The sequence below is a fragment of the Lynx canadensis genome, chromosome E1 (genome assembly GCF_007474595.2).
Source record: "Lynx canadensis isolate LIC74 chromosome E1, mLynCan4.pri.v2, whole genome shotgun sequence".
Lineage (NCBI taxonomy): Eukaryota > Metazoa > Chordata > Mammalia > Carnivora > Felidae > Lynx > Lynx canadensis.
This window is the reverse complement of record NC_044316.2, coordinates 21,836,466-21,906,135: the sequence shown is the minus strand read 5'-3', so window position 1 is coordinate 21,906,135 and position 69,670 is coordinate 21,836,466. Positions and strand designations below refer to the sequence as shown.

General features: G+C 56.5%; 1 protein-coding gene across 1 annotated transcript; it reads right to left on the bottom strand.

Annotated features, from left to right (window-relative positions):
* Positions 1 to 32,412: 32,412 nt before the first annotated feature.
* Positions 32,413 to 59,203, bottom strand: TMEM132E (transmembrane protein 132E). Its single transcript, XM_030294589.1, has 10 exons — positions 58,997 to 59,203; positions 45,106 to 45,124; positions 44,035 to 44,965; positions 42,441 to 42,587; positions 41,973 to 42,165; positions 41,021 to 41,164; positions 38,487 to 38,692; positions 36,634 to 36,922; positions 35,522 to 35,713; positions 32,413 to 34,550 (listed from the first exon to the last, which is right to left on the bottom strand). Exons 1-10 carry the CDS (start codon positions 59,201 to 59,203, stop codon positions 33,495 to 33,497), a joined length of 3,384 nt encoding a protein of 1,127 aa, XP_030150449.1. The 3' UTR covers positions 32,413 to 33,494.
* Positions 59,204 to 69,670: the final 10,467 nt, after the last annotated feature.

Genomic DNA, 69,670 nt, shown 5'->3' with positions numbered 1-69,670 from the left:
GGGGGAGTTAGAGGGGACCCGCCCCATCTGCTGTCCCTAATCCTTCCAGCTCTTACAACCAGTCGCCACTGACCTCCGCTCACACTCATCTCCTCATCCCCTCTGCTCTCCTCTTCTGGGCTCAGGGTCAATAATCCACACTGCTTTCCCCTCCACTGCCTATTACAGGAGGGACTCCAAGAAACCAGCCCTGCCTTGCCCAACCCCAGACAAGGCCGGGTTTCCTATGCTCCTGACAGAGGAGGGGCAGGGCTGGGAGGGCACAGGAGCTGGGCTCCATCGGGCCAGGGGCTTGGGGGAGGGCCTGAGGTAGGGACAGCTGCTAAGAATGTGGGCTAGGCTGCCTGCCGGACCATCTGGGCTCTAATCTCAGCTTTGCCACTAGCTCTGCGGCCTCGGGCTCAGTTCCCTGAGCCTCAGCGGCCTCACCTGTAAGACAGGGCTAGTAACAGTACCTGCCTCACAGGACTGTTGTGGGGTGAAATCAGTCCACGCACGTAGGAGCTGGAGCGGTGGCTGGAACAGAACATGCACTCCAGCGCTGGTGGAGATTTCCACCCTGGGCTGGATCCTTGGCATCCCACCACCAAGTATATGGAGCACCCAGAGTGTGCAGGCCACCGGTTGGTGCACGAACGCTGCAAAGATCAGTCAGAGATAGTCCCTGTCGTGCTCCTCCATGATGTCCACAACAAATACAGACAAGGGGCAGTGGGCAAATGTTCCAACTGTTTGGAGAATCAGGAAAGGTCTAATGGACAGAGAGAGAGGATGGCCTTTGGCTGGGTCACCGGGGGATGAGTAGTTATCACTGGGATGGGGGGGCACTCCGGGAGGGGACACTAGGGTGAGCAAAGGTGCAGAGGTGGGAAAGCACAGTATTTAGAGAACAGAGGACGAGAAAGGGACGGGAAAGGGAGTCGAAGCTGGGAAAGGGAAGGTGGTGCTAAATCATGGAGGGCCTTGATGATTCCGTGAGGGATTGTGCCTGATCCCGTAGGCAGTGGGGAGCCATTGAAGGGTCGGTAGGAGGGGTAACCCAAGCTGTGCTGTGATGTGGTCTTCCCTCAGGAAGTAGATGGCGGAATTTGGAACAAAACCCTCACGAATCCACAGAATGCTAGAGCTGGAGACCGTTGGAGAGATCACCTGGTCTCTTTATGTCTTTATGACCTCCTCCCTTTATGTCACAGGTGCCAGAATGAGGTCTGCAGGGGGTGGAGAGCCATCCCATTGCCACCTTGCTGGTCAGGGGCAGAGAGGGAGGAGACCCCCGCCCTCCACTGCTCCCGCCCCAACCCAGCCACTTCAATCCACTTAAAACGGAGTCAGTCCCTCACAGGTGTGCGGGCCCCCCAGGGACCAGTTAGGCACACGGGAGGGCAAGGTGAGAGGCACGCGGGCTCCCCTCAAAGAGCCCGCGCTGCAGCGGGAGAAAGAGAGCTCAGTGCATCCAAGTCCACACATGTGATCCGTGTGGCAAGAATCCCAACAGCATGAGGTGTCGCGTTCCAGCAACTGCGAGATATTCTAGGCAACTCTAGCTCTCCGGCTCACCCCCTCTGGTTTCCCGTCAGTCTGTGGCTGCCTGTTGACTCTGAATATCTTTTTCTAAATTTTCCCCTCTCATTCCCTCCCTCTTCCCCGCCCCTTCGGTGCCGGTCTGGACCCTCCTGATTGAACAGAAGCACGGAAGCCTATGCTGTCATGGGGAGAAAAGTGTGGCTATAATTACCGTGATAATTGGGACCACCCAGTGGAAATTTCCTGCCTGGCCTGGCCTGGCTCCCACTGCCCTCGCTCACGCACACTTGTTTTCACAGTTGGGTGGTTCTTCCAGGTGCCTGGATGTGACATCTTCTTGTCACTTCCAAACACCAACCCAGACTGTGGCCCAGGTGGTGCTGGTTCCCACCTTCAGAAGGTTAAAGACCTCATTCAGGGACGGTGCCCATGTGTGCCAGGAGGCATTAGACACTCTGGAGATAAAGCAAGATGGACCAAAGTCCCTGTGCTCACAGAGCTTCTGTGGGACAGAGGGACAAACACATGCATACATTCAGCATTAGGATGAAACACATTACACTAGATGGCTGGAGGTATTAAGGAGAAAGGGCGAGAAAGTGGGTTTGGGCCACGGTGGGGTTGACTTGCAACTTTAGATGGTGTTGCCGGGGGCGGGGCTCTCTGAGAGGATGATATTCCAGTCAAGACCAGAAGAAAGTGAGCCAACCATGTGATGTCTGAAGGTCGTGCAGGCAGAGGGACCCACAATTGCAAAGGGCCAGAGGCAGGAATGAGCCTGTGGTGTTTGAGGAATGGAGAGGGGGCCCATGCGGCTGGGGAAGGGTAAGCAGCAGGGACAGAAGTAGGACGTGAGGTCAGCAAGGTCACAGGGTCTGGGTCATCCAGGTCCCTGGCGGCCAGGGCAGGACTGCAGGCTTTTACTCTGGCTGAGCTCCAGTCCCATGGGGAGTGCTCCTAAGACCCAAGCTCTGAAGGAGAGCAGCGTTATTGCTCTACCATCAAGAGTCTTCTCCTCCTCCTCCTCCCTCTCCTCCTCCACCCGTCCAGGACTTTATGGGATGGGGGTGGGTCCTTCCACGGTCCTGGCACAGAGCGTTTCCATCCAGTCTACACGGGTGCCACTTAACCCCATGGCCCAGGGCTCTGGGGGTGTCCAGGTGCCTCAGTCTCAGAACGGCCAGGCTGTCCACACAGGCAGGGCAGGCCTCTGCAAGGAAAGAAGAAAGACCAGATCCCAGGCGAGCGCATTATCTGCCTGTGCTGCTGGCCGGGTTCCCTGCTCCCCCCCTCCCCCGCCGGGCTGGTCCAAGTCTGCTGACTTGCTCCGACCTAGCACTTGTGACCGACAGCGTTGTTTTTTAGTGGATGAATTGATCCCCCAGCCCTACCTCGACCCTCTCCACCTGGCTCCCTCCCAGCTTGTGGGATTTTCAAACACTGAATCTGAGGGTAGTATTAGGAAGAGCGTGGGCTCTGGGGCCAGACGGCTTGCAATCCTAGATCCACCATATGCCTGGCTGCGTGATCCAGAGCAAGTTGCTGAGTTCCTCTGAGCCTCAGCGTCCTCATCTGTAGAGTGGGCATAGTGGAGTGGAGCCCGTCTCCCGGGGTTGTGGGAGGGCTGGATGTGATGATGCGTGCAACGGGCCTGGCACATAGCAAGCCCTCAGTAAACCGTGGTTTCTGTTACGGCAGCAGCCAGAACAAGGGCAGATGCTGGGATCCTGACTTCCCTGGGGGTGCCAGGGAGACAGAGGCACCTGAGCCACTATTTGTCAGTGCCCATGGCCCTGCTTGGGGCCCAAGGGGCTCTGGAGGTGGCTGTGGTTCTAGCACCATGGGTCACTTAGGGACACACCCTGTGTGTGGCTTCTGCCTTCTCTCACGTGACGCTAGCTGGTCCAGTTACCCCCTGTTTTTCTCTTCAAGTGCATAGTTTCTGCAAGTTATAAAAAAATGGCCATCTGCAGCAGAGAGAGGAGAGAGAAATCCAGACGAGGGGCCTCTGGAAACCTGGGTTCTTACCCTACCTGTGCTATGTGGCCTTGGACAGGTCACCTCTCTTCCCTGGGTCTGAGCAATCATTTCTGTAAAAGCTCCAGGTTGGCCCAGAGGATCAGGGGTCCCTCTGGCTGGGAAAAATCTATTCTGAGGATAAAAAAAAAAAAAAAATCAAACCCAAGTTCCGGTGCCAAAGTTGAAAGCCTCTCATCTGTGAAACGAGGGTTTAAATTACCCTGTGTTTAAAAAAGAAGAAAGAGGGAAAAAATTAACGGGGCTTAGAATGGAAAGTCCAAGTGCAAAACCTGCTCTGCAGGCAAAGAGGGTGGGTGGGGGCGGGGCAGGATTATTATCTTCAGCATCTGAGCTTTTGGAGCAGGGGCTCCTGGGTGGCTCAGTCTGTTAAGTGTCTGACTTCGGCTCCAGTCATGATCTTGTGGTTTGTGGGTTCGAGCCCTGCATCGGGCTCTGTGCCGACAGCACGGAGCCTGCTTTGGATTCTGTGTCTCCCTCTCTCTCTGCCCCTCCCCTGTTCATGCTCTGTCTCTCTCTCTCAAAACTAAATACACATTTAAAAAAAGTTTTTCAGGGGTGGGGAGGGGTGGAGAAGTTCCAGATGAGGCCTTAGAAGGGCAGACGGTGTGCCCCAGAATGGGAAACTGGGGAAGGTGTGGGGGACAGCTGGGGGAATCTGACCACAGAGGTCTGGTCAGAGGGCAGAGGTGACCTGGAGGCTGGGCTGGTGAGAAATGTGCTCAGTGTAGAGAAAGGGTGAGTTTTGCTGAAGAAAACCCTGGCAAATGTCCTTTCCCAGTGAGCTAGTCTCACAGGCCTGATGGGGTCTTCAGAACTTGCATTTGCTTCCCCCTATTCAGTTTGCTTGAACATCAGCGCTGGGTCCTGGGGTCCGGGTGAGGGCTGGCATGAAGGATGTTGTGCCCCGTGCAAACTGGGGCCAGGCAGGACCCATTCAGTGTGGGGGGGAGGGGAGGACCTGGGCAGGCCACAGTGCAAGGATGGCGTATGGGGCCATCTCAAGGTGTTTGGGGGCCAAGGGCTGTTAACAGATTGGAACACTGGGGAATTCACAGAAGTTGGTGTGGACCATGAAGGACGAGATTTGTGGGCAGTGCTCCAGGTGGAGGTGTGGCATGAGTGAAGGCTCAGAGGCGGGCAAGTATAGTCTGTTTGAGGAACAAGAAGCGGCCCAATGTCAACCACTGCTTCTAGGCCCCTTGCTCAGTCTAGAGACTGGGGAACCCCCAGACAGGACAGTCTTATGTGCAAGGAACTCCCGCACTTGCCAGCACAGCTGATTGGATCAGGTGGACTCCTGGCCTATGCTGAGCCAATCAGAGCCCTGCTCCTGGGAACTGGGAACTTGGACTCTGAGAACTAGTCAGATGGATGGCGGGAAAGCTCATCATGGGAGCGGGAATTGGAGGCAAAGTAAAGCCACCTGCCAGCATGGGGTTATAGGGCCATGAGTAAGCAGAGAAAGCAGGCCTACAACGGAGGGCAGGAGAAGGGGGCAGAGAGCAGAGACAAGCCGGATAGATACCCTGGAGACCCCGTAGGAGGTATCCTGTTGCGTTTCCATGGAACTCTTCTGAGGTAGTACCAGTGGGTTTATGTTCCTGGCCACCAGCGACCCCTGGGCCAGGACCCCTGGCTTGTTACATGTTGGAACAGGTGTGCTGGGGAGGGACCAGTGCCTGAGGCATTTGGGGCCAGTTTGGACAGGCTTCCAGATCCCTTGTAACTTTGTAGGTAGTATGTGGAAGGGTGGGGGGTGGGGGTGGGCTCACTGATGTTTGCAAGTGCCCTGGAAGCCCAAATGTAGTGGAAGGGAAGGGGATGGATCCTGAAGTTAAGGCCCTGAGTGTCCCCAGACAGGGAGCCTCAAGGGCAGGAGGCAGCTCAGAGAGCCTTGCTGGGTGCTCCTTGCAAGGCCTGGGCCCAGATCCCCAGTGGATGAAGGAGGCACCTTCTGCCAGATTCCCTGGCGTGCTCCCCCTCCCCAGTAATGGCAGTCTTGAGTAACTTGCCCCCAAACCCACACACCCAGCATCCACCGGCCATCCATAGGTTCACCCCTGCCCGGCCCAGCCCACATAAACAAGACCTTTTTAAGTACATGGCTTACAATCCTTCTGTAGCATTCCATTAACATCAAATCCACACTCCACACCACAGCTCACAAAACCTTTTCCAATCTGGCCTCTGCTTTCCTTTTTGGCCTCCCCCACCCCCCCAACCACTCACACACCAGGCTTTTGTCTGGCTTTCAAACACAGTAAGCTCATTCCCGCCTCAGGGCCTTTGCACAGGCTGTACTTTCTGCCTGGAACAATCTTGCCCTTAGTGTCACATGACCAGCTCCTCATAAAGTTGCCACAAAACACTACCTTCTTGGAGAAGTCTTCCCTAGTGATGCTCTCTCTCTCTCTCTTTTTTTTTTTTTTTTTTACAGCGTGTATTATTATTTAAAATTACCAATTGCTGATTTAGTCACTTATGAACCACCTCTCCCTCTGGAACGTAGGTTCCTCGAGGGAGGGGCCTTACTTTGTTTGCCAGCCTGCATTCCTTAGTAGCTACATGAGAAACAGCACACAAGGCCTTAGTGAACATCTGTCGAAGGAATGAATCTTTCCACGTACATGTATATACATAGGTGTTCATTTAACTAAAGTGGGAACATACTGGAGGGATTTTTTTTTTCACTCAGCCCCATGATAGGGCCATTTTCTACCTTCAGTGTCACTGTTGGTTTACTTGTCTGTCACCCGCCAGGGGGAGGGGTCTGTCTTTTGATGGCTCTCCTCCTGCCACAGGCTGGCTCTGTGGCCCCAGGCAAGTTCTCTAGGAGCTTCTGTTGTCTCAGCTGGGATTTGAATGGCTCCTGCTTTCAGGCCAAGGAGAGTGAGTGATGTGTGTGTTCCAGGCCCGGCCCAGCTGGCTCAGGATACGTTCCACAAACGAGGGGTTTAGCTGGATCCCCGGCACATATAAACACAGAGGGTGGCCTTGCCCCTCTGCCCCCTTGCAGCCTTGGTCTGAGGCTTCAAGATGTGGTGGCCTCTGGCCTCCCACCTCGGTCCCCTGTAGGGTGACAGGAAGGGAAACTGAGGCCCCAGGTGGAAGAGAAAGGCTGCCCCAGAGGAGACCACACAGCCCTCAGCAGTCAGCATGGCCCACTCTCCAGCATCTGTCCCTCCTCTGGGAAAGCAAAGAACAAAAACAAACCTTGCTGTCATCAAGCAATTAAGTGGAAATCAAATAATCCCAAGAACAGAAAAGCCAATTAATAAAGGAGCAGTGAAAACTAACAGAACCACGGGGGCTGTGGAGGAAACACTACGCAAACACCCACGGAGCGGAAGCCGGAGACTGTCAGGAGAGGGCTGGGCGCTGGGCTGCCGGCCCTGTGGAGGGGGGTGGGGGGGTCTGGTCTGAAGATATCCCGACATGAGGGATCCCCTTGGGCCCAGCCCAGCTCAAGGGAGCTGCCAGGCTCACTTGAGGAGACACAGTTTCTTGCACTGGAGGTTAGAGATTTAAGTTTATTAAACCTCTGTTACATGTCAGACCCTGTGCAAGGTGTTTTTACACATTAATTCCCAAAAAGTTACTACCCTCCACTTGGCCATCGCCCATGGCTCACCAGGCCCTACCTACTGTGGCCCCCATGGCCTCTCCAAAGTCCCCACCTACAACTTGCTTCCTTTTACCATCCTAGCCTCTCTGATGCTCCTCAAGCACTATAGGCACACTCCTGCCTCAGGGCCTTTGCACTTACTGTTTCTGCCCGCCTGGAACACGTTTCCCCTAGACATTCACAAGCCTTGATCAACTCACTCCATTTTGCTCAAATGTCACCTCATCCAAGAGGGCTTTCTTGACCACTTTTCCTAATGGAGCACCCGACCCCACCCTTCAGTCCTCATTCCCTTTCCCTGCTAATTTTCCTCCATAACAATTATTCCCACCACCTGACATCTTGTATGCTGATTTGGTTCTTTTCCATCTCCGTCCTACTAGAACATATGTCCATGAGAGGAAGAGCCCTTGCTTTATCCCAAGCACTTAGACCAGCATATAGTCAGGTATTCCACGCATAGTTGTTGAATGAATGACACAGGGAAGCACAGAGAGGTTAAGTTACTTGCCTGGGGTCACCCCAGCATTAAGCGGCAGACCTCTTCACTCTGTAACCCAGAACCTTTTACCCTCATTACACTGTTTCCCAGGCTTCTGTGGCTCCTGGCCTAACGCAGGCAGACAGTGGCCTCCCAAAGATGTCCAGGGTTCACATCCTAACCTCCGGAGCTTTGAGTGTGTTGGGTTCAAAGCAAAGGGGAATTAAGGTCGCAGATGGAATTGTTTGTGAATCAGCTGACCTTAAGATAGGGGGAGCCTCCCCTGTTAGCCAGGTGGGCCCAAAGTAATCACGAGGGTCTTTAAATACAGAAGGGGAGGAGCCAGGAGGCAGACAGGATGTGGTGGCAGTGAAACAATGTGGAGGCTCCACCAGCCCTTGGAAATCTCCGGAGGCCTCGAGAAGCTGGGACAGGCAAGGAGACGGATTCTTTCTAAGCACCTCCGGAAGGAACATGGCCCTGCTGACACCTTGATTTCAACCCAGTGAGACCCTTTGCAGATTTCTGACCTCCAGAACTGTAGAACGTTAATCTATATTGGTTAGGTCACCGGATTTGTGATAATTTGTTACAGCAGTCGGGAACCTAACTATATGCCTGGAAGCTGCCTGGTCTCAGGGTGGGAGGCTGAGCAGAGGCGGTACCTGAGCCTGGGGACAGCACAGTACACAGGCCCTCAGTAAACCGGAGACCCTCAGGGCTTGGGAGCAGCCCCTGGGGAAGGGGCTGTCCTGTGGGCTGGGGTGGAGGGGAGGGAAGGGGAGAGGCAGGCAGGAGGGAGTCTCAAGTCTGCGCCTTTGGCCTGGTGGCTGCGGTGGGGGCTAGGGCGGAGAGGATTTCCAGAGCACCATGAAGCCATGCCCCTGACCCACAGTCCCTCCGTCATTGCATTCTGTCCTATTCCCTCCCCCTCCATACTTGCCTTTGGCTCACAATTAAGCACACACCTACACCAGTGGGTAGCCAGTGCGGAAGACCTCTGACCCCGCCCTGAAGCCTGGAGGATGGACACTCTCCAAGGAAAGAGAGGCCAGCTAAGAAGGGAAGTGGAGAGCAGCAAGGACAAAAGCCCTGTGCCCCTGCAACAGCCACTCTGGGGCATTGACGTCTCCTTCTCGGGTCTGAGACCCTCCCAGTCTGCCCGGCAGAGGTTACCAGGCTGGAAGGAGAAACCTGACCCAGAAGGGCCAGGTAGGAGACGTAAGGCAAAAGCCTGTAGCGACCCCTCCAAATGTGGGGGCCGGGTAAGGGCTCAGGCCCCGGACACGGATCTCAGCCTCACGTCCGGCCCTGCTCACGCTCTCCGGGTGTCCTCGGCCCCGTCCGTGGCCTGAGCCCTCTTGGCTTCTGGTTTCAGTTGCTGCATCCGTAAAATAGGGACCGTAACTCGGGCCCACATTCCGTACCTGGAATTCAGGAAGCCACCAATCCCTGAAAACAACACTGTTGTTCAAAACTCATTTGGTGGCAGACTTGACTTGAATTGACATGAGGCTGTAAACCTAGAGTTTACTTACTTTGCTTGATGCGGAAAGTCACGTGTATCACTGCAGATACGTTAATGTACTTGATTATGGGGTGCACCCCTGGAGGCTTTATAAAATAAACATTTTATGCACTGAATTACTTTTAAAACATCTGGTTCCAAGGGTTTTTTTTTTTTTAAGTTTATTTATTTTGAGAGCGCGCGAGAGAGAACAGCACAAGTAGGGGAGAGGCAGAGAGAGAGAAAGCTAGAGAACCCCAAGTGGGGCTTGATCCCACAAACCATGAGATCATGACCTGAACCAAAAACCAAGAGTCAGAGGCTTAACTGACGAGCCACCCAGGCGCCCCCAAGGGTTTTTGAAAATGGATTTGGACCTACAGCATCCATCTATGGGGCTGAGATGAAGAGGTCCTTCCGCAGCTCCTTGGATGCCGTGGGCACTCAACAGATGCTCAGACGACCCCTGTAAGGAGGCGGTGGTGTTCTCATTGTACGCGTCAGAAAACAGAGGCTCAGAATGGGTAAGTAACTTTCCCAGGGTCACCTAGCAGCTAAGACACAGAGCTGCATTCAAGCACAAAATTCACGGCCTTAGGCACTGAATTAGAATGTCCATTGTCAGGCGGTTCATTCTTCCAAGAGTCCATCCAGGAGGAATTCTATCCAGTGACTTCTGCCCTGCACACCACCCCCCCTTTGTTCCTGCTGGACACAGGGCTCAGAGAAAGGCTGGCTGGAGTTCTGGGCTCCTCCGTTTCCATCCAGTTTGAAGCAGGTAGAGTTTGGGAACCCACAACTACCACATCGCTGGCAGAGAGCTCTTAAATGCCAGCACTGGGAAACTGATCTGTCATCCGTCACCCTCCCCTCCCTGGCCATTTTTACCAAGGTCTCTGGGCATTGGAGGGGCAGACTCCCCATAATCAGAGCTGCGGCTGGGAGGGGGGTGGTGGTATTCAGGCCCCTCTGTGCTCTTTAAAGTCTGTGTGGGTTCCAAGTTCATAGAGTCAGGGAACTGTGGGTGCTCCGTGGTCAGAGAGGGCTGGCTGGAGGTGCCTTGGCACCACTGGACCACCTTGGGCCACATGGGGACATGTCCTGTGAAGCCAGGGTCCCCAGTGAGGCTCTCTGGCATGTCTAGGCAACCATGGGTGGTATGAATGGAGGGCGTGATGACAGTGGGCAGTCCAGGGAGTCAGAGCAGCCAACACATGGATCATCCCTGAGGAGTAAGCGGAGATATGGGTGCCTTGTGCCCAATAACACCTAGAGCGTCCCCAGCAGAGCTCAGGAGCCCAGCCCCCAGGGGTGGAATAGAGGCCAGAAAGGACTGGGGAATAAACTGGACGATAGAATCAGGGTCCAAGAGGATCTTGGATGATTGGAGCAAACACCAGAATCGGACAAGACGAAACTTAACAGGGACAAAGGAGACATCTGCTTTGGGTGTCCCAAGAGCCAAGGTGGGCCCCAGCAGGGGTGACGATGACCTAGGGGCTTTAGCAAATACTCAGAGGGCCTGCTGCAGGCAGCAATGATTCCTTTGGGGGGAGGTACAGATACTCAGCACAGGATACTGACAAAGTGGGATATCAGTATCCAGGGTTGCCCCCCCCCCCCACACCTAGGGTCTTGGGCCTGACACTACACATTGAGGTTTAGAGTTAGGGATGAGAAACTTCTATGTGACCGCACCCCCAGTCTGTTTTTAGACCCCTGTGACCAAGAAAACCTCAGGGGTAAAGGCTGTAAGGCATGGAAACGCAGGAGGGACTCAGGCTAGAGACAGAGGCATTTCTAAACCGTTTGGAATACCAGGCTCAGGCTTCTGTGACGACTAAGATGCCCTCCGTGTGTGGGTGGCCCACGTGCCGCGGGGGTGTCCCTTCCAGCCCTGGCCTCCCGGGCGCGGCCACTACGCCAGGGACCCGGAGGGGACAGGGGTGAAGAGCGGGGGGGGGGGGGGACCCGCTGTCTGAGACGGACTGGCTCCGAGGCCCCCGGGAGGGAAGGAGGCGGGCAGGGGCCTAGCGGAGCGCACTCTCCCTTTTAATTACCCCCTCGGCCTAATTGGTCTCCCAGCCTCCCCTCCCGCTGGTAGGAAGAGGCCTTTGTTCGCCGCCCGCCTGTTTACCAAGCAAATGGTTTTTAAAAGCTTTCACAGACACACAGAACCCATTTAGGACGCTCGGCGGATAAAATTATTTATAGAGATGAATGGTTATCGTTCCCGTGCCTTTAGGAAACCGGGAGCCATATGCCCAGGCGCGCGGCGGGCGGGGCGCCTCCGCTCGGCTCCCTGCGGGCTGCGCCCCTGCGCCCCCGCCCTCCTCCCGCCGCCCCTGCGCCTCTCTTCCGACGGTCCCGGGCTCGGCCCTTCTCTTCCGCGTCTCCTGTCAGGTTTCCTTGCCGAGTTTCCCCGTAGCTTTCTCCGCCTCGCCCTCCGCCTTCCCCCTTCCCCTCTCTTCCTGAGCTCGCTGCTCCCCGCTTCCCGCTGCCGCGAGGCCTTCTTGGGCTCTGTATTCGCTTTTCTGGGTGTTTCTCTCTGTGTTCTCTGTCATGCTGAATGGCTGGCTCTCCTCATCTCTGCTCCCGTCTTGGTAAGCCTGCGTCTCTGGCTGCCTCACTGTCTCTCCCCCATCTCTCTGTCTCTCTGCCTTTCCTCCCACTGTGTCACTCTCTCTCTCCTTTATCTCTGCCTCTCTGTCTCTGTCTCTCTGTCCTTCCTCTCTCCCTCATGTCTGGATCTCTACCCCTCTCTCCCTTTCCCCTTCTCCCTCCCATTCTCCTGCTGTATGTACCCTGTGTGTTTTGTCTGGCTGCATGTGGTGGTGGTGAGCCCCTCTCTACAAGGATCCCTTTCCATGAGCCTCCTAGGACAGTGTGAGACCATGTGAGTGGCCGCTGGGGTGCTTTCCTGAATGTCCTGGGCTGGCTGCCTCTGCTGGCCGGAGTATGTTATGGCTCCATGCGTGTGGCGCCTTGAGGGCAGGGCCCTCTGCTTCCCCTGCAGAGACAAGGCCCATTATGGAAGAGGCTTCCCCCACCGCCCCTGGCCAAGGTCACTCAGTGGAGAAGTACGCAAGCAGAGAGAGGCAAGCAGAGAGAGGCGAGGCTGGGAGCCAGTGTACCCCTCGAGCTCTTGTCCTCAGGCTCAGACTCACGGGAACAGAAGATAGGTCCTAAGGGGGCACGAGAGGCTCCCCAGGGTCAAGGATAATAGGGGAAGCTCTTAGGAACTGGGCAGAACTTTGTGAAATTTCTCTGAGATTGGGTCCACTGAAGCTCACACCAAACAGGCTCCTATCCAAACTAAGCCCACCAAGTGCACCCCAGTCATTCCCTCGGGTCTGATGTGGACCTTCAGGGATGGGAAGCCCTACTGTGAACCCACAAGTCTCTTTTCAGGCAGCTGTGCCTGAGGAAGCATCATCTCTATCTACACTGAGCCACCCCCAGTCCGTGGTATCCCAGAAAACAGCGGTCTTTGGAGTGTGGAGACAGGCTGGGCTCCAGTGCTGATTGGTACGTTACTAGCCGTGTCACTTGGTCCTTGAAAGCCTGCTTTCTTCCTCTAGAAAATGGGTTTGGTGATAATACACCTACATCTCCGGATTGATAGCAATATGACATGGTGATAAAAGCCCAAACTTGGGGTGGGGGATCACTAAAAAGCCTGTGTCCTAGGTCATATTCCCCTACTTCTTAGCTGTGTGGTGTTGTGCAAGTTACATTGTTTCTTTCTCCGTGTTTTTTTTTTAGGCAGTTTCTTTCTCTATACAATACTGATCAAAACAGTCCCTTTCCCTACTGACTGGTGAGAACAGTTCAGTGAGATTTTTACATGCACCGTGCTTAGCTAGGACAAGTCACTGGACCTCTTTGAGCCTCAGTTTCCTAGCCTGTAAAATGGGGATCGTGATAGCACTCACCTCCCACGGTGGTTGCAGGGACTAAACGAAGGAGCACCTGTAGAGCGTGTGGACCGCTGCCTGGTAAGGCGTGTGCCTCACATGAGGCTCACCTGTTATTAGCACAATGCCTGGCCTGCAGGAGGATGTGGTCCCATGTGTGCCCTGCCCCCCCCCGGTGGACACTGATCTGCTTCCTCCCATACCCCTCTGGGAGTTCCCCTTTATCCCCGTCATATCCGCTATGACTGGAAGGAGGGGGAACGGTGGGTGGGGTGGGGTGGGCTGTGGTCTCCTGGGAAGACCTCTCTCCACGTTCCTGCTCATCCGTCTGTCCATATGCAGGCTCGCGCAGCTGGAGCCTCCCGAAAGCTCTTTAATGAGCCTCCATGGGGGCCAGGAGGCCCCCTGTGCTGCTCTGTGGGCTGGTAACAGCCCAGAGGGGGTGTGGGGGGGACTGGGGTAGAGCATCCTGATGGGAAGCCCCAGGTGGGGGAGACATTCCCGCGCACCATGCGCCCTGGCCGGGGTGTCTGGAGCTCCAAGCCAGCTCCTTCACCACGCCAAGGTGGACACGGCACACTGGGCACAGGGCTCCTGGGTCTTTGTGGCATCCTTATCATTCTGCCTGATCCGCTCATTAAATAGTCCTGCCCTTTTTCCTTCCTGGGGAATTGATGAGGGGAATTCAAATCGGGGGTGTGTGTGTGGGGGGGGGTCCCTGAATCTCGTTTTCTGACTTTGTATTTGAACTTACATTTAGAGACATTTTGAATCTCCTTATCATCTGGACCTCAATTTGCCAGTTTATAGGATGGAATTAACAACCCTGACCCCACTTAGCCTTTTATGGGGGGTGGATGAATAATTAATAACCGCAGTAATACCAGCCAGCGTTTATTCAGAGTTTAGCTTTGTTGCATGGTCCTATTTACTGCTCACAACCTTATGAGTAGGGGCTAATATGGTCCCCATCCTCCACGCGGGAAAACAGGTGAAGCCCCTGGCATAAGGTCACACAGCGAGTAATTAGTGGAGGAGCTGAGGCCCCAACACTATCTGACGTGCTGCCCTGTACACTTTTCACTGAACCACACTGGGGGCTCTAGAGACCCAGGAGCTTTGGTGGAGAGAGGTGCCGATTTCCTCTCTGGGGAAGGAGGCCCCCCTGTAAGTGGAAGCTGTGGCCACTGAGGCAGGCCAGCTGCCCTGGAGTCTGGAGAGCCCTGCTTCCCACAAGAGGATCTTGGCCCACAAGAGGATCTTGGCCAGGCTTTCTTGGAGGGGTGGGGGACTGGAACATAGGGTCTCTCTGGTTCCTTAAGGGCCTACCTGATGCCAGGGCCATTTGGAACACGAATGACAGCAGGGCTGAGGCCTAGGGAAGTTGAAAGAGACCTGAAGGGAGAGCCCTCCTGGTTGGCTCTGCTCTCAGAACACTTGACAATAGCAGGTGCTCAGTTAATGTGGCTCGAATGACGGACCGAGGAGCCCAGCAAAAGATCCCAAGCTCCCTGCTTTCCAGAGTCCCCTTCTGTGAAGCCCACAGACTGGGCACAGCCGGAAAGAGGGAGGCCGCTTTCTGCTCAGAATGTGGGGCTGGGGCCTCCCATCAGGAGGGAACACTGATGTCTTTTCCACGTTTCTGTTAGCAAGAAACGTAGTGGAACAGCTGTTGGGAGAGATCACTAGAAGCCCCCCACCCCCTTGGCCAGGCCCCACAGCAGGGGAACAAGTAGTGGGGAGCAGTACTGGGACGGTTGGGGTGCACCCTGGCCCTAACCCCCACGATTCCAGTTTCCGGATGAGAAATTGCCAGCCATCTTGGGAGTATTAATAAAGGATCATTTATTTTGAAAAAGGACCATCATGACTCCCGTATAGAAATAAAATGAACATGTGTCAAGATTGTATTTAACTCAATAATTAGCGAGGGACCCCGTGAGATGTTACAACCTGTTCAAAGGAGAATTCAAAGTACCTCACATCTATAGTCCGGGAAGGTATTGCTAGAGTGAATTTACAAATAGATGCAAACACGGGCAAATCTAGTCGGTATCCGCAGAACAACAATCAATTGCATGCCTCCGAAAGTAATTTGCATTTGTATGGGCAAGCAGTATTTGCATTATTATCACTTGGGATGTGAATGACAGCAGGGCGGGGGTCCAGGGAAGGAGATGGGAAGGGCCCCGCCTTTTCCTTTGCAAAGGGCAGTCTCCCCGCTCTCGGCAGGCCCGCTCCCGGTGGGCGGAGCTCCCCGGCAGGTGCAGTGCGCCGCGCACCTGTGCGCAACCTGGAAGCGGGCTGAGCCAAGGGGCCCTTCGGAGACCTGCGTTCTACCTGCTGATGAGCAGCGTGTGGCCTGAGCACTCCACGCGGAACGGTAGAATGATTCCTGCGACCTCACGCCTTGGGGAGGGAGGTGCCCTTTCTGAGCCTCAGTGATCCTGTGCCTAAAAATGGGACCATTGCATTCCAGTAATGGCGCCCACCTCACAGGGCGGCGATAATGCCTGTAAATCCTTCAGCCCTTCAGGCCCTGGGACCTGGGCTGCACCCAATCAATGTGAACTGTTCTTATTCTACACCTCTGAGAAGGCGCATCGTCCTCTGGTCGCTGGGGCCAGCCGTATCCGTCTGCCCCACTGAGCGGGGCTGTGTCTCATTTTCTTGTGTGCCTCCAAGCCTGGTCCGGTGCCTGGACCTTAGCAGGCTCGCAGTGAATCCCAGTTGGATGCAGTGATTTTGGAAGTAAATGGCAGAAGTGGAGCGGCGGGGAAGGACCGATAGGAGGAGAGGCCCGGCTGGGCGAGGTGTGGGGGTCTGAGCTGCCAAGAGGAGCTGGCAGGGACAGTGATAATTAGCTCGGGAGGGAGGGGTGGGGCCCAACTACGGCTGGCTGCTGGTAGGAGAGCTGGCATCTGGTTGGGGACGTATCTCACAGGGCAGGAGCCCTCTGGACTTTCTCCAGGACACAGGAGCTTCCCTGGACGTGTCCAAGGATGGACGGAGATGGGTGTGTGTGTGAGAATCAAGCCTTGGCTTTCTCGAAGGGGGGGGGGGTGGGGAGGGAGAAAGAAACCTGCGGCTCATCCCAGGCGGCTCCAGCTAGGAGATGCTCTCTCCTCTCTCCCTGAGGTGGGGGTGTGGGCAGGGAGGGGCAATACCAGCCTCTTGACTAGCGCTGCCTCATAGGAACTGAGGCACAGAGAAAGTCAGCGACCGGGTGAAGGTCACACAGTAGGTTGAGCCATGTGTAAAATGCATCGTCTTGCGCGATCTCCGTTTACAACCACAGAGTGGCGGAGGTTAGGGAGGACGGAGCCGATGAGAAAACGGACACTTGAAAGAGGCGTGCACAAGCTGGGATTCAAGAAATGAGTCAGCAGTGGAGCCCTGAGCTCCAGCTCGTGACCCCAGTCTTCTGTGTGGCGTAGGGGGGCTGTCCTCGGGCCTGGGCGGGGCTGCTTGTAATCCAAGTTTGGATCCCAGAGCTTAGTGACGGGGCCGATAGGGGCTGTAACCACGGGGCCCAGGCAGGGGCGCCTCACCCCACCGGCGACTAGCTTGGCAGAGTCCCAGCCTCCCAGGCTGCTCTGGAAACGGAGGAGCCAGGCACTGCCAGGTTTGTTGGCAGTGTGGCAGCCACACCCTGGGAGTGGGGAGAAGATGGGGTTGGGGAAGCGGCCCTGGGCAGTCCGCCAGCATCCTGAGCCTGCCTCCTGCCCACCTGGATCCCAGCTGCTCTGGGCCTGTCCTGCCACCACACAGGGCCCGTCCTGGCAGCTGACTCCAAGCTCTGATGCTGCCTGGAGAAGCAGCTTCTTCCCTACCCTCAGCTACATTAAAGATGGGAACCAATGCCCCCCAGGGAACTCAGGGCCCCCGAAGCTCCAGCCTGCCTCTGCCCCCCTCGCGTCCCGTTCTAGCTGCCTGTCCGCTCTGCCAGGCTATGCGGGAGCTCTATGGCCGGGTGAGGGTGGTCAGCTCCTCTTCCACGGGGAAGAGGGGAGGGACGGGGGAGGGTAGGCGAACACCAACATTTACTCAGGGTCTGTACGTGCCTGTAGACATCATTAATCCTCACAAAGACCCTAGGAAGTAACGGTCATTGTTCCCATTGTATAGACCAGGAAACAGACTCAGAGACAGCAATTCACCTGGACAAAGGCAGCCCTCAAGCTCATCACACCACCCCCTTCCTGCCCCCCACCAGAGAACCCTCAGTGGTGGGAGGTACAGATGCGGTGACCAACGACCCCCATCTAATATGATGCAGGGAGGGAGAAGAAGGTGCCCTGGGAACTCAGGGGGCGGGGCCTGAGCTTCAGATGGGGACAGCAAGGAAGGTTGCTTACAGGGGAGGCATTTGGAGCCGGGCCTTGCTGAACGGGTAGGGACTTCTGCAGGCAGAAGAAAGAACCAGAAGGGGGCTTCTCTGGCAGAGGGGGAGGCAGCAATAAAGGCTTGAATGTCTGTCTGGAAAGTTTGGGCTGGATCCGGTCGGTTTTATCCCTTGTGCTTGTGACTATTTGATTAAGATCTCTCGTACCAATTTGTAAGTTCCAGGAGGGTAGAGGGCACATCTTTTATTTATATCTCCTCCCCAAACTTGGCACACTGTGGGCATAACGAGATGCTCGATACTGATCAGTTGAATAAGTAGTGCCTGTTTTAGCCTAGCACTGTGATCTGTTACCTCCCACCCACCCTGAACTTTCCACCCCGGCCTCCTTGGTAAGGATTTCTCTACTGGCTCTCAGATAGCTGGAGGGTCCTTCCCTACACAGCCACTCAGGGCTGAGTCTCCTCACCCAGCCAGGCTCCTGCACTGCAGGGTGGAGGAGGCTCCCCTGCCGCTTTGGCCTCTCTTCTCTCCCTCCTTGACCCACCCATGCCTACCATCTGCGGGGCCCCAGGCAGCCATGCAAAGGGGGGCCCACACACCACACATCGAAGCGCCTCAGTGTCACGGAGACAGCTAGCAGACCGGCAAACATACCTTCGTAATGACAAAATTGCAAAGAATGTATAAGGCTTTGGTGGTAAACATCAAACAGTTTAATTACTACCGTGGCTGTCCCGGAGTCCTGTTGGTGGGTTGATGTCTGAGTGAGGAATGAAATAAAAATGTGTAAAAGAAGCTGGACACACAGGAGTAGATAATACGGGATTCTGTTCACGGGAGGTTCAAGAACAGGTCAAATCAATCTGTGGTGATAGGAATCAGAAAATCCGTTGTTTCTAGGGGGTGGGTTTCAAGGAAAAGGAATACGAGGGACCAGTCTGGGGTGTGGGGTTGTCTCATATCTAGACGGGCGTATACACCCATCCAAACTCATCCAACTCTCTACTAAAAACGAGGGCGTTGCACTATATGTAAATTATGCCTCGAATATAATAACAGAAAACTGAACATCAGAATCGTGAGAATTTTAGAACAACTCAGTGTTAAAACATCGCACAAAAATAGCTGTGCACAATGCTTCAACTATCGCATATCCACTCCCCAAAGTTTTTCTTGCCATCATGTCAGCAAAATCGCCAATCTTGTCGTTACAATCAGGATTTTTATATAATTCGTGTTCTACTTACAGGACTGAGCTAAGGCAACCCTGTCCCATAGAAATAACATGAGCCACAGATAGGAGTCGTGTGTATAATTTTCTAGCAGTCACATTTTTAAAAGTCAAAATAAATGGGTGAAATTAATTTTAGGAATACATGTTATTCAGCCCAAGGTATCCAAAATGTGATTTCAATAGGCAATCAATATAAAAAGTTATTAACGACATATTTCGCGTTCCTTTTTTCATACTAGAGCTCTGGGATTTAGTGTGCATTTTACACTTGGAGTACCTCTCAGTTCAAACTGGTCACATTTCAAGTGTTCGATCATCACATATAGAGTGGCTACTCTGTGGGACAGCTCAGCTAAAGGATGAAATCTTAACCCGAGGTGTACGAAATTTGGATATATTTTCATTAAATACCTCAGTTCAACCGATAGTCAGAAATTAAATTCTTTCATGCTTTTTTGAAAAGCATTCAAAATGGTCTATCCAAATTAAACAATGTAATTCCTATTGTAACTAAAGAAGATCAAAACTCTAAATCAAAATTATTTACACAAAGCTGAAATTTTATTCTAATTTTTTGGAAAAGATATTTAAATATTATTAAATATTTATCTAAAAAAATTTATGAGAAAACAGCATTAACTGTTCAATTTTTTGGTTAATGAAATGAATCAGTATCATGCTTTTTACATCTAGCCCTACACATATAACATGTGATTAATATGAATTGCTCAATGTAGCAAAATGTTCCTTAGCTGCTGTGCCGACTGTAGCAAATGCTACAAGTAATAACTTGGTAATTGTGGGTACTTCCAGAGCCATTAATTGGAGCAGTCAGATAGCTAGGACACTTGGCATTACTTGGAAGCGATGTTTGTTTTTCAAGAATCTATTGCATTCTTGCTATCTAAGAGCAAGGCTTTGAAAAGCTAATTAATTCTTCTTCTTGGTTACCTAAGGGCTTCTGCTGCTTTCCATGTTCCCCATTCCATCAAGTGGAGCCTGATGTCAGCCGCAGCGGGTCCCAGAAAACTTCTCAGCAATCTGCTGGTTTTTATTTTGCAAACCTGGACCAAACCTTGTGGAGGTGCACATCCCTGGGGCCCGAACAGTGTTAATCGTGAGGGTTTTTAGGATTAGGGGGTTTACCATGGCGGCACTGGGCATAGTATAGTATTCCTGAGTGATAAGAGGTGGCCTTGAGTTGTTTAAAGGGTCTGTGTGCCTGTGTGTGTGTGTGTGTGTGTGTGTGTGTGTGTGTGCGCGCGCGCGCGTGTGTGTGTGTGTGTGTGTGTGTTCCTGCATGTGTGTGATATTTGAGTTCCAGCAGACAACTACCTGGGTTCATAAATAAGCTTGTACTGCACAGAATTACCCCATTTGCTCAGGTATAGTCTGTAGCTGCTTTTTTGTACTATGAGAGAGCCCACACGGTGTGGCCGGCAAGCCTGAAATATTTGCTATCTGGTGCTTTAAGATAATGTGTCGATCCAGGGCAGGATCTTGCCTGGGTCTGAGTGGTCCTTCTCCTTGGTGGCCCTCGAACTGAGATCTCCTGTGTAGTCCAGATCCAGTCTAGACTTCTGCTGTGGTTGCGAGCCCCTTAAAGGAGGAGATCTGGGGGGCTAGGAAGGTCCCCCAAGGCAGGTCCTCCAAATTAAATTCTGAGGGCCTCAGGTGTTCTCTGCGGTGAATTTGCTGTACCCATGGCTAAGTGGTTGGGGCTGATCAAGAGAACGGTTCTCTTCCTTCCCTGCTTCTGTCAGCCACTCCCCATCCCTTATAAGAAGAGCCATGATGGAATTTCCCACAATTCTCCACTCCCTTCTCAAGGAGCAGAGCTGATACTAAGCTCGGTCTTCTGGCCCCAGTGTCCTGGATGGTGGTGGTAATGACCAAGCTATGCTGGTGAGCCGGGTGCCTTGCGTGCCTGGGGAAGCCTGATTCAGCTGCGGAGACGATGTGGCCAGAGGTAGAGGGCAAAATGTTGGGGCGGGGGGCTGCTCACCCCTATCGCAGCACTGGTCACAGAAGCATTTTGTTTGATTCTGCATCTGTCTCCTCTACTGGATGCATCGTCCTTGGTCAGCACCCTGTGGGCCTACTCAGGGCCCGCACATGGGAGCTCCACAGTCAGTACATGTGGTCAGCCATCTTGGCACGTGCCCTATGCCAGGCATAGGTACAAAAATGAATCCAAAGGGTCCATACCCCCAAGTAGCTCACTGTCCTGTGGGAGAGACAGAGAGGCCAGCAGCTTGGGCCCTGACTTTGAGGGCAGAAACCTCAAGGAAGCACTCACTCTAAGAGCTCCAAGTAGGACACCCTAATTCAGCTTGCAGGGATGGGAACGCTTGGGCAAAGGGTGACAAATTGGGCTACTTGCTGAACGAACGCATGAACAAATGAGAGATGAGGGCCTGATGCTGGAGCTGTGAGCTTTAAAAATGTGGGAAGGGATTCCTCCTGAAGTTTTAAATTGGATCCGTTTAAGAGGTTCCTAGGCTGAAACTAGGATGGGAGGAGAGGCCTGGAGGGAGGGGGCTGAACTGGGAGGGGCTTCGGGGAGCAGGGGGGACCAAGGCCAAGGAGATGGGCTCTCAGGCCTTCTGCCCAGGCTCACCCGGCAATCTGCGCAGAGCTGCGGGCCCAGGAAAGTTGTCGCTGCTGTCGTGAGAGAGATGAGCTGTCTCGGCTCGAGGACAAATCTCTTTTAATTTTGTTCTCTGGAGGAGGGGGTGGGGTCGGGCCTGTGTCGGAGTGAGAGATTGGTTCAGTGAGTAATGGCCATGCCGTCTCCGCTAACACCCCTGGTGAGGGATGAGGTGAGAAAGCCTCCCCCCCCCCCCCGCCCCCAGCCTTTCCTGGGGCTTGCCGCCAGGGACCAGGGAGAGACTGCTGTCCGCCTGGCCTCCTCCCGGTCATGCAGAAGCAGACCACGTCAGAGAGCTGAAGCTGGAAAGGTCCTTAGGAACTGTCTTACAAGAGCTTCCGAAGTGGCCTCTGTGAAGGTGTATTTTTTTTTTTTTAGTTTATTTATTTATTTTGGAGAGAGAGAAAGAGCATGAGTGGGGGAAGGGGAGGGTCAGAGAGAGAGAGAGAGAAGGAGGGAGAGAGAGAATCCCAAGCAGGCTCTATGCTGTCAGCACAGAGCCCGACGTGGGGCCCGAACTCATGACCGGAGCTGAAATCGAGTCGCATGCTCAACCCACCAAGCCACCCAGGTGCCCCTAGCTTCCATGGAGTTTTAAGGAGGGGTCCTCAGGGGTCTGTCCACCACCCCCACAGAGTGGCAGGTGAAATTTTGTATGAGGAGGAATTTATTTTAGAAAAGTGTGTGTGGTTGGGGAGGGTTCATGGTTTCTCTAAAGGGTTCATGCTCCCCACCCCAAGATCTCTCGGATTCTGCCCTCTTGCTTAACAGATGGGGAGGGAGAAGGGCTTGTCCCATGTCCTATGGCACGTGTGTGGATGGATCCGGAGGCTGGGCTGGGTTGTGTTCATCTTCATGTCCGCATGATCTCTGCTAAAGAGGGGTGCTGAGTGAGAGAATCCTGGTTTCTTGAGCCTCCCTGCATGCCTTTCTCCTTGTGAACCACAGGGTGAAGGGGCTGGTGGGGGTGGGGAGGAGGCGGAGTGAGACCAGGGGCCTCCAGCAAAGCCTCTGATGTGTGGTGTGTGCTTGGGCTGCCCTGACTGCTTCCACCAAGGTTCCTAGGGCTGGCAACCTGTGAGGACCCTTCGCCTGGGTCAGCCGATCTTGGCTCCCCCAAAAGACACCTGTGTGGGGCAGGGGGAGGGGACATAGCGCAGCTTCACTGAGGGGTGTGGAGGTCACAGGCTGCGGTGGAAGCCAGGTAGGAGGGTGTTCTAGTGGTCCTGGTGAGCCCTAGCAGGTGGGAAGGCAGAGAGAAAGAGCATTGGAGCCAGCCCTGTCCCTGCCGGTGACAAAGGGGGGAGGGGCGGATCTCATGCTGGGGCTGGGAACTTGAAAAATGTGGAAAGGAATTGCTTCTGAAGGTTCAGATTAAATCTAGTCCTCGTGTGTGCTTTGGTTTCTTGTCACTCCAGGCAAGATTTCTCTATGTGTTGGCCTCAGTTTTCTCATCTGTTAAATGGGAATCATAGTAGCAACTCTTCTTTGCAAGCAAGGCCCGAAGACAGGAGGGTGGGCATGAAAGCACTTTGATGCTTATGGAGAACCGATGTGGGACTGTTGTATAAGAAGAAGTGATGGGGGCGGGGAGTGCGGAAGGGAGAGGGAGGGCCCGAGAAGGAAGCATCAAACTCCACTCAGCATGTCTACTTGCCTTCCCGGAAGCACAATAGAATAGACAAGGGCATCTGACAGAGCCTGCCAGGAAGGAGGCAGCCTTTGACCTGGGAAGGAAATAGTGAACTTTGATTTTACATATGTTCTAGCCCAGTCCTGGGCTGCCCTGGAATACAGATAATTCACTATAGGGGAAGCGCGGGAGGACCAAGCTCAGAAATGATACAGTTGCGGGGAGCAGAAGTGGGATAAAAATTATTCAACCATTTAAAGCCAAATTTGCTCATAGGATATGTGCCAAGAGCAGTGGGAAATAAAGCTGCTAGGATCTGGGAAGGCTCCTCGGAGGAGGTGACTTGTGGGCTGGCCCCAGGTATTCCCAGGAGGGACGCGGAGAGAACACCCCATGCGGGGGACAGCACAGGCAAAGGCAGGGCTTCAGGGACAGGGGGCACCCAGCCATTTTTCTCCTGGATCCATCTCGGCGGCCAGACGGTCCATCTGACTTCCTAACTTCTGCTTCCTGAGGGTGTGTGTGGCTCCCCCGAGGGTCCCACCCCGTGGGTCTACACCTGGGAGTCCTTCCAGTCGTGGGCGCCCCGGGGAAATGAGTCCCAGTGCTTTCTCCCAGCATCCCAGCCCCTGTGGGAGGCCTGCTGAGCTGGGCTCCGCTCCAGGCTGTTCTCCGAGAGGCTTGCCTGTTTACCACTTCGCTGCAGAGCAGATAAATGGCGTGGAGGCCACATTTTTCTCCCCTAGTAGCGGGGAAAATGAATCTCACCAAGTGTTGCCGACACCATCCTACCAGGTTCCACATCCATCTTGGACCGGGGCTGCTGACAGAGCACTGGCCTATCCCTCAGCCCCGCTCTAGGGCCCAGGGGAGAGCGAGAGACAAGAGGAACATTCCTCCTTCTCTCCCGCTCTGCTGGAGGCCCGCCCTGGGCCTCCGAAGACAGAGAGAGGATGAGGTTGTGGTCAGGGGAGAGGAGATATGAGGCCCTGCATTCGGGCCTGGTAGCCTTCCCCAATCTTAAAACTTGACACAGGGCAGTCATTTCACGGAAACGCCAAAGGTCAGGTCCGCCTGGGGATGGGGCAGCTGGGAAGAAGGAACAGTGGTCTGGAGACCCAGATCCGAATCCGGCTCCTTCCGGACTCGAATCAGTGAAATTCTAGGACTTGGGGCAAATCGTTGTACCGCTCTGGGTCTTGTTTTCTTCCACAACTGGAATGGATTCCTCCCAGGGCTGGTGACAGATGATGCACTGGTGATTGAAAGATCCGATATGAATGTCCCACCACTTATTGAGCACTTACTGTGTGCCTTAGACAGTATGGAAAAGATGGCTGGTCTTCACAAGAGCACTTTAGCCCTGGTTTACACTTTGGATCACTGAGATGCTGATTTGAAGGGACTTTCGAGAAGTGAATGGCAGACCCAAGACTCAAACCCAGCCCTGTCGGCTCCACAGTCTTTATTCAATGATGTGCTCATCCCAGGGTGCGGAGACAACTGGGGGCCTGGAACTTAGGGAATTTCACGGAGAAGTAAATAATGGAAAAGCGGGTGGGGGGGGGTGGGGTGCCTGGGTGGCTCAGTCGGTTGAGCGTCCGACTTCGGCTCAGGTCATGATCTCACCGCTTGTGAGTTCAAGCCCCGTGTCCGCCTCTGTGCTGACAGTTCAGAGCCTGGAGCCTGCTTCTGATTCTGTGTCTCCCTTTCTCTCTGCCCCTCCCCCACTCATGCTCTGCCTCTCTCCCTCTCTCTCAAGAATAAATAAAAAACATTAAAAAATTTTTTTAAATAATGGAAAGGAGGGATTTGGGAGCCTTGAGAGAGCTCTGGGGGACAGCATTCCCTTTCCCAGACTCAGGTAACACCTAGTGCAACTTCAGGCCTCAGTGGGCCCCAGGATATAGCCCACACTCCTAGTCTCACCTGCCTCTTTGCTTGCTGAGCTCCGGTGGGTGGGGGTGAGGTAGGGGAGAAGGCTTCTGTGTTTCCAAATCCCTGGGTTCTCTCTTACTTCTGATCTCTTTGGAGTCTGGGTTTCCTCCCTTGCCAGCAAGAGTTCTCCTAATGTGGTTTCCAGGAGGAAATTTTGAGCTTCTCAATGCCTTTTCTATTTGGCCATTGGACTCTGTTTCACTCCCCTCTGCACCCCTCAGGAAACCCTCCGGAAGGTAGACCTGAGGCACCCCAAGGTAGAGCCTGTTTTTATAAGAGACTGAAGCACAGGTGGGGAGGGCTGAGCCTGAGGACTCGAAGGGAGGGATTCTTCCAGTCTGGTCTTTGAGCATTGCTCCTGCCATGCCTTCCTACGGGCTGTCCGTCCTGGGTGGGCCAGGAAAGGCAGGAGCCGCCCACCATGTCCCTGGGGACCAGCTGGGGCTGCCTCCCAACCTATGGGCCCCAGTGGCCGAGAAACAAACTCGCTATACATTCATTCCCTCCCAGCCTGGAGTACAGAGTGGCCCAAACAGAACCACACACCCTCTCCGGTGCAGGGTCTCATTGGGGGGCTTACTGAGATGCAGGCCTCAGGAGGGGATTGGAACTGGGAATTGGGGGTCGGGGGGAGCCATGGTAGCAGGCCACCCAGCCTGTGAGCACCACGAGAGACAGGCCAGCGGGAGATAAGCCCCCTGCTGTTGGGCTGGGCCTTATCTCCACCCTGCAGATATACATCTCCGCCTGGCTGCCTGCTTATGGCCCACAGTGGTCCTCTGAGCTCCATGCCAGCTTGAGGAGCGGGAGCAGGATCTGTGTGGCCTGGCAAGCTGCCCCCTGGCCCGCCTTAGCTGAGATCCTGCTTCTTTGAGTCGACTGTCCCTGGCCTCAGCTCCAGGGGCCTGCTCTCCTGAAGCATTCCTACTCCTGATGAGGTCACCTGGACCAAGAGAATCGAGTTACTCCACCCCTCTGCTCCCAGCACACGCAAAAGAGTCAGTTCATACCTCCTAGTATTAGAATGGCTCCAAGGAATATCAGTAGAGTCCGTCCTGAAAAATATTTTAAATGTAGGTATTCTGACGCCAGCCTGGATTCAGATCTCTTTTGGGCTCTCAGATGAATTGACTGAACTCCCCCTGCCCCAAATTAGCAAAACATCGATATCTTCCTTTTAGGGACTGCAAGCCTCCCCTCCAAATTGTGCAGGTACCCCAGAGAGGTGGTTTAACCTAAGAGGGAAGTCCCACATCTAAACACCAAGCTGGGAAAAAAAAAAATTGGGAGTATCATAGGGAGGATCAGATCAGGTGTCACATCACTTTAGAAAATTCATCTTTCCCTGGAAGATGATAAAATAATAGCTGGCATTTACTCAGGTGAGCTGTAGGCCGGACATTTTCTGTTATTCACATGCAGGAACTTATTTTATCCTTACGAGCACCCAATGAGGTTAAGTGCTATTTTACCCCCTTTCCTTGACAAGGAACTGAGCTCAGGGAGGAATCAATTCGGTTGCCTTCTGCGGCAAAGGCAGACTGGCCAGCATGGCCCCCAAGTCTCCTTGGGTGCCCTTCCCCTCCAGCCAGCCTCAGCGGGGCTCCCTCCATCCACAGGAGAAGTGTTAATCTCTGCGGATCCCTGTCCCCTTTCCCACAGAGGTTTTCCGGGACCAAGAACGTCAGCGCAGAGAACCAGGGCGCACCCTCCCCACCCCATGAGGGCTTCTGGTCCCAGGTTCTACTTCACTAGGCACGAGTCCAAAATAAATCATTTCATTAGAGTTAATAACATGGTCCCTTTAACTGCAAAGTGTTTCCAAATAGAGGGCCCTCCAGTCTGCTTTAATGAACAGATAAGAATCTTTGTAATTAACTCAGTGATGGCTTGCATGTAAATGGAAATTCCTCTAAGTGCCTGAGACTATTTATTTATTGTTTTAAGTGTGGGGTAAAGATGTTCCTGACCACCCCTCCCTCAGACAAGCTGCTCTACAGTCGACCAACCCCCCCCCCCTCCGCCCCAGGGTACTTCCACAGAGGGGCAACAGCACCCCTTCGCAGAGACCCCTTGGGGACAACTGGAGCCCAGAGTGTGCCACCTGTCTTCATTCCAGCCCCTGTTCATGAGGCCCCTGCAGACCTTCTCTCAAACTCTGGGCCTTCCTGCCTGGGGGCGGGGAGGGCCTGGAGGGTTCTGCCCCCTCAAGTGCTCAAACATTGTCTCAGTTGGTTAAGCTTCCGACTTCGGCTCAGGCCATGATCTCCCTGTCTGTGAGTTCAAGCCCTGCGTTGGGCTCTGTGCGGGCAGCTCAGAGCCTGGAGCCTGTTTTGGATTCTGGGCCTCCCTCTCTTTCTGCCCCTCCCCTGCTTGCGCTCTGTTTCTGTCTCTCAAAAATGAATAAAGACTAAAAAAAATAGTGAAAAAAACATTGGCTGCCTCTGCTTATTACTGCTCTGGGGCTATAGTGTGCACGCGCCCTATGTGTGCATGTGTGCATGTGTTTATTGTGTGTGCATGCGTGTTGGGGGGCAGTGAGTTCGGCAGGTGTGTGGATGTGCAGCGGTGCTCAGAGAGCGTGCGTTTATGTGTGCTTTGCACGCGCGTGGGGAGCGTGTGTACGCGTGATCTGCTTGCCCCGCACCACTCACCAGAGCCTGGCTCCTCATCTTTTGACAAAGGCAGTTCTCTAATCACTGGATGCTTCTGGCGCTTTGTTGTGTCTGTTCCCAGAGCCTGGTTTGCTGGGGTGGAGGGGTCGCCTCGTGACTCTGGCGTCTCTGGAGGTTTCCTTGGCTGAGCTGCAGCTGCTGGAGTGGTCTACGCTCTCCCTCCTCCCCTCTTCCCTCCCTGGAGGAAGTAGTCCCCGACCCGAGGGCCAACCACAGCCTAGCTCCCCTCCTCTGGGCCCACCCCTTCCCTGGGTAGAGAGTCTTCCCACCAAGGGACTGGGATCTGGACCAGAGCACCCGGGAGGAGAGGGGCAGAGGCAGGACCCCGTGGGCAAAAGTGTGAGAGGGAGGAGGGCCTGGAACAGCGTTCTAGCTCAGTCAGCGCTGATGAAGTGCATCCCTGGGGTGGGCTCCACTCTGTCTTGTGCAGGTGGTTGTGGGGAGTAAATAATAAGGAGGGCAGTGGGGAGGTGCCTAGGTGACCCTTCGCTTGCCTCCTTCCACTGGCTGTGGCTTTCTCCCGCCCCCCTCCCGGATAGGTCTGTAGGTGGAGGCCACTTTCAGGGCAAGTGCTGGGTGGCAGGGCGCAGAGATCCGTGCCTGGCCCTGCTCTGCTCGCCATCAGTTCTCTTGGCTGACAGGAACACTCCAGGAGGGAGTGGGAGAGCTATGGGGAGCAACCGCAGTACCCCTGCCTGAGGTCCCCTCCTACTGCCCAGGGAGGGGCTGCCTGGCACAGTGATCCCTGTGCTCGAATTGATGTATATGTGTCTGCACACGGGGCACCACGGGGCTCCTGATGGGAGGGCACAGAGGGTCAGTCCGGGGAGGGCCCTCTGATGCCATCCAGTCCAGATCCCTTGGGCCAGAGGAGGGGGCCAGAGGAGGGCCAGAGATTCATGCCAGGGCCCGTTGCGAATGGGGATGCCCAGGGGGCTGGAATCCAAGCCTGTTGGCCCCCATCCAGGCCTCCCCACTATGTGCCAGTCTCCTTTTCCTCCCCTAAGGGTGCAAAGGGTTGGGGCCCTCGCCCCTGCCTCTCCAAGGCCTGGACAGCGGCTCTCTCCCCTGCTGCCCAGGGCTTCTCCAGGGTCACCGAGGGAGGGTCACATCCTGCCTCCCCATACCTACTCTTCTTGGTCAGGACCCCGCAGGACTCCATTCCTTTCCTCCAGGAGAAATCCATCCCATCTCCCAAACCTCTGAGTGCTGGGTCCCGATTTCCCAGTCCCAGCCATCTGGTAGACCCTTCCTCACAACTCCCCTCAGGGCCACTGACACTCCCCTCTGCCTTCCTGGATGAGCTGTCTGCCTTCCATGTCCACTTCATCCCCTCTGCTCTGTGGGCTCAGTGCTTATATCTCTCTGAATGCATGATGTCCTTTCTTCAGGGTGCGACCTGTTGCCCTGATCAGACTGGGCGTTCGTCACAGGCAGGTGGCTTCCCCCCCCCCCCCAAGACCGGGAGCTCCCGTGGAACAGATTCTGGTCTCTGCCATCAGATTGGGAGCTCCCTGTGGGCAGGGGACCCTTCACGCTCTGTCTCAGCCCTGAGACCCACTGCCTGTCTGGCGCACACAGGGATAGTTACCGTTCCCACCCCCCTTTGCTCCTTCACCATGCTCTTCCCACCCCAACACGGCCAATCCAAACCCGTGCTGGCGTTGGGTAGAGGCTGGCAGAGCTTTGAGGACCGCTGAGGCCCATGACTCTCCCTTCTACCCCACAGCAGCTATCTCTATAAGGGGGTAGAGGTGGGGGAGGTGTGGCCTGGCAGGGCTGGGTGGTGCCCAGGGATTCCCACCTGAAGACACACAAAGCATCAAGACTGAAGGGACTGGAGGGACCATCTGACCCCTGGATTCTAGCTGAGGGTCCTGGCTTGTTCCACACATGGCCATGCCAGACTCATGGCTGAGAACTTGCACCAAACCCTTGGATTCCCAGCCTGGCTGTTCTTTCGGCCTCATCAGAACGATCCTCTGAAGTCCAGATGCCCGCTGAGGAGGGTGGTGCGGGGCAGCGGAAAGACCTGGAACTCGGAACCATGTAATCTGGGTTTGCATCCGGACTCTGCTGTCTATCCGTTATGTGCCACGAGGCAAGTCATAGAATTCTCTCAGCAGGCGGTACTGTTCCTCTGACGATGGCAGAGAGGTCATAGTGTTCATAATGTTCCATCTGTCCCCAGACACTTTCCATGATCTATCCATACCTTGAACGGTGGCCCCACAGGCTGCCCCCATCCCAGCCCACCAAATCTTTAGAAACCCCCTTCTTAACCTCCCCCAAATCTCTGCAACCTCTTTCCCCTTCAGTTGCCAATGGTGCTTAAGGAGGTAGCAAAAGGAGGATAGATTTGTAGCTGCCCGCCTGGTCACTTCTGAGCTGGAGACCACTGGCAAGTTACCTGCCCTCTCTGTGTTATGGTCTCTTGGAAATGGGAGTAGTAATTCCTACCTCTCTAGACTCTTTGCAGTGCTACAGGTGTTGAAACAGTTGGGGCCTTGTGAGGGAGGTCAGTGGACATGGCCTAGCAGTAGCGATTTCCATGTTTGTACAAAAGGGGAAACGGGGGCCCAGAGCTGGTGATACACTGGCTGAAGGCCACACAGCAAATGCACTGTCAGACCCAGGAGTCCTTGCCAACCTGTCTTGGGAAGAATCATCCTTTCAGTTGAGAGTTTCCTTTCTCCGGCCCATGCATTGTATTTTCAGCCTTCTCAGCGGGCTCCATGGCTTCTCCCTCTTCTCCTGAAGCCTTCTCTCAGGGGGAACGTAGTGCCTGGCACATAGTAGGTGCCTGTCAATATTTGTTGAAGGCAGGCACGGAGACACACGCAGGGCTGGTGGGGGTGGGGAGCTAGTGGTGTGGGGTGGGGCAAGGAGCTGAGCACCAGGGTGGGGACAGGCTCGAGGTGGCTTCTCTGTACCTCTGGCTCTGCCTTTGCCAGGCCTGGCTGTCTGGGAAATCTCATTTCCCTCGCAAGCTGATTCATGGGCCCGGTGTCTCAGTGCTCCCCGAGCAGCTCTCTGTCAATAACTATTCTTTACAAGGTCCCTCGATTCATTTTTGGGGTTGAAGACAAATTTTTAAAGAGAAGTTCGGTGCCAGGGCCATTCCAGAGGGGCTGTTAACTTAATGTCCTGTCTCGTTCCCTCCAAGCCTGCTCCCTCTTGAACTGCATGAGGGTCAGGGCTCGCTGTTTCTAGCAATTGCTTCTGAGTTCTCGCATCCGGACAGGGGGTGAGGGATGAACAGAAAGGGACACAAATTATAGGACAGAGCGGGAGGCAGGCCGCTGGCTCCGTTATTAAGTTTGCTGTGTGACTTTTGGCCAACGGCTCCCCTTCTCTGGGTCCTAGTTTCCCTGTCTGTGAAAGCCTGGATGCTGATAGACACCTCTGTGGAAGCTTCCACCTTGTTTTCTGGGGCAGCCTGGTCTCTGAGGTTCATTAGGGAAGGAGGTCTCGGTGGCAAGCAGTGGCTTGTGTCTCCTTTCCCTCATCCCCAGGTAGGACGACGCAGTTGACAATTCCGCAGCTGGGTGCCCCTGTAGGCGGCGTCTGGGCCTTTATACCCACTCCCTTCCCTTCCTGGAATGCCCTTGGCCCCATCCTCAGCAAACTCAGTTTGAGAAGGTCTCCTCCTCCCTCCCCTGCGTCCCACCAACCCAGGGTAAAGCTATCGTAGCATCAATCATTCCAGATAACCGTGGTCATTTGACGCGTCCATCTTCCCAGCGGGGCTGGGGCTCCTTGGGGGACAGGCCCATGATCTTGCCCCCACGCTCCCGGGGAGGGCCCAGTGCACGGCAGGAGCTTAATGTGTTGCATAAACAAATGGATCCTGAACATTGAGGCCTGAGAAACTCCATTTGTTGGGAACCTCTACGAGCAGGTGTGAGCTAGGAGCTTAGTCTCCTGCCGGGCATATGTGGTGTCATTTGGTCCTCACAACAACCCCAGGGCCACCATGATCTGTTGAGCAGAAGACTGAGGAAAGCAGGCTTCCTTCCGTGGTGGACAACAGCATGTTGGGCACAGGTGTCAATGCAGCCCTGGTTCTGAGCCAGGAGGGAGGTCCGGGCCTCCTCCCTGGTCCCTTCTGGAACAGATGTTGGTGGCTGTGGTCACCCGTCCAGGGCGCTGCAGGCTGGCCAGGCAGCCTCGGCTGGGCTCTTGCTCTGGCCAGGTCCCCTGTGCCTCTCGGGGCCGGGGCTGCTGCTAGTTCCTGGGGAGCAGTGCCCCAGGGCCGTCGGAGACCATGTGCTCACCCAACAGCCCTCGCTCTCTCCTGCCTACAGCTTGGACATGGAGACCCCGCCCCAGGCTTTCCTCATCAATCCATGCAGAAGAGAGGCCTCCCTGGGAGGTGGTGACGGTGACAGTGACAGGGAGGGACCGTCTCTGGGAGGTGGACTACAGGTGGAGAGGGAATCCAGAAGCAGCTCAGGTGTGCACACCAACCTGCTCTCACCCCTCTCCTTACTTTTCTGTGCCCCCTCACTCCCCAAGCCTTTTCTCCGGAGCCGAGGCCCTGAGGCTTGCCCCACCCTCCCGAGGCAACCTTGGCATTTCCTAGGGGAGCTACCTCTCTGTAAGGGCACATTTCTGGGCCAGCAAATCCTTCACACTGGACGTGGGCACCCCCTTCGGCAAGACAGGGCCTGAAGGGATGTGGATGTTGGAAGAAGGGGCAGCCGGGTTCAGCCAGGCGTCAATCTCTGTCATTTAGTGTGTCCACAGTGCACATGTGTGTGTGTGTGTGTGTGTGTGTGCACGCACGCACAAGGACCAGACGCAGAGCCAGCCACCATGCGCCTTCTGTTCTCCGGGAGCTGCTGCCCCGCCCCAGTCTGGTCACCCCCATTTATTTAAGAAAATCCGACACAGTGGTGGGTAGAACCCAAGAGAGAAGTGGCTGTGGGCTGGGAAGGGTAAGGGAGACGCCCGGCTCCCTGCTGCCTTTGCCCATCCCGAGGTCCTCCACAGCATCCCCTGGTGCCCCCTCCCCCTCCCACCGATTCCGTTCCCTCGGGGGATGGGTGGCTGCCCCTGCAGAGAGGGAGGAGTGGTCAGCAGAGCGAGAGGGGCGGCTAAGGCGTAGTGTTGACCTTGCTGTGGGCTTAGCAGGGGGACCGGGCCTCCCCGGGACTGCTCAGACCACAGTGCTGGGGTGTGGCTTGCTCAGGGCCGGCCCAGGGCTCCTCCCCCTCTAGGCTCCGCCCACAGCCGGTGGGGATAGAGGAGGGAGTCCTGAGACCTCAGGAAGGTGCCTGGCTTGGTCCCAGATCCCTCTGTAGGGTCAGCTCCCAGGTCCTGGGAAGGGACTGGAGGGGGGGGGGCACCCGGAAGCCAGCAGATGCTACAAGTGTCTCCCCCATCCCCCACATGTTTTGTCCACAGCAAGATCCTCCGCAGGGCGGGCAGCCGCCGTCTCCCCACCCTGCAGGACAGAAATCCCTGAATATTGGTTTGAGAAAAGTCTTTGTGCAGCTTGTGACACAAGACCCCCCCAAAGCTCCCCCACACAGGGGGAAGACAGGGGACGTGGGGGGGGGCAGGGGCGGGGCACAGTGTGGGCCCACCTCACCCCAAGCTTGGCCTCCATGCCTCACTTTTGGGGCAGGGGGTTGTCTAAGATGGGAGGAGGTTTGGAAAGAGTCGAACAAGGATTGCTTTCCTCCTAGCAAGCTCCTGAGGAAGGAGCCCTCCGCCTTCGGTGGCACAATTGGGTATGGTGCGAGGTGGCGGCGGGGAAGGCCCAGCTGGGGCAGGCGGCCGCCCAGCACAGAGCAAAGCTGCAGGGACAGGGAGTACGACATCCGCTTCGGCCAGCCTGCGTCAGTGTGAGCAGGGGTCCCGGTCGCGTCCCACACAGAGCCCACCCCCCCGGGGGGAGGGGGCGGGACGGCGCCTCTACGCCATATCTTTGATTCTGCGCATGTAATTGTGCAGGTCTGGGGGCGCGGTGGGCCGCGTGGTGCCCGCCACATCCGGGCAGCCCCAACCCAGGTCCTCTTCGTCCTCCTCGTCCTCTTCGCCGGCGGGCACCGAGTCATAGGCCAGCTCCTCCGTGGGCAGCGTGGCGAAGGTGGTGAACTTGACCCGCTTGCGCTTGGAGGTGGGCGAGCTGGCGGGGTCCTCGGCCTGGTCCCGGGCCGAGCCGCCCGACGAGCCGTCGCCCCGCCCGTGCACCTGGCTCTGCACGCTGGTCTGTGAGCTGCCGCTGCTGTGGTGGTCGCCGTGGCAGCAGGCGGGCACGGTCTCCAGCGGGTTGCCCGCGGGCGGCGACAGCTCCGCCTGCCCCCGCAGCGGCTGCCCGTTGCCCAGGAACACCCAGTGGTGAGAGTGGTCCATGCTGGTCTGGCCCTCGGGCGGGATGCGCTTGTGCCGGTAGCGCAGCACGAAGACGATGCAGTTGATGAGGAAGACGAGGATGGCGAGGCAGAAGACGCCCAGCAGCGCGTACATGCCGATCTCCAGGTCCGTGAGCCCGCGCGGCATCTGCAGGAAGCCGGTGGGCAGCGGCAGGAAGTCTTCTGTGGGCGGCACCGCGGGGCTGGCGGTGCCCGGGCCCGGGGCCTCGGCTGGGGGCAGCGCGGTGCCCGGTGGGCCGGCTCCCCGGGCCTCGTCCTCGCCCCCGCCGGGGCCCGGCTGGCTGGGCCCGGGGTAGTCGTACGTGGGGTCCTCCTCGTCCCGCCCAAAGTGCACCCGCAGGCCCACGGGGGTCGTGGCCAGCACACTCTTGCGCTTGGTTTTCTGGCAGCTCTCAGCGATGGTGAGCTCTGCACGAAGCAGTTCCCCCGCCCCCTCGGCCTGGGCCACCACCAGCGGGAAGGCCCGGTCCTGGGTCACCGTGGCCACCCGCTCATCCAGGCTGTTCACCAGCAGCCCGTAGTCCCGGGGGCTGTACAGGGAGAGTGGGGCTGTGGTGCCATCGCTGTAGGAGAGCCAGAGGCTCAGGAGGGCTTCCTGGAAGAGGAGGAGGAGGAGGAGAAGGGGACAGGAGTCAGAGAGCTAGTCCTGGCTGGCTTCACTGGGAGATACCGAGCAGATGCTGAGCTCTATGAGGACAGGGACTGGGGTACTCTGCCTCCCTGCTGTAACTCCCAGCACTGGAACTGTGCCTGACGGGTGGCAGGTGCTTAGGGAGAATTGTTGGAGGAGCAGGAAGTCTTCCTCTGGAGGTTGTGGGGAGCGTCAGGGGCTCAATATGGCCTCATACGGCCCTGAGAATTTCCTCGCCCACTTTATCCTTCGCCCCTCGATGGGCTGAACGTATGCTCTGCCTTGGGTCTACCTCAAGTCCCTTTTGCTGCAGGAGCAACCCCATATCTCCACGCCTGACCTTGGGATCATCCCCATGAGACACGTGGACATTGAGAACACACACCCCACCCCACCCCTGTCCTCCGTTAAAACATTCTGAGCACTGCCCCTCCTGCAGATGAGGAAGCAGGGCCCAGGGAGAAGGGATTGACCTGGGGTCATGGAGCGGGTTAGGGGCAGGGGACACTTGGCCCGGTGCTCAACACCAGCCTTCTGGCTCCCTGTGCTCCTGCCTGTCACCTTTGCACCTCTGTCCTGTAGCCTACGCCCCGGTGGATCTGTCGGGGTGGGGGTGGCTGTAACTGGGGCTCCAGAGATGGCTGAGGGTAATCCCTGGGGGTGGAGGCACAGGTGATGGGGGTTCTCTGAGAACCTGGGAGGGGGAACCCTCAGCAGGAGCATCTCTGGTGGCAGATGCAAGAAGCGGGACCTTGGCCAGACTCCCGGTGCAGATGGCAGGGGAATGGGGTGGGCCGGGTGTGTAGGGCACAAAGGGCAGACAGATCTTCCATTCGAGCCCTAACTTGGGGACTCATGGCCCCAGGGAAAGCTGGAGTTTCCTTCTTCCTTCCACACCCCAAGCCCCCAGATTGGCCGGCTGGGCATCCAGTTACCTGCTTGAGGAAGCTGAGGGTCTGCTGGGCGGCCGTGGTGGCCAGGATGGTGTGGCTGCTCCCTGGGCTGGGCCGCAGGGAGAGGGCGAGGCTGGCCACCACCTGGGCCTGCAGCTGTGTGATGCTGACCTTCTCCTCCGTCACTGTTAGCAGTGTCTCCCCAAGCACAGACTCCGTCAGCGGGGACACCACCTGAGGCAGAGTGGGGCAGGAATGGGAGAAGGCCAGGAGAGCACCCCCCCCCCCCAATTCCCAGCCTGGGAAGAAAAGCCAGTGCTGCAAGAGAGGCCCACCCCTGGGGGCGGGCTGGGGGGGCAAGACTCTTGGGCTCTGCCTTAGGGCTGCAACTGGAAACCAGGGTCCAGAGGCCAAGTGAGAGTCAGGGGCTCGCCAGAGCCAGGCAGGAACACGGATGAGACAGGTGGGCAGATTTTAAGGTCAACAACAGCCCCCCACAGCGATAAATAGCCATTGATGTTTGGCCTCGATGTCAGAGAGACAAAGGGGGAAGGTAGGGACCTTGGCAGATAGAACTCACGCTCATGTCAAGGAGGTACCGACCAATACCGACCAGCTGATGATTGCCAGGTGGGAATGTGGGCCTGGTATTTTGTAAAACCAGAAATCTAGATTTTGAAAAATGAGAAACCTCCCAAGATTTCAACACTGGATCCACTGCTTTACAGATAAATCACGTCTGCGGGCAGATCCTAGCCCAGGGGCCATTATTCACAACCTCTTAGATGGATGGTTTCTGCCCAGGCACCCCGCTGTAGGAGGGTCAGAGTTGAATTCCTAAGGTCCCCGAATTCCCCTTCCTGGGCCCTCTCCTCTGCCGCCTCTCCGCATCCACACCTGCTCTCAGGGAACACGCCGAGCGATCTACACGGGTGGGTAAAGGTTGATAGGGCTTGCAGGGAGAGCCTTCACCAAGGGGGCAGTGAAGGAGCTCACCTCTGGTGGGGGGGGGGCAGGGGCGAGGTGAGGGGAAGAGAGTGTGTTTTGGGGGCCGGCTGGGGTGGACCCCAGAGGCCCTAGAGATCCCGTCCTGGGAACGTCTGTGTTCTCTGCCCGCAGATCCACAGAGCTGCTGGCCTTGGCCTTGTGCCTACCTTGAAGGGTGTGGTGCCTGGCTCCAGGCCCGCCAGCGTGCTGCTGTCCACCATGCGTGCCACGCGGGGGTCGCCCACCCGCATAAAGTCGCTGACCAGGTCGGTGACCTCCACCAGCCAGTCCGGGCCCAGCATGGTGACCACCTGGTCGGTGCCCTCGGACGATGTCGTGTGGAACTGGGTGAACACCTGCAGGGTGGCGTGCTGGTACTGCAGGGTGCAGCCGCGGCTGGCGCTCTGCCTACGCTCCTCTTCCTCCTCGTCTTCGTCCTCGCTCTCCCGGGCCGACCTGGGGGGGGCAGGGCACAGGGGGGTCACTCCTCACCCTTGCGCTGTGGGTGGGAGCCGTGCAAAGGGGCAAGCCCCCTCCCTGCCCCGTTCCTTCTGTCTCTGACAAGCTTGGAGCCCGGAGTCCCCAGCCTTTCCTCTCCTAGAAAGGCACCTCCTTGACCCTCCCTTGTGCCTCCCGGCCTCTGCTGGGCACGCCCGGGAGAAGCTGATGTCAAATCCTGACAAGTGCCGTCTCTCTCTCTCTCTCTCTCTCTCTCTCTCTCAGCGCCAGGCATGCGCCTGGCCCTGTTCTCAGCTCTAAACTGGAGCGAAGGCAGCCCTTGTTACAGACTGCCAGAACGCTCGGCCAGATTGTATCCTTACAGCCGTGCGGCAAGCAGATGAACTCGGAGGTTTAGCTGGTGCGATTTCGATTTCCAAGCAGCGTGTGGAATGTGCGGCCTGGTTCCCCTTGCTGCTCATCGTGAAACTTGAGAGCAGAGAGGTGAGCCGAGGGAGGCGCTAGTAAGCAAAAGGGCGCCAGGACTTGAGGATTTGGGAAATTCAGCCTATCCAGATTGCCTAAGAGGCTAAAACCAGGAGATTTCACTGTCAGGGAAGCGTGCTCTGGAGAGAGAGCAGAGGGCGTGGCTCGTGCTTTGCTACTGCTCTGGACGCATCCAGCAACCAGAATATCCCTTCACACAGGTCTCTTGTGCCCGTGTTAATGAATCCTCACAACCATTCTATGAGGTAAGTGTTAACGTGCCCGTTTTGTGGACGAAGAAACAGGGGCACAGAGAGGTTATGTAAGTAGTCCAAGGTGGCCCAGCTAGTAAACAGCAGTTAGGATTTAAACCCAGCCTGTCTGGCTGCAGAGCTCACTCCCCCGTCATGACTCAAAGCAGCACCTAGTGGGGCGGGGGGAGGCAGGGCAGGGGCTGGTTCCCCTGCAGAAGGCCCCCTCCCAGACCTACTGGGTCAGAATCTGCATTTGAACAGGCCCTCAGGGGATTCATGTGCACATTCAAATTTGAGAGGCTCCGATCCACCGGTCCACCGGACCTTGCTTTTCCCAATCTCTACAGAACTGAGCTGAGCCCAGCTCTCCCTTGGCTGCCTGCTTCTCCCCCAGCCCCTCCCCTCCCCTCTTAGCTGCCTGCCACTCTTTCTCTCTCTGCCCTGCTGGCTTTCCTCTCCAGCAGCAATGAGGGGTGAGTGGAGGACGTGCCCCAGAGAGGCATACCCAGAGTCACCTCTTCTAGGAAGCCTGCTTGGACTTCTCCTGGAGGAAGAGGTGGCTGTCTCCTTTAGTGCCACTCGATTCCCTGCGCAGGGCTTCCCGTGTCTACCATGTTCGTGGCGTGGCCGGGTCAGGCACTGGCCACACCCACCCCATGTCTCAAGCACCCATCAGTGCCTGGCACACAGGAAGCTGCTCAATAAAAGTTTGCTGATTGCATCACCGACCTGCAGACTGTATACACCTGGGGTCTTACACACATGCGTGGATCAGACTATGTGCCAGGGCTGTGTCCACCTGTGAGTATCCCGAGTGTCCACTGTGTGTGGAGGGGCTGTACCTCCGGTCGGGGAGGATAGGTACCCTCCAGCCCTTCACTTGGCTGAGGCGTGCGTCCGAGAGTTCGATGTGCAGGGGCAGCTTGGGGACCCAGACTGTCATTTCCAGGGGGGCGTTGAGGATGTCATAGCGGAAGGTCACCCTGGCGTTCATGGACCCGCGAGACTCCTTTCCACTCACAAACACGTAGTCACAGCTGCTGGATACCTGGGGAGGGGGAGGGAGGTTGGTTGGCCTGTCTTGCCCTACAGGGGGCATCCTGTGGGCTGGAGGGGAGGTGACGAATTTATTTCCTCCGGGGGGAGACATCAGCCTCTGGTGTCCCTATTCCCACTGTTTCTCCACTGAGCATCATCTCTCAGTGGCTACTACAGGAGGTTTTTGCTCCCTGGCAAGGAGCCAGCGTGCCCATGATTTTGCACAGACCACCCCTCAGAGGAGCCTTCCGGCGGACGACCCCCCCCCCACCCCGCCCCCGGGGGCTGGCTCCCCTCCCCCGCATGACTGCCTGTGCTCTGGTGCAGGTGTCACTTGGTAGGACCCTCCACAGTGCAGAGGGGGCAGGGAGCCTGTCCTGAGCCCATGACTCCTCCACGGCCCATCTGGCCCTGTGGCCCCAGGAAAATGAGCCGCTGGTTAATTTCAGGCGCGGGGACTGCTCTAGCCCTGGGATGGAGGTGGGGGACGGGGAGAGGAAAAATCAGGACAGACAGGTGGATGGTTGCCACCGGTGGGTGCAGCTCTTACGGATGCATGCCCACCAGGACACCGGCTTATACTCCTAGAGGTCCGCTGGGTGGGCACGTGCCTGTTGAACACATCTTGGTGGACACCTGTGCCCACTCGCTGACACCTGTGCCGGTACTTCAGGGCAGATGTAGGTGGGTGTGCACGTCAAGTGTGCCCAGTATGTACCCGGCACACGCAGCAGTGAATCTTGTGTGCAACGCATTTAAGTGTTCCTGACGCTACAGGCCCCTGGGTGCCCACCCTCGCGTGCGAGGAGGGTCTAATCATGCAGCTTGCGGGCGTAGGACACTCTGGAGGCTCTGGTGGGGGCGGGGAGGGGGCCAGGGCTATGGTTCATCTGTGACGAGCCCCTGGCTCATCCCAAACTCTTGCCAGCTCCCTTAGGCATCTCAGATGGGGGGTGGTGGGACGTGGACAGCAGCCCTGCCGGAAATGTTCATTTCCCACTTCAGAAGACTGGCAAAGTCCATTCAGAGTGTTGGCCAACTCCATAAAGAACCTGAGTGTATTTCATTGAGAACGGAAACAGATTCCACTTAGCGTCTTTGCGAATTCCCCTTTGGTATCTAAGCCGTCAAGACTTTGTTCTGGTCCATTCTGCGGCCGGGGTTGGGGAGTGTGGGTGGGGGGGGCAGGGGCAGGTGCTGGGTGACAGCCTTTGAGAGCAGATCTATTTCTTCCTGACGCAGCCTGCCAGCACCGGGAAGCCCCAAGGGCCTGGGCAAGGCTTTTGCTCTGCAGGGGATGGGGCTGTGGTACCCAGCCATCTGCTCTGGCTGACTTTGAAGGCGGCATTCTTCCTGGGTGGGGAATGGGTGAAGTGAGGCTCCACCTCCCCAGACCTGGAGGGATCTGGGGCAGAATGCGGGGAGAGAGAGCGAGCACACTCCAGGCTAGCCCCAGTTAGCCAGAGGGAGAAGGACACCCACGGCCCACTCCTCCCGTTCTCCTTCACGCTGAGCTATTTACAGACACAGGGAACAGATTCTGTTGTCTGATCATCTGATTTTGGCACCTGCTGGAGGCTGGCCCAACAAACAGCTCACCCACCACACAGATACTGGGGCTGCACCCTTGTGCATCATGGCCTGTGACACCATCCAAAACCAGGGGCGGGGGCAAATCTGGAGGCCCTCTTGGGGAGGTGGCAAATTGGGAGATTTGAGTGAGACCGATGTCCTGTTTGCTGGGTTTTGAGGACCGGGGGCCCAGAGTGGGTCTCTGGGGAGGAGCTCTAGCTGGGGCGGGGCGGGGGTGGGCTTCAGGAGTTGGAGGGCTTGGGGGCGTGTGCCCTGAGAGAGTCCTTCCTTATGTGACCTTCACCCCTGGACTAGCTCTCATGTTTCTGGGGCTTCCTCCCAGAGCTGAAGCTTCTCCATTAGGTCACCAGCATCTGGGTTCAGGGCGTGTCCCTGAGGGGTAGGCTCCCTCCCTACCCCCGCTGCCTTCCCTGATGGCTGTCATGGGCAAGGGCTCAATAATCACTCGCTGGATTGGATTGAGCTCAGGCTGTCAACACTGCCTTCTTCCCTCTGCCTGCCAAATGGCCTCTTTCAAATTCCTGCAGGAAGCCCTCTAGGATAGCAGTACCCAGGGCTTTTCCTCACCCCCCTCAGGCTAGAAGTGGGATGCGAAGCTATTCTCCCCCACCCCCATTTCTCCTCCACTTGCCTACCAAGGGGAGCTGCCTGGGATGTGAATCCCCACTGGCTTGGGGCTCCGCTCCCCCTGAAGGTCTGAGGCCTCTTTCCCTGTGTGTGGGGGGCCCATCTCCAGGACGCCCACCTTGATGATGTCCTCATTGTCAGACTCGCATTCCACCAGGGCAGAGACATCTAGGACAAGTCCAGTCACCTCGATGGCGATGACCTTGACAGGGATGGCCACCGTCCTGCCCGTCAGGATAGCCGTGTTGATGATCTCTGTGTCCTGCAGGGAGGGTGGGGCCCTGATGAGCTGGGGTGCTTATGGTGGTCATTTGCTCTCCCACGACAGGCCAGCCAAGGCCCAGGCTCCTGGAGCCCCTGCTCCTCAGATGCGCGTCCTTCCCCTGGGGACACCAGCATGCATGTGCAGAGAGGGGCCTCTACCCAGTCTCACTTGCCTTCTCAGGTGCTGTGCTCACCTGGCTTCCTGCCACAGCCTTCAGGAGGCCACTGTGCCACCAGGAGACAACCCTTCGCCAGTCCCCCACCATCTTCTCTCAACATCTGACATGCTTCTCAGCGTCACATCCAACGCATTTGCTGACCATTCCAGGTGCCCTCAGGCTGGCCCAGTGACTCCAGCCTTACCACCCATGGCACCCCCCAAGTCCATTGCTCCTTAGAACAAACTACTCACTTTCCCATCACCGCACCTTTGCCCACACGATCCTCAGCCTCGAGCACCCTCCTCATCTCTGGTTATATAAGCCCTTCCTTCCAGGTTCAACTGCATGGCCGCCTCCTCCAGGAAGCAGCCTCTCCTGAGTGCCCTCTCCATGGGTGACTTCTCCCACCTCTGTCCCCGCGAGCCTCTGCTGTCCTACTCCAGCACCAGGCACAGAGCACCGCCTGCCTCCAGTGAGCGCGCGCACACACATGTGCACACCTTTACTCACAGGCACGCACTTGGCCGCAGGCTCACACGGACATGCGCTGATCTATACACACGCTCAGCTGTGCACGTGCCTGTCACACACACGCGCCCGTGACAGACGTATGCATCCACTGGCCCAGTCACCTGCCCCGCTCACCATGGCTAGGGGCAGGATGGCTTGTACATCCCGCTGGATGACCGTCAACTCGGTGACCGCCCGTTCCAGGTCAGGCAGGGGGCTGCGGCCGCGGTAGTCAATGTGCCACATGATCCTCCTCTTGACCGACTGGCTGGTAAAGTTCTCCATCTCAAAGTCCAGCTGCAGGATCTCCAGGGGCCCCTGGCCTTCCCTGCAGGGGGGAGGAAGGAAGCAGAGCCCGGGAGGAAGAGCTGGGAGCAGCTCGGGATGAGGACCCCGATGAGGACCCCGCCCTCCTTGGCATCCTGCCTCCTGGAGCTTTCTGAGCCTTTTCCAGCTACCTGAGGTGCCCCGACCCGGACCCCAGAGCCCCCACAATCCGAGCCCCAGCCCTTCTGTTGGTCTGGCTTCCTCCATCAAGAACTCCCCCACCCCTCCCAGGTGCTATCCTGCAAAGAGGTGGGCAGAGGCACCACCTCAGCTTACCAGGGGGGCAGGGGTGTGCCCTGCGCCCAGGCCACATCCACAGTGGCTGTTGAGTGCTTTGCCCCAGTCAGCAGCTCCGAGGTCACATGCCACTGACCACTCCGTGACTTGGTGCCCAGAAGGGTCACACCCTTCTTGGCCTTCACCCTGGGACAAAGTGGGAGGGAGAAGAGCGAGAGGGTCAGCCTAGGGCCCTATGGCTGCCCACCTGGCCACCCCCACCCCCTAGGCTGGGGCTAGGAGTAGGGGGAGCAGGTGAGTACATTACCCTGAGTCCTAGACTTCATGCTTGAGATGAACTTGGGGAATCTGGTGTCATGTGGCTGAAAATGCTGACCTTCAGTGGAGGCTACAATCGCTTCTACCCCATCTCTTTGCCAAGTTTTACCAAACCTCTACTTGCATACTTTAGTGACAGGGAACTCACTACTGTGCACATCCCATTCCATTCTCAGAAAGCCCTTAAGGATTGGAAACCCCATTCCTATACTTAGTCATGGGTTCTGCTGGGGCAGGAGAGAACAATCCTCCTTCGTCTCAATCGTAACAGTTCTTCAGACAGCCGGAGGGGAGCGGGTGTTCCCTGAGTCTGTCTTTTCTCCAGGCCTAAAATCTCTAGCTCCTCCAATTGTTACTTTTTGCCACAGGTTCAGGTCACCGTCCTCTGGACACTGCACACATAAGGTGTAGCGCCCTGTACTAAATACAGCACTTCAGCTATGCTCCGATTCATACTGGCTAAAGCAGAATGGTGATCACCTCCCTAATTCTACATGTTTACTCCTATTAATGTAGCCCAAGATCTGTGATGACTGATTTAACTCATATTCACATTCACGTATCAATCATTGAGTCAGGTCTCATCCCTTCCAGGAAGATCTGAACTTTAAGGTGGTACACTCAGGAGAGAGGGTAATACTTAACTCAAAGAAGTCGGAGGCTAACGGCAATGTTGTGGGTCCTATGCATAAGTGCCTGGGGTGGGGGGAATATTTTGGTGGGGCCTTTGCTACATTCTCAGAATCATTCAACATGGTTTAAATTCCATTCTGTTTTGTGAGGATGTGATATGGCTTAAGGTATTTCTGAATTTGTGGATTGTATCCTGTTCAGGGTACAGAAAAGGCTGGGACTCCTGAAAATTTTTCTCTTAATTCCAAGATTGGGCAAATGTCCTGACACATGGACACACTACTGCTCATTTCTGACTGCCAGCCAACGGGCTGCTGTCTGATCTCCATTTCTTCTCTTTGCCTTTGGTCTCCTCAGCTGCAAAATGGGTACACCGTTTTAAGTTACACCAGCTAAGGCCTAAGGGCCCTTCCAACCCCATTCTATGATTCTTGATACCTATGCTTGTGAAAACGAACATTTCTCCTTCCCCATGTCTGTGAGCTACGGAGGTAGGGCAGAAATTTTTGTTGTCATCGGGCAGATGAGAACACTGAGGCTCAAATAAGTAAGGTGCCTTCCTGAAGTAGCTCAAGTGAGAAATGGAAGAAGTCGGATTAGGGTGCTGGCTCACCCCTGCAAGCGGCCAGGTATGCATTTGACCTTGGGATGCAGGCGGACCCTCCCCCCACATGCCCCCTACCTGAGTGTGAAATGCTCCACGCTGGGGCTGGAGGGAGAGGAGGAGTTGGGGGCCAGGTAGAGGAGGACGCTGAGCACCTCGCCAGGCTTGAGGGGCCGATCAGGCAGGCGGATCATCAGGTTGCTGTCCAGCCTGTGCTCCTGCAGGGTCCTCCTGGGGGGCGGGCGGAACAGGCTGATGCTCCCGATGCGCAGCAGGGGGTGCTGGGTGGGGCTCTCTGCGCGGGCGCCTGCCCCGGGCCCGGCCCCCCGACGGGCGCCCCCGCAGCCCCCAGACGCGTCCGGGGCGTGGAGGGTGTAGTAGAGCTCAGCCTGCTGACTCTCCCCGGCCGCCTCGGGTTCCAGCCCATCCGGGGACTTGCGGCGGGCGGCGGGCGGCGCGGCGGGGGCTGGGGGCCCGAACCAGGCCAGGGGCAGCTCCGCCCGCACCAGGCAGGTGGCCAGGCCCCCGCTGAGGCGGCAGGAGCTCTTGACTTCCCGCGCGTCCCTGAAGGCGTGCAGGCGGACGCATGGCAGCCGCTCGGTGACGCCGAAGTCGTCCCAGTCGCGGCCGGCCACGTAGAACAGCACCTGGGCCTCGGGCTGCGAGGCCGGCACGCGGGCGCGGACGATGAAGGCCCGCACCTTCCAGTTGACCGTCAGGCGCTCGGGGATGTCCAGGGTGCTGGACGGCTGCAGCAGCTCCCGGGCCACCACCTGGCTGGTGCTGAAGGGCCCCAGGGAGACGTTGAGGACGGGCAGCTCCTTGGTCTGGAACACCACGAAGGGCTCGGAGCGCTGCAGGGAGCCGTTGGCCACCGCAGGCGGCGGGGGCCGCGCGTCCCGCAGGAAGAAGGCCAGCCGCGTCCGCGACAGGCGGTAGCTGACCGGCAGCACCGGGCCGGCCTGCGGGCCGGGTGGGCTGGGGCTGGCCGGGTGCGAGCGGCCCGAGGCTGGGGACAGACAGGGGAAAGAGCCCAGAGGGGTGAGCAGAGGCTGTGCTGGCACGGCAGGGCACCCCAGCCTCCCACCCCGCAGCGGGCGTCCGCGCCAAGCGCGCCCCCCTGTGCTGCTGTGTTAACCTTCCGCTCACCGTTGCCTGGTTTCTTTTGCTGCAGCGTGCGCGTAAACCGCACACTAGCGCAAAGCCCTGTGAGGCTTTAAAGAGGGTTTATCCCCCCACATCCTCATCTGTAAAATGAGGATGAAATTGCTTTCTGCCTCCAGGTGCGGTTGCTGAAGACTTCCCGAGTAGTGTGTGCGGGTAAAGGGCCGAGAGCGGAGAGGGGGCCCCCAGAAAGCGCTCTTACCATTCCAACCTGCTCCTCGCTGGCGCCACCGGCATTAGCTTATTTGATCCTCAGATGGATCCTCTGAGCTACACAGTCTACCATTTCCACGGATTCAATCGTGTTCTGTCAACAACTTCTCTCTTTTGAGAGCTTATTCTCACATGTTACAGGTAAAGGTGCAGAATGCTTAAGCAACTTGCCCGAGCTACATGAGCCAAAGGGGCCAGCAGTAGGCTTCCAACCCAGGGCCACCTGACTCTCAAACCCAAGCCCTTTCCTGCTCCCTCTGCCTCAGACGGTGCAGGGCCCCCAGAGATCCCTTGTCTCCCCCCCCACCCCCACCCCACACCCTCTCCCCATGCACTGTATACACAGGGAATGGGACCCCACTCTCCCAAACCCAACTCAAGCCTTGGGTCTGCCATCTCTGGTCCCCTCCCCACATCCCAGCAGGACCCTGCCCAAAGCAATTCTACCTCTTGACTCTGTGAGGTGTCCTGAGCTGCCCCCTGTCCTCCATCCCCAGAACCCTGCCTTGATCCCGCTGCTATGACAACATAACACTGCCTGACTGGGTCTCCCCTCTCCCTCTAACCACCTCCCTGGCATCCACTCCCCTCCACAGCAGCAGAGAGATTTGTTTCTCCTGGACACAAATGAGACCTTGCTGGCCCCTCACCGCCAGCTCAATTCCCGTTGGACACTGTTCTGGAATAGGAAGGACCAAGCTGTGGGGGTTTGAGGTTTGAGAAGCAGCTCTGGATCTTCTCATCGGCCCTGAGTGACTTTCCTCACCTTTAAAATCAAGTTAATAATAATAGTAATTGATAATAATAATAATAATACTGGTCTTAAAGGATGTTGTGCTGTCACTTGCTCTGTTTTCGAGAATCAAATAAGAAAGAACTCTATAAATTGTGCATCGCAATGCCAATGTCTGTAAGCATTTTTATAGACTCTTTCCCTTCTGCTTACAAGACAAAATCCAAAATCACTTTGGGCCTGAGTGTGGCATTCAGGGTCCTCTACTGTGGGGTTCCAGGCTCCCCTTTGCCCCAGGACTCCCCCTCCCAAACCCGCGCTGCCAGCATGACTGGACCATCTCTGCCTGTAGCACTTGCTGATTCTGCCCCATCTCCCCTCTTTGCTCATGCTGTGCCTTCTGCATCAAATTCTCCCCTTTCCTAACTGCACGCATCCACATCGGAATCCTCCTCCGAGGTCCAGCTCCAATGCCACCTCCTCCAGGAAGCCTTCCAAGGTATGACCTCAAATCCCTGGGACTTTCCTTCTCGGAGGGGACTTCGCATCCTGTCTTGTATGGAAGTTAGTTATCTAGGAGGCCGTGCACTGAGCAAGCCTCTGACAAATCATGCCTGATTTACGCGGAGTGATTTGCAGAGACCTGTGTCCCAAGGAAGAGCCTTCTAAGCAACGCTATAGTGGTTCCTTGCAGTTTATGCCCATTTATTATTTTGCCACCATCAACGAAACCTTGATAGTTCTACAAGACCTTCACATCCAATTCCTCATAAAGGCAATGAACTAAAAATTCCCCGCTCTTGAGGCTCTGGTGCCTATGGCCTATTTTTTTTTTTTTTAATCTGTGGTTTAATTTCCTCATTCAAAAAAAGAGGCATTTGGCTTGGGGCAGGGCATAGGCCCGTGCGGCGGGCAGCCCATGCTTTAATCACCAGACTGCTCCTCCCATTCCCCGGAGAACTCTGCTCCCAGGCCACCTTCCCCACTAGATGCTCTGAACCCTGCCAGGTATGCTGGCTGCAGTGGCGGGGCGGACAGCTAGGTCCAAGACGAGGACAGGAGGATGTCTGGAGAGATGGGAAGAGCCTTCCTGGCTGCAGTCCCTGCCCCACAGTTACCCCTGGAGTCTCTGAGATGCTGTCCTTGCCATCAGGGGGAGGCTGGTCCAAGTGACACATGTTGGAGTCCAGGGGAACAGCCCGAGCCAGAGCTCAGAAACCAACCAAACTGCTTTGGAAGCGGCAGGAAGCAGGCAAACAAAGAATCCAGGACTCAGGTGCAAGGTTCTCCCCGTGACACTCATGGGCAAGATACTTCCCTTGGTTCCCATATCTAAAATTGAGATGGTGACATCAGCCCCTTCACGAGGATGTGGAGAGTGGCTAAAAGGCCAAGGGAGAGGAGGAGGGGGGCACTGCTCCGTGTGGTGGGATGTCCAGGGCTTGTGGGCACTGGGCCGAGGTGGGGAGGGGCCACCGTGCTTGTCCCGCTGGGGTTGGGGAAGGGCAGCTGCCATAGCAGTAAGTGCTCAGCATCCGGGGTGGACAGGCTGGGGACACGGAACTCATAACCACTGACCCTGCCTTGCTTGCTGTCCTCAGGAGATCCCAAAGGCTGCTAAGTAAGCACTTAGCCCCCTTTGACGACACTCTCATCGTCCCCACCCCACGGTTGGCCATCTGGACCCCTTGGAGGCACAGTGGGGGCAGGAGCCACCAGATGGGCAGAAGACTCAGAAGGGCACGGGGGAGGGGCCTGGAGGCCATGTCCGCATGCATCCCTCTGCCCTCCATAGATTTTTGTGGAATGAGCGGAATTCTCAGAACCCGACGACTGGGACGCTCTGTGGGGTACAAGGGCCTCCTCCACGAGGCATCCGAGAGGAGACCGGATGGCCGCTGAGGGGGATGGTTCTCGGTGGCAGGCAGCAACCTTGCAGATAAAGAGCCTGGGTTTCTGAAAGGGGAAGCGACTTGTGCTAAGAAAACAGCTCGCTTTCAGAAAGGAGAGCCAGAAAAGACAGTATTAGGGTGGTGCAATTTTCGTATTTGTGTCATCATGACACACGACACCCCCTCCAGTCACCACTGTGAGTCATTCTATCCTCTGAGGCCCTGAGGCCTCCTCTGTGGTGGAGGTGAGTGTTTTTGAGGCCCCAGCACTATAACCTCTGCTCTCCTGCCCACTTACTCTGGAGCATAAAGGAAGCTGCTTGATCTCTCTGGACCTCAGTTTCCCCAGGGAGGTGGGAGAGGCCCTGGAGGTGGTCTGGGGTGGGTGGGGGGCTGGTGGGGAGGAAGTTGAGGCCCGTGGAGCTGTCAGCAGACAGGTCAGGTTTTCTGGAAGGCTATCTGGGAAGGTGTGTGTGTGCTAATGTGCGCACTGGCCTGTTATCTCAGCATAAAGCAGGGCCTGGCCTTGGGAGGAAAGAGCTGCTGGCAGGTTCCCTGAATGACAACAGTCAGGGGAGGGGAGGATCTACACAGAACTGAGGTTGGTTGGGCCCAGAGGTGGGGGAGAGGTGCTGAAGGGGTGTGGCTGGGATGGACATGACAGCCTGGACTCCCCGCCCCCCCCCCGCCCTCAACACAGGGGGGCTGATCTCATGGGCTGGCGCACATCCGCCCCTCGGGCCCCACATCAGGCACCCCACAGGGTTCTTCAGGCTTGGCTTTGAACCCTGGCCACTCTTTGCCCCTCACCCTCTCACTTGCTCCCCAGAGCATTGGCCTCCAGGCTCCCAACTCCTGCTCTTGTGTTTGGGCCCAGCTCACCCTGCAGACCACCCTTTGCACTGTGTTCCTGTCAGTGGCCTTGACTCTCCCCCGGAGCAGCAGCTAGGTTCCCCTCTGTGTAAACAGCTTTGGGCCTCCGGAGGCATTTGGGTGCAGCCCTGGGAGTCAGAGTACAAGCAGGGTAGGGGCAGAAAGAGAGGGAGACACAGAATATAAAGCAGGCTCCGGGCTCTGAGCTCAGCACACAGCCCGACATGGGGCTCGAACTCACAAGCTGTGGGATCATGACCTGAGCAGAAGTTGGACGCTCAACCAACTGAGCCGCCTTCTGATAGAGAGGGCTTCTCCACATCTTCTCAGGCACATGATGGGTGTCAGGAGTTGAATTGTGACCCCCACCCCAATTCATACGTGGAAGACCTGACCTCCAGGACCTCAGAAGGTGGCCGTGTTTGGAGACAGGGTCTGTAAAGAGGTGATTCGGGTAAGATGAGGTCATCAGGGTAAAACGAGGTCATCAATCCAATACGCCTGGTGTCCCAACAAGTAGGGAGATGAGGACACGGACACACAGAGTGAAGAGCACGTGAACACACAGGGAGAAGACGACTCTTTGCAAGCCAAGGAGAGAGGCTGCGGGAGAAACCCACCCTGCTGCCACTCTAACCTTGCACTTCTGGCCTCCAGAACCGAGAAGCCAAAATCTGTTGTTTTAGCCATGCAGTCCGTGGTGCTTTGTTAGGGCCGCCCAAGCAGATGAACACATGGGGATTGGCTGTTTCTGCCCCCCCAACAGCCTCAGTTTCCCCAGTCAGGAGTGGAGACACCATCCAGGGGAAGAAGCTGGGCGGGGATCATGCTGGTTTTGTGCTCAGGGATAATGATGGCGGCTGAGGCAGACCCAGCCTTTCCCTGAGACTAGACCCAGAGTGTGACCCTTCCCAACTCAGCTGAGCCAGCTCCTTCTTCCCACAGCCCCAGAAGGCACATACAGCTCTTTACAGCTTGGTAACGAAGAATGGGGTGTCTGTGGATGCAACAGGCCTGAACTCCCATCCTCCTCGAATCTTCTCCCCCCACCCAGCTTCCCTGGGCACTGAATCTGCCCAGTCCCTTGGGGAGCACCGACCCGGGGACACTTTGGGGTTATGCTCAGCTGGGATGGGGTGTGGGGTCCCATCTTCTTTCCACGCTCGCCCTGGCTCTGCCTCCTCCTGAAGCACTCCCCCACGCCTCTCGCTAGGACCCGTGGGTGCTGCTTTGCTCTGTCCAGCTCTGGGTCCGACTGATCTGGAGCTTGGCCCTGGTCTGGGTGTAACATGCAAATTACCATCGAACTGCTTTGTTAGTCACTTCAGTGAATGCTCCCCGCAGGCAGGACGCTGGCCTATGCGCCCCTTCACCTGTGCAGAAGTCTCCCAAGCCACCCCCGACACCAGAAGGCACCTACTTATTTATGCTTTTGCTTTTCCAACTCGATGGCGACACAGGCAGACACGGGGCCTGGACCAGCTTTGCGCCGTGCAAAGGGTGGCACTCAGGGGGTGCTTAACAAGTCTCAGTTCTACCCTCTTATGAGACTCCTGCGCAGGGCCAGTGGCTGGACAGAAGCCCTCCCCCCTCCTTGTTTTTAAGTTTATAGGTTTATTTATTTTGAGAGACGGAGAGGGTATGAATGAGGGAGGGGCAGGAAGTCGGGGAGAATCTCAAGCAGGCACCAAGCTGCCAGCGCAGAGCCCGATGCAGGGCTCGAACCCACAAAACTGTGAGATCATGACCCGAACTGAAATCAAGAGTCTGACGCTCAAATGACTGAGCCACCCAGGTGCCCCACAGAGGCCCTCCCTCTTCAACTCAGTCTGGCTTTTGTGGTCTGGGAGCACAGCAGGGGCCTCTGGCCACCCCCACAAAACCTTCCCACTTTCTCCCCAGACACACAGGCCAGCCTGCCACCCCCACAAACCTACTGAAAATATAAATTAATCTACACAGAGGCTACAGCCAGGCAGGCTGGGGATGGGGGTGCCTCTGGCCATTTCCCGGCTTCTAATCAAGATCAGATGCCTCCTGCTTCTACCTCTAATTGTCCCCAAATTAAAACTAATCGCTTGCAAATCAGAAAAAAAAGATCGTCATTAGCTCTGGTGAGTTTGAGGCTGAGGGACACAGCAGGGTGTCCTAGCAGGGCCTGAGGGTGCTGGGCTGTGCTGGGAGCCGCTTGGTTACTCACCTGTGTGCGCGGGCGCACACACACACACACACACACACACACACACACAGGTGCCACACCAGATGTCAATGTTTGGGGAGCCTTTGGCACTTGCTCCTGAACTTGCCTGAATGCAAGAATCAGAGGAAGCAAGCAAAACAAAAGCAAACAGATTCTAGGGCTGGACCCAGGCTTAACACAATCGGAGTTTCCAGGGGAGAGACCTGATGATGTGTGTTTATCAAGCACCCCAGGCGCTGTTATCACAGAAGTTTGGAAAACATGGCGCCCAGCGGGAAAGGCTGGGAGACACTGAAGTGACTTGTATGACATAATTTGGTGATGCTGACAGTGGATGATGAAGTACCCAGAGCCTAGAACAGTGCCTGGCACATACAGGTGCCAAATCTGCGAAGAGATGAATGAATGAACGAATGGGAGCAAGAGATATGGTTGCTGTAGGTGGTGAGGATCCTGGGGTCTATGTGTCCACTAGCAAGAGGCCAGGGATGGGTTTGCACAGTGACCCCCCCCCCCCACAAGCTCAAACCTCCAGGCCCACAGCAGAGGTGTGAAACACCCCTGGCCCAGGAGAGCTGCAGGGGAGGAAGCTCCCCTCTGAGGGTGCCTGGAAGAGGGCTCTGGCCGGGAGGAGGGGTGCCCCAGTTCCAGTCCTGCTCTTCCTTGGCTAACGAGTAGCTCCCACCCGGGGCAAGCATGCCATTTCTGAGGACCCATTTCCCCATATCAGTAACACGGAGAATCAATCATCAACCCATATGCCAGGAACCACGGAGTGAGGTGCTGAAGTGGGAAAAACCTGTCTTGAGGAAGGTTTTTGGTTTTCATTTGTGGTTGTTTTCATTAGTGAGATCCAGTATTAGCAAGGGTTTTAAGAAACGGGGCATCTGCACGCCCTACTGTCAGAGGGTACTGTAGACAATTTTCTAGAACGCACTTTCAAGATACGTTTTAAAGGTTTTGGCGACGCTCATGCTCTTTGCCCCAGGAACTCCCCTTGGGGAATCTCGTCCATAGATATCGGCTCAGAGATTTATGTAAAAAGATATTCACTGCGATGTTACGTTTATAAGTAAAAAATATGAAACACCTAAGTGTCCAAAAGCAAGACATGGTTAAATAAAAGCAAATGCTTAAGAATGGATGTGTGCAAGCATTACAGATCAAGTTTTCAAAAAAATATTTACTCAGATGGGAAAATGCTCACAAAATAGTTTGAACTAAACAAAGAAGGGTGTGAAATTGGCTCTATGGCATGATATCAATTTTACATAAAAAGATGTAGACACCGGGAGGAAATACATCAAAATGCTAATAGTGGTTATCTCTGGGGGGTGAGGATTACGGGTGATTGTTAGTTTTTACTTTATGCTTTTATGTATTTTCCAGTTGTCTGCGATGAACATGTACTGCTTGTAAAATTAGAAAGAAAACAATAAATGTCATTAAAAATGAAGGAAAGTGTTTGAAGCTATTCCAAGACTTTTTTTAAAAAGGAAAATAAAAAAAAAAGAAAGAAAGAAAAGGAAGAAAGAACCTGTGTGGTTTGGGAGCCACACAAACTCACGTTCAAATCCCAGTTTTGACACTTCCTTAGCTGTGTGACCTTAGGCAAGTTACTTAACCTCTCTGAGCCTCGATTGCCACACCTGGGAAATGAGGATAATAGAACCTATTTCATAGGGTTGCCATGACTAAATAAACAAATTGCCTGGTGTAATTCCTGGCACAGAGTCAGTGTTCAGTGTTTATTCATTTATTCACTCAACACGTATTGGTTATTTCATTGTGAGAAGGGAGAAGTGCTGATCTGCTTTTCTCCAGCACTGGATGCATTGTTTAGCTCACAGCAGGCCCTCTGTCAATGTCTGTTGAGTTAAAAAGGACAAGTACAGAGATGACAGGCACATGAAGCACAGTGTCCCAAGGAGCTCGAAAGTGTCACCGAGGCTGAAAGGATTACTAGTTTTGGGGGCCCCTGGAATCCAGCTCAGGAAAATCTGCCGGTGGCCTGCTGAGTGAGCTGGGGCGGTTTCCTCCCCTCTCTGGACCTCATCAGGAAGAAGCGGACAGTCCCTGAGCTGCCTGCCACATGGGGGACGTAGGGGTGGGCAGGGGCCATGTGTGCAGGGAGTCTGGTGGGTTCTGGGCCAGGCAGGGGTCAGCCGGATAAAGGAGAGGTGACAGCTGGGCCCGTGGGCCCCAAACAATGCCCTCCCGTATCCCCTAAGGCAGGGCCTCTATATACTGTTAAACAGTTTGGGTCTTGCACAAAGATGCTGGGCCCAGGGAGCCAGCAGGAAATTAAACCCAGCCCCGGGCTCTGCTCACCAAGCCCAGAGCCTGGTGCAGAAATGCTTCTGCCTTTTCCCTATGTGATGCCATCCGGGCTGGTCGATATAGGTATGTCCCCACCCAAGGCTGGGGCTGTGGGGAACCACCTCTTTGAGGAGGAGCCCGGCGGAGAAATGGGTGCCTCCCTGAGGTCTGGGTCCTGAGATGTCTGTCCCCACCCTGAGCCCCACTATCCCTCCCTCCCCAGCTTCGCTCTGCCTCTTCCCAAAGCGGTTCCCTCGAGGCGAGGCTGTCTCACCATGAACCTGGCTCCTCTGCCCCCAGCACTGAGGACCCCCGTGGGCCTGTAGCCCTGGCTGGGCTGAGTGGAGCAGGAGCTCCAGGGAGAGGACCCATGGCAAGCCAAGCCTACAGTATCCCACAGCCCCCAGGAGGCTGCAAATCCTGGGGAGGTAGCCTCCCCATGCTGTCACACCCCCTGCCACACTGGGCGGGAACAAGCCGAGGGGAGGGACCAGTAGAAGGGGCACCTGTCCACTCCGCCCAAATTGCCTGCTGCCTGCGGCACTGATGATTGGCCAGGTCGCTTCCTGCATCTACCGGAGAACTCCTGGTCCCTTAGCTGTAGCGATGGCAGGATCCCTACCCTGCATTTACAGATGAGGAAACTGAGGGTCAGGAAGGCTCCCCTCAGATTGGCTGTGCCATCAATCAGCTGTGTGAGCTTGGGCAAACGGGTTAGCATCCCTCTACCTCAGTTTCCTAAAGTGTCCAAGGGGGCGATAGTCTCTCTTTCGCTGGGCTGCTCTGAGAAGGAAATGCACGTGTTATAAGATGACCTATAAAGTACTTCACCCATGCCTGGTGCACAGTCAGCCTCTTTATTTAAAAAATTGTTTTTAATGTTTATTTATTTTTGAGAGAGGGAGAGACAGCGTGAGTGGGGGAAGGCAGAGAGAGAGAGGCAGACACAGAATCCGAAGCAGGCTCCAGGCTCTGAGCTGTCAGCACAGAGCCCGACACGGGGCTCGAACCCACAAGCCGTGAGATCATGACCCGAGCCGAAGTCGGAGGCTCAACCGACTGAGCCACCTAGGCGCCCCAACAGTCAGCCTCTTTAAATGTCAGCTATGGTTTGGCAGTCATTGTCCCCATCACCGAAGGGAACCCACACAGCCTCCTGAGCCAGGGCCCAGAGAGCCTCCGAAACCCAGTGACTGTTCCCCTTCCTCACTATGTCCGAGCCTTCTGGTGCTTTGCACAGAGCCATGAACAAATGAACGACCGGGGTGGGGTGGGGGGGGGGGACCCTGGGAGGTTGTGCGTGCTGATTCACAGCCATGCACGCCCGCATGCACGCGCACACACGCAGTCTGGGCCAGTCTCCAGCTTCCAGGCCCCCTGCTCCAGCCCTATCCCGGGCCGGCATCCTGACCTGGCCACTCTTGCTCCATGAGACCAGCGGCTGCCTGCCGCTCAGCTGTGACCGGTCATCTTTGAGAACAAGGGGAGAAATCAGATGCAGGCAGAAACAGAGGGGAGGAGGAGAGTATTGGTGAATGAGAGACAGTATCAAGCTCCGCTAACTTGGGGGCTGGGAGTGCTTCTCAGGGGCCCAAAGGAGGGCCAGGGCACCGGAAGTTCGGGTAGCCGTGCCCCCCCCAGGGAGCTGCTGTGGCCCCTGTGTGCTGGCACTGACCATCTGTCCAGTCCTGCTCCTGGGCACCTGGCAGGGGACCTGAGGCCCAGGCAGGGAGGACATCCTGGGTGCACAGCAAGGCAGATGGGAGACCCGCTGGAGCCAGGGCTCTTGTTCCCCGGCTCCCTGCTGGTCCCAGGGGCACTATCTTGCTGGCCCCAGAGCCTTGCAGCCAGAGGGAAGCAATCCCAGGGCAAGACCAAGCCTGGTCCTGAGGGACTGGTTGAGCCAGGTTCACTCCCTTCCCTTCCAGCTTCTGCTCTCTCTGTGGGATGCTGTAAGCTACAGATGGCCCGGGGGTCCAGAGCCTTGGGGCCCATGAAGAGAGGGAGGGTGAGAAGCGTTAGCCCTAGAGAGGGTGATACAGACCTCTTGGGGGCAAGGACTTGAAGATGTGGGACGGTGACCTTGGGCTGGAGGAGCCTGAGCCCAGAGACAGGGTTCCTGGGCTGGGGGAGCCCAGGAGAGGAGGGACAGAAGCCCGGCCCCTTCCAGATGCCCAGTGTCCCAGGCCCCCCTCCCAGTGCCTGCTCTGTGAGCCTGCCCTTATGAGTTGTGAGTGTGTGTCTGTCTGTCAGTCTGTCTGCATCTGTGATCCCAGGATGGGGACCAGAGGCTCAGACAGGCTTGTGAGGACAAGGAGGCCTTGTATTTCCAGGCAAGCATCTCTCACCCCTGGGGAACAGCTCTTTTATTGACTTCTGAAAAGCTGGAAGGGACCCCGTCCTCACCTCTGCCCCCTGCAACAACTATCAGGGCGAGTGAAACCCTCAGTCTGCCCAGCTGTAACGGGTCTGATGTGAGGTCTCTTTTGTGGTGGAAAGGGCTGAGCGGGGGTGGGGGGTGGGGTCCAGGGTGGAGGAAGAGGGCTTGGGGGTTCATATGTGGCCAGGTCTGGTTTCCACTGGTGGCTGTGGGGCTCAGAACAAAAGGAAGCTGCTGGAAGAGCCCCTGGTTGCTGGTGAACTAATGGATACTCTTCAGCAGCCCGCTGCCCTTCCCCACCTCGGGCCACGTGAGGCAGACGGCTCCCTGCTTGGCCATTCCTGTGGGGGTCCCCACCTTCACACCCAGAACCCTAAGCCCCTAACCCCCCAAACACCCCTGTTTCTGGGATTTCAGGAAGACCCTAAGTGCATGGGGTATAGGGCAACAGAGTCATACTGCTGTGCTCATGGGAGGGGGCTTTTGGAGATCAAGCCCTGCTCTACCGGTCCAGTCCTCCAGCCTCGGGTGGGAAGAGGGGAGGGCAGCTGCAAGGAGGGCCCCTCCAAGGGAGCAGGCCTGAAGGAGGCGGGTCCCCCAGGAGGTCACAGCCTCCGCTAGAACTGCCCCCGCCTGGGGCCTGGAAACCCGGGCTTGACCTACTCTGCTGACCTTCCCAACCCAGCTTCTGGTTCAGGCTCCCAGGAGGGCAAGGGGAGGGGGAGAGCAGACATGAGGCAAGGATGAGGGAACTGGGCGGGGGGGGGGGGGGGGGTTGGTGTTGAGAAAAGGAGAGAGGAAGCTAGAGTCAGGAGAGCAGGGGGTAGGTAGAGGAAGAGGACAGAGAGAAAGAAACCAGGAGAGGGAGGGAGGAAAACCTCAGCCTGGTGGGTGCCCAGGGGGATGGAGGGGTAAGGAGGTGGGCCGAGGGCAGGGGTGGGGCGGCCTGGCACTGGAGCACGCTGGGCAGCCGGGCCTGGGAGCTGCAGCAGGAACCGCGGGGGAGGGGCTGCTCTCTGAGTTTCACTAAATGACTAGTGGGCATTATCCTAATTATAGCGGAGCAAGCTGAGCCTTCCCACTGGCGCAGCCGCCCCGCATCTCCTAATAAACAATTAGCCGCAAACAACAGAAAGAGAGAGAGAGAGAGAATGTGTGTGTGTGTGTGTGTGTGCGCCTGCCCGTGGGGGTGGGGGTGGGGTTTGGAGCTGGGCCTTGGGAAGGGAGGCTCTGGGGACAGCTGGGGAACCACCTCACCCCTGCAGCCCAGCCCAGCCCAGTCTGGGGGTCAGGGCTGCAGCGAACAGAGTGGCCCCAAAGGGCAGAGCAAGCCCGTGGGGGGCCCAGCTCATATTTAGAGGCTGCCTACGGACCGCAGGCACTAGGCTAGACTCCTGTCCCCACGATAACTCCAGGAAATAAATAACATCCCTATTTCTGCCTATGAGGGAACCAAAGCTCAGAGACGCTAAGAGGCTTGCCTAAGGCCACACAGCTGGGGTTAGGCTCCTTCAGGCCTCCTGATTTCCCTAGCTCTGCTCATTTCCTGGGAGCAATGGAAGCAGGAGACCTGGCATGCTGGACCAGTTGAGCTGTATTTCCAGAACAGCTCCGGCGGCTGGTGCTATCATGAACACAGTACTTTTCGGCCCGTCCACAGCCCAGGTCTCACGTTCTGACCACGGTCCGAGAGGTGGGCCTTCCTCTGAGCCCGTTTTAACTGAGGCTTCCTAGAGACAGGAAGGTATCTGTTCAAGATCTCAGGGGTTCTGTGGCAGAGCAGGGTTTGGAACTCAGACTCCTGGCCCCTGGGACAGGTCAGCAGGGTGGCGGTGGCGGGGGGTGGTCTGCTGGGGCTGCACAGCCAAAGCCCCATCTGGGGAGTTTCCAGCTGGGGAAGAGAGAGCCACCCAGGAAGAAGGAGAGCGCACTCCAAGCTGGTCTGGGCATCCGGACCTGGAGGAGGAGCCCATGATTGTCCTTCAGGATTGAGCCTTGCCTTGGTCTTCCTGACTCACTTACAAGCTGTCTAGTGTCTTCACTAGAGAGTCTTCTGTGGCCCCCAGCTTGGGGCCTTGGGAACTGGGTAGCTGGGGAGGGAGGCCCCTTCTTGAGCTGGCCCCTGGGCTGGAACATGTGTGTGTGAGGGCAAGTTTGGGGACCAGGGCATTGCCCCCTGCCAGGAGTGACCTGGGCCTGCAGAATGAGTAGTGCGACCAATCTGATACTGACAGTCCCCCCCCCTCTCCTGGGCAAAACACAGTTGGTCACTTTAAGAAGGAGGCTAACCATCCTTTCTCTGTCTGCCCCACAGGGTTGTCAAAGGGCGTTAAAAAGAACTAGGAAGTGTCCCGCAGGGTGACTGTAGGACCTGGGCTGGTTTCCTAGGGGTGGAGGCGGGGAGCCCTGGATGATGAGATCCGCCTGCCAGCTGGGAAGAGAGCAGAGGGTCAGCGTCACAACCTTGGATTCAAGCCACTTACTCTTTGAGCCTCAGCTCCCTCACTCACGAAATGGGGCCAAGGAAACCCACCTCTATACAGGTGTTATAAAGAACAGGTGTGGGAATCCCTACTGAGCGCTCTCATGGACTCTGGCTCACGGGTGTCCCCCTTTGGCCCCATGGAGCCTTCCGGATCTGCTCTGCCCTACCCTAACTGCCCCTCGAAGCCTAGGCCCTCTTGTGCCTGGTTTCTCTTGGCACCACAATGATTGACGGTCAGTCATCTACCTGATGCGCCATGGGCGTTTCTTTTTTTTTTTTTTCTTTTTTTTTTTTTTAAATTTTTTTCAACGTTTATTTATTTTTGGGACAGAGAGAGACAGAGCATGAATGGGGGAGGGGCAGAGAGAGAGGGAGACACAGAATCGGAAACAGGCTCCAGGCTCTGAGCCATCAGCCCAGAGCCTGATGCGGGGCTCGAACTCACGCACCTCAAGATCGTGACCTGGCTGAAGTCGGACGCTTAACCGACTGCGCCACCCAGGCGCCCCGCCATGGGCGTTTCTGATCCAGGGCTGGGGTCTTCCAGACTCTGATTGTAACCACCCACTTTACGGATGAGAAGACTGAGGTTTGGAGAACACGGACACCCTGCTCCTCCTCCTCCGCTCTGCCTCACTGCAACCCATTCCTCTTCCTTATGGGATGCTTTCTTTCCTCCTCCCGGTCCCACATCCCCACGAGTGTTTCATTCCCACAGTGCCCCGGTCGTGGGTCCTAACTTGCTCTCGAGTCACCTCCTTCCACTCCCCAGCCCACACACCTGGGTCTGGGCCACTCCAGCCATGCCCTCTGCCTCTGTGCCTTTGCACATGCTGTTCCCTATGCCTGTGGTGCTGTTCCCCACACGCTCCACCTGGTGGGTGCTCCTTGACCTTTGACTCCTCTCAAGGGTCACCTCCTCGATGATGCCCTCCTTGACCGCCCCCAAGACCGGGTTAGGCACTTCTGAGCCGCTCGCATTCACCATTCCGCATTTTTCTCTGTACAGGTTTTGCTTCCTCTTAGACCGAAGCCTTGCTGAGGGCAGGGGCTGGGCCTTTCACCTTGCAGCCCTGACCACTCAGTACAACAGTCCTCAATAAAGATATTCAACACATAAATATTTACTCAGCCCCTTCTCTGCTCAAAACCCTGCTGGGAGCTGCCAGGGAGCCAGAGATAAAGAAGATAGTTTCTGCCCGGAAGGAATTTGCAGGCTAACAGGGAGACCAGACAGGTACATAAATAACCACGCTAAAAGGTAGAATGCTGCAAGGCTCAGGAGGAGTGCAGGGTACCCTGGGTGTTCTAGGAGGAGCCAGATGCCCACATAAGAAACGCCAGGAGGGGGAGGAGGGACTGAGTGGCGGGGCCTTGGAGGAGGGTAGGAATACATCAACCGAGGAGTGTGATGAGACCCGGGAGGTGGGGGGCTTTCAGGCAGAGCGAGCGGGGGTGGGCAACGGGGCCAGGGGTGAAGGCAGCTCTGGGCTGGGTGGCATAGGGAGCTGAGGTGGACAGCAGGTGGCAGCGAGGGCGCGGGAAAGGCTTTGGTGCCGGACGGGTGAGTCTGGGGATTTTATCCCAATGGTTTTCAGACTGTATTCCCAGGGGCCCTGGGGCCCCTGCACAAGGGTCCCGGACCCTACAAGGCCTGGGGGTTCTGCAAGGGGGGTGCCGCAGAGGTCCTCGGCAGGTTTTGTAGACAGGGATTTTCACAAAGGCTTTCACGTGAATAATTGCCTTTAAAAGTTTGGGCCGTCATGCTGCGGGTGATGGGGAGCCCCTAGGGATCTGGAGCAAGGCAGGGAGGCCAGAGGTGGGGCCTGGCCTTATCTCCCAGTGCCTCCCAGGCACCCCACCCCCAACATACACTCAAGACAGCGGGCAAAAGCAGGAGACACGGATAAAACTGCTGTTCAGAGGGGCTGATGCAGGGCATGGGAAGCAAGTGCCATAATTACAAAGAATTTCCTGAGCTTATGTTAAATTGCAACAACCCGTCAGGTCAGCCTGGGCTCCAGGCATCCTGAGGTGAAGGGGCCAGACCCCGTGGCGGGCACCTGCCCTAGCCCCTCACCTCACCCCATGGCCCCCTCCGCTCACAACTGCCTTCTTCTCCCTCCTCTCCCATCCTGTCCCTGTCCCTGCCCCACTCCACACCAGTGCCTCCCAGAGGCTCTCTGAGAGAGATCTCACAGGCACCTGCCGGGAAGGCAGGAGAACTGAGCACAGGGCCCTCCCCAGACGTCCCCCCAACTCCACACCCGGAACGTGCTCGCCCCATGTCTGCTCATTTCAATCCCCAAATCCCGCCTCCTCTAGGAAGCCTGTGTGGGCTGCTGTAAAGCAAGACCGGTCAAGAAATTCTTATCCCTCCTGCAGAGGAGCCGGAGTTGAGAGTGGCTTGAATCTGAGCCCACATTCAAGGGAAGGAGAGAGCCACACGTGATGAACAATGTCTTCTGTGAGGGCCGGATGGGGGAACAGTGGCTTCTGTGTCCATCTTTAGTGTGCCTACCCCTCCTGACTCCAAGCACCCAGATGGATATTCAACTAGACATTTTTGAGGTTCCCTGCAGCCCTCAGATTCTGGGAGGGGCCATATAAGAGCAGATGACATTCTCTTCCATGCTAAGGCCACCTGCTTCCCGATCTCTGCTAAAGAGATCTGCTCAAACTCCTCTGTGGGCCTAATGCCCCCTGGTCGTTCTCAGGGCCCCGCGTCGTTGCTCATTTCCAAGAGGAAGCAACCAGAAGGGAGATAACAGAGTCACATTCTCAACAGTCTTTGCTCACACCAGAGCGTCTCAAGATGCCCTGGGGAAGAGGACAAGATGTCCTGACGCTCCAGGAAGGTGAGGACGTCTCGCAAGGACAACCATGATTCCTCCCACCCAAATGCCTGTCACCCTGTACCCTTGTCTGCCTCCCATGTGGACTGCAGCCCCTTGGACACGTGGGCAGACTCTCATCTCTGTATCCCCAGATCCTGGCTGGCATGTATGTTTTCCTAAATATTGAACTAAGATCAGTGAATGGAATTCGGTGGGGGTGGGGGGAGGAAGACTTGGAACTAAAAATGAGTTGGGAATTTCTTGGGGTCGGAGCTGCCCAATAACAGAAAGGACTGCCTTGTGGGGGTAGTGAGCTCCCCATCCCCAGAAGGATCCCAGCCACCTGAGGCTGACGATCTCCATCGGTGATACCGCACAGGCAGAGGGTTGGCCTGGATGACCTTCCAACCATGAGATTCTGGGAGGCTACCGTTCTTAGGAACTGCTGTCTGCTGTGGAAGGGCGGAGGAAAGGAAAGGAAAGGAGGAGGGGGGAAGGGGTGAGTGCGAGATGCAGAGAGGGGATAAGAGGCCCAGCGCTGTCTTTCCGGCAGGCCAGGCGCGGGCAGGGAGGGCAGATAGGACTGCAGCTGGAGAAACTGAAGCAGTCATGTCTCTGCTTGGTAGGAGAGGTCATGGGGTTGGGGTGCACACTGCTCCCCACTCCAGGTGGTCCGGTCCATCCAACACAAGCACAAACTAAGGGCATGAGACTGGGTCCCGCACCTCCCTGGGCACGTCCTAGCCCCTCCCTGGGCCTCAGTTTCTATGCCTGTGATCTCTTGGTCCCTTTCCGGCTCTGACTTGGCTCACTTTCTCCCTGGGTGGCAGATGGAATTATTGGTCTCAGTTCTTCAACGTCCTGCAGCCGTACGGTGCAGCTGTGCCCCAGCCGTGGCCTTGTGGTAGGTGGGGTATACCTCCCCAGCTCCTGATCTGGAGCTTGGCCACGGGACTTGCTTTAGCTAGTGAGATTTGAGTGAAGGAAACGCACGTAGACGCTTGAGATGTGCTTGCACGACTGGGACTTTCCATCACAAGAAGAGTAAGCCCTCAAGTAGCACCTGGTCCAAAGAGGATGTTGGGAGACATGGAGAGCCCGGGGTCCAAACAGCGGCTTGGAGTCCAGCCAGCCAAACCTGGTCTAGAATAGCCAAACCCCAGACGCCAGGCAGACTCACGAGAAATAGGCACACCTTAAGACAGATGGGGAAGTCTGTTACGCGGCATCGTCACGGCAATAGCTGACTGATAGCCTTTCCTGGATGTGTGGAATCCTGGTGCTGATGAGGGACTTTGAAAGATCCTCTCAGCCCTTCTTCTGCCAGTGGACGAGACCACGGCTTATTGGAGGCACAGCGCAGTTCCCTGTCTGTCTGCAGCCCAGGTGGGAGAGCGGGACGGGGTCAGGCCGTTCTGATGGTGGGGGTGTATTTGGGGGCTACTGGCACCTCCTGCAGGCTGGCTCTAGATGACCAAGGAAGGCTCTCCATAGGAGCTCGCCTAAAAGGGGCAGCCCCTCCTGTCCCGCGTAGCTACGGAGATGGGGGTGCCAAGCACAGCCGACCCGACCCCTTATTCTAAAAAGAGATACCTTCGCTGGGCTCCGCTGTGAAGAACCACGTGGTTCTGGAGCTGGGCTGAGCCCTCACTCATCATATGGTTCATGCTCTGAGGGCCCCAATTGCCCGTGTGACAGTCAGGGACAAGGGACCTGAGTCTGCTCACTTAGGACTTCATGGCTGATTACATACGGAAATGCAAGCCGCTCTTCAGGCAGCAGAGGACAGGCACGTCCCGCTCAGTGCTGCCCATGTAGGCACGGCCCCTCCAGGCTTGCCCCATTTTTCTGGGCCGTTCTGGGCAGCGGGAGTGCAAGCAGGGGCGGGGGTGGGGGGTTCTGCAGCTCAAGTTTGGACTCGGAGAAACCTGGCTTTGAATCCCAGCCCTGCCTCTTTCCAGCTGTGTGACCTTGAGCGAGCCACTCAACCTCGCTGAGCCTCAGCCACCTCTCCGTGAAAGTGGATGCTTCAAGGGGGTGCCGTGAGGATACGAAGCAAACTCCGCGTGTGGTGCCTGGTACAGATACGTGCTCAGTAATAAAGGCTCGCGACGGTTATTAATAATAAACCACTCTCATTAGGCTCAGGACTTGATCTTCCTGAAAACGCATCCGTTCCTTTATTTGGTCCTTCAAAGGCTTTCCATGTGCAGGTGAGGCCCAGAGAGGTCGTAACTGGATTCTAAGAGGGACAGACTCACAGGTAGCTAACTAAGCTGCCGAGGGTGCACAGAGCAGGGAATAATGGAGTCCGACGGGGACTCAGCAGGGCCCTCAGCTGGGGCCCGTGAGCGGGATTTTGCCAGGAAGGGTCAGGGATGGGCGGGTCAGCGAGGCGCTGTGGGACCTGCGGGGCTTGGGGAGTTCAGGCACCAGTGGCCATCTGGGTGGGGGGGCAGCCTGAGGGCATGTGTTCAGGGGGAGAGGGCAGAGAGGTGGGTGATGGCACAGGAGAAATAGCAAGGCCAGATCAGGGCCTCGGGTGCCACCCTGTATTCCCTCCACCCCATACATAGGCAACTAGGAAAGGTGGGAGGGTGGTGGTGACACGGTCAGACTTTCATTTTGAAAGTCCGCCCCGGACACCGGACGCAGGTGCAGCGGTCCAGCAGAGAGACGTGGAGCCCCGAGCGGGGTGGTGACAGCAAGGAAGCAGAGGCCCTTCCCAGAGAAGCCACTGTGAGGCGCAGACTCAAGGGCATATGTGCGCCTGGTCCTGGCTTCACGTTCACCAGCTGCTGTGTGGCCTTGGGTAAATTACCACCCTCTCTGGGCCCGCTTCCTTGTCTGCAAAATGGAAATAGTACTGGTACCTGCCTGAGAGGGTCATTGGGAGGATTAAATGAGTTAATATGTGCGAACCCCTTAGAAAAATGCCAGGTAATGGGTAAACACCAGTAAGTGACAACTATGGTAGCTGTCACTTTTTCTCTTTGCTTCCCTTCTCTTCCCTTCCCTTCTCTTCCCTTCCTTTCCCTTCCCTTCCCTTCCCGTCCCCCCCTCCCCTCCCCTCCCCTTCCCTCTCCTCTTCTTTTCTTTTCTCTTCTTTTCTTTTCTTTTCTTTTCTTTTCTTTTCTTTTCTTTTCTTATTGTTTAAAAAAATTTTTTTTAAATCCTCCAAGCTGGTTAACATATAGTGTTTGTTGCTGTCACTTTAAAGCAACTCGGTCAACCAGACCCAAGGCCAGGAGAGGGAGGGAGGAGGAGGAGGAGGGGGAGAGGTCTAGATGGTGGGCAGTTTGCCCACTTGGGCTTCTGGGTGGAAGGAGGGCAGTTGCAGTGAATGACGGAGGGCTCAGGGGTGACCAGGCTCGGTGGGTGACCAGAGTGAGGAAGCCGTGTGAGGAGACATGGATGATGGCTGGGTCCGGTGCCCAGGGATCTGAGCATGGCCGAGACGGCCGAGGGGGAGGGCTGCCCACCAGGGCACATGGCTGAGAGTGGCAGGCACGGACAGAAGCTGCAAGGAGGCTGAGAAGGCAGGGTCGGGGGACATGGGGACACCCGGGGGAAAGAGCTGGCCGGAGGAGGACAGTGCCACCGATCACACCCAGGGAAGGAACGGCCCCTGAGGGCTCCCTCCAAGGTCCAGGCCAAAGCCTGCTCAGCTCCGCCACCCATCTTGTCCTGTGTGTCCCCTGTCAAATGGATGCCTGTGCAGGAGTGGGCACGGCATACGTCCCTTCTTCCCACCTACCATGGCGTGGAGGTTTATTAAATAGGACCCCGAAGGCAACACTTGGCCAAGGCTGGGAGTCGTTGGCTGGCTTTCACGGAGCACGTCTACACGGCGTGCCGGCCCTGTGACCTCTCTGGGCCTCAGTCTCCCCACCAGTAACAACAGGACGAGGCTAAGCTGGCCCCTCCCTGGGTCCCTTCCCGCCCTGAAGCCTCTGTCCCGAGGCTCCAGGTGGTCTGTGAGTCTGTCGCCCTAGCCTCCTGTCCTGGGGGCCCCGATACCATAGAGGCCTGAGGTCACACACATCTGAGATGCAGCACTGGCTTTCCCTCAAAGGGAATGACCCGGGAGAGGATGCCGGGGAGGTGAGGCTCTCCCGCATTTGCCATGGTCCTGCACCTGACCCTCACCCATCCCGTCTCCCGTCGGCCAAGACGCAGCCACAAAGATGACTTCACGTAAGAACTTAGCACCAACAAACTCCCTCTGGGCCCCGCCCCGGCCATCTGGCCCTCCTCCTCTCCTGGGAGCCCGGCCTAGGCTGGGACGCATCTTACAGGACGAACTCCCGAAGGAGGCCGAGCCACTGTGTGGCCCTGTGCAGCTGGAGGTCTCCCGAGAGGGGACTCTCATCTCTCTGCAGACGGTGCACTTACCCCATCCCACTTGGACGTGCTCCCCCACCCTCTGCCCTTGGTGGAAGTGACTCTGGTCATGAGATGGGTTGAGGAAGCCACCTGGTAGGGGCTTAACGGGGAGCTCGACTCATTGCGTGCCGGACGCTGACCCTGCCTGTGGCGCCTTCCAGATTCTCTTCTCCTGCCCGCCTCCCCCGGAAACCACTGCCCCGGCTGATGCCCTCCCTCTGCCCTGAGTGTTAGGCCCAGATTGGGTCCCTGGGGATGAAATCTGAGCAGCCGCTGCCCTCAGGGGACACTGTGAACTTCTGGATCCCCCTCCTCCCTGCCAGTCCTCCAGGACTGCTCTCACCTCGACAGAATGGAAGCAGAGAGGGAGCACTCCATTTCCTTCCCCTCGACCTCCACTCCCTCTAGGAGGACTTGTCAAATGCGAGAGCCATAGGGTCCTAGCCCAATTTCCTCTTTGCTTCCGGCAATGCTACAGATGGGTAAACTAAGGCCCAGAGGAGCGAAGGGGCCTCACGAGATGCCGGGTAGCTGGAGCTGCATGTCGGGCTGGGGATCTGGCCTCTGACCCCGTGCTTGCCTAAAGTGCTGCTGTTCCCACCCCTCTTGTGGGTGAGGCCAGGTCCAGACGCTCCCAGGGCCCAGCTTCCAGGCAGCACTATCGCCCTTTCCAGAAGATGGCTGTTCTCTCCTTGGCCGGGAGGCCAAGCAGAGGCAGCTGGCTTTGCTTTGGAGACACTGATTTTTGTCCCTGCCTCCCTTTTCTTGTGGAAGGTGGAACCTGAGAGAGCGGGGAAGTGGTTTCCAAACTGTGTTCCTTGGAGCCTCTCAGGGACCATGGCAGCGGGGGCTCCCCTGGGCCTCAGGAGCACAGACTGAGCGCCTTCAGGAAATTGTAAGTCCAAATGGCCTGGGGAGAGAAGCGCTGGACTGGGCTTTGAATGCCTGGCTCAGATCTTTCTATTCCGCTAACCTGGAGTCATCTCCTCCCTGGAGGACCCCTAATTGCTCATCTGTGGGACAGGAATTAACCCTGCTTGACCTACCTTATGGGGCCCCTGCAGGGGTGATTGCCACAGAGGCCCTTGGGCAGTGCAATGGGAGGGGTCACAAGGTTCAGGAATGTCCCTGAGCCTGGGGCTTTGGGATGGGGATGGGAGAATGGCCACCAAGGCCAGGGCACTGCCTCCTCCTTCCTTTCCCGCTCCCTCCTCCCTTGGAAGCCCCAGAGGGACCGCAGCCATTACAGAGAAGGGACTTCAAGTCGACAAAGACAAATTGGCTTAATTGACCCAAATTAGCAGCAGGGAGGGCCCGGATGGCCCAGCTGCTGGTACATTTAATCACTGTCACCCTGTGTGGTCAGGGATAGCCCCCTCCCCCAAGGCCATCAGGGTCACCTCTCCTGTGAATGGCCGCCTCTCTGGAGTCCTCTGTCAGCAGGAAGTAGGGCTGGGACTTTGGGGACAAAGACAGCCTTGGGCCAGAGGTCGGAGCACCCTGCCGGGCTGAGCCTGGCTGTAGGAAAGACAGCCTGGTCCCAGATATACGGCAGCCCAGACAGCTGGGGGGCTCTCCCAAGCCCCTCATTCTGAGTTTAATGGCTGCCCCTTGGAGTGACAGCGATGCCCTGGGGACCAATGGCCAGTAGGCTGACTGTCATTCCTCCTTGGAGATGCTACCTGACTCTTGCACTTTAGAGGCTCCGGGAAGTGACACTGTTGGCCAGGCCTCTGGACCAGGCTCTGCTTCTCTCTTCTTTCCACCATATTCCTTAACGACACTGGGGTGATGGTCAAGTTGGGGTCTCCTGCAAACCCCTAGAAGGTTGTGAGCCAGAGCCCTCCTTGGTCTTTGGTGACACTCTTCCCAGGACTCTGGTCAGCTGTCACTGCCCAAATCCTGTGTCGTGGGAAGGCAGTAAGGAGACTCCTCCCCACTCCAACTTTTCCTGGGTTCTGCCTGCTTCCTGGTGGGGACTGTCCCTTCTCTCTTCCCACAGCAAACACTGTTAGAGACCCACGGTGAGCTGGACCCGGGCTAAAGCTCCAGGTCGGGGGTCCTGTGACCTCATGGCCTCCCCTTCACAGCTCCCCATCTCCAGCCATTTTTTCTACTTGGAATCTTTGATCTGTCCTTGTACCCCGTCCGCCCCCCCCCCCCCGGTGGAGGACGCCGTGTACAAAGGACCCTGACATCTGTGTCCTTCACAGCCACATCCCGGGCCCCAGCTCAGCGCTGGCCACTCTAACCCCTGCCCGTCTGCCTGTCCTGGATGTCTCAGCCCTTCTCTGACCTTCTCCTCAACCACCGCTCAGGCCCTCCTCCCTCTGACCACACTCCTCTCTGCCATCTCCATAAATGCCCACTGAGTTCAATCCGGGTACCCATATCACATCTCACTGTGGGCCCCAAGGTGGGTGAGGTCCATGCTGGGTTCACTGGGAGCAGAATATTCTCTCTCCCTCACACACACACACACACACACCAGCTTCTACATGGCTGCTCATCAAAAGTTTGCTGGAAATTGGGTATTAGAAACACATTTCAATGCCTTCCTCCATAAAGCCAGTATCATTGACAGCAGTTACATTCCCAGGCTAGCCCACCCAACAGATTTTGCCTATAAAGTGTTTATTAAATATTTTTAAAATTTTATTTGAGAGAGAGCGAGCAAGCATGAGCAAGCATGGGGGACGGGCAGAGACAGAGAGGGAGAGAGAAAGAATCTCAAGCAGGCTCCACGCTGTCGGCACAGAGCCCGATGGGGGCTCAAACTCACGAATTGTGAGATCATGACCCGAGCCGAAATCAAGAGTTGGATGCTTAGCCGACTGAGCCACTCAGGGGCCTCTCAATAAATATTTATTGGGTACCTACTATGTGTATAATGAAACTGAACAGCAGTTCTAAGAGTGTCACCTTGAGTTCTGGGTCCTGAAACAGGATCACGCGAGAGAGAGAAAGAGAAGAGAGAAAACAAAAGAAAGTTTCTCTTCAAATTACTTAAAAATAGGCCCATCCTTAACACTTTTTCTAGCCTCCTCCTCTTCCCCAGGGACCCCAGCGCCTCTGGCCCCCAGGCCCTCCAAGTGTCCCCTCCCCAGAGGACCCCAGCATGGGGACATCCCCACTGGGATCATCTAGGTTCTAGGAAGCTTTGTAAGATGCAGGTTCCCAGACCCCTCCCCAGCCACGCCAGGCGGGTGGGTCTGGGTGGGTCCTGGAAGGGGACAGTTGTCTCACTCCTCCCCGACCCCTTTTGCCCCAGTAGTGAGTCTGAAGAATCACCGGGGAGCCCATGCCGTACTCCAAGCTGGTGGCCTCAGAATCACTAGGGTTGGGACCCTAGACACCAGGAGTTATCTACAAACTCCTGAATGTGCAGCCAAGATTCAGAACTGCTCCCTGAGTTGTTCTACTTCTTTCCCTGCCCCTGAATCCACAGACACTGTCATCACACCTGCCCCTCACCCCTCCTCACCCCCATTCTTCTGGGGACCTTTGTCCCTGCCTCCACGGTGACACTTCCACGCACCTGCATTCGGACCAAGCAAGTGTCTGTGAGAACTGGGGCGAGGAGTCCACATCCTGGGTCAATCAAGTTTGGCAGCCAAATGTGACACCAGAGGGTGGAGGCCAGAGGCTGTGCTCGGGCAGCAGGGGCTGGACGGGATCCTCCCGCATCTCTCCCAGCTTTGGGGGGCGCGGTCAGGAGTTCTGTGAGTCACCACTTCCCCAGCCCCTGGAAAGCCTGCACTGCTGGGCCGGGGCTGGGTCCCTGCCTGGGTCCCATAGGGTCAGGCTGAGCATAGGCTCACGTCCCCAAGTTGGTGGAAGGTGATTTCACATTTGTAACAATTACTCACTTAATTGGGTTCCAATTAAATCGGAGAGGAAGCAGAGGGCTGTGTCTGTTTATTCTCCCCCTTTCAACTTCTGCGCATCACCAGGAGTGCAGGGAGGGTGACAAACGGGATTCATCCCATCTAGAACAATCCGCCTCCTGTCAGGGGTGGACGGGGCTGTCCTGGGGCCAGTCCCACCTGCCACCTTCTGAGTAGCTCTCATGCCAGCACTTCTAACCGGAGGCTGGACCCATTTCAGGGACCCTAGGGGGTGCTGGGGGCCCAGGCAAAAGCCAAAGTCTTCTCATGGGCTTCACCCCACAGGGGAACTGAGTGTGGTCCCAGGTAACTGGGGCCAGAGAGGTGGAAGGACTGCCCCTAATC

Excerpts from the sequence above, each read along its gene's own strand:
- TMEM132E (XM_030294589.1), bottom strand. The coding sequence starts at position 59,203 with ATGGTGAATGCGAGCGGCTCAGAAGTGCCTAACCCGGTCTTGGGGGCG. Across the intron at positions 36,923-38,486 it reads CCTATCCTCCCCGACCGGAG|GTCGGCCCGGGAGAGCGAGG; the intron begins GTACAGCCCCTC and ends TGCCCCCCCCAG. Across the intron at positions 35,714-36,633 it reads CAGGCACCACACCCTTCAAG|GTGGTGTCCCCGCTGACGGA; the intron begins GTAGGCACAAGG and ends ACTCTGCCTCAG.